Source organism: Alexandromys fortis, unplaced genomic scaffold (assembly GCF_014885135.2).
Source record: "Alexandromys fortis isolate MF-2015 unplaced genomic scaffold, M_Fortis_MF-2015_v1.1 scaffold_3, whole genome shotgun sequence".
In the NCBI taxonomy this organism is placed as follows: Eukaryota; Metazoa; Chordata; class Mammalia; order Rodentia; family Cricetidae; genus Alexandromys; species Alexandromys fortis.
In genome coordinates, this window is record NW_026067909.1 from 15,181,195 (window position 1) to 15,248,312 (window position 67,118).

General features: G+C 52.8%; 6 protein-coding genes, 1 long non-coding RNA gene and 1 other non-coding gene across 13 annotated transcripts in view; 5 read left to right on the plus strand and 3 right to left on the minus strand.

Annotated features, from left to right (window-relative positions):
* The first annotated feature begins 3,985 nt into the window (after window positions 1-3,985).
* Slc29a2 (solute carrier family 29 member 2) lies at window positions 3,986-13,407 on the plus strand. Of its 6 annotated transcripts, none has more exons than XM_050137699.1 (12): window positions 4,016-5,696; window positions 5,944-6,025; window positions 7,210-7,370; window positions 7,547-7,686; window positions 8,216-8,350; window positions 8,519-8,616; window positions 9,162-9,246; window positions 10,044-10,186; window positions 10,578-10,683; window positions 10,772-10,857; window positions 11,760-11,955; window positions 12,424-13,407. In XM_050137699.1, exons 1-12 carry the CDS (start codon window positions 5,668-5,670, stop codon window positions 12,465-12,467), a joined length of 1,305 nt encoding a protein of 434 aa, XP_049993656.1. In that variant the 5' UTR covers window positions 4,016-5,667; the 3' UTR covers window positions 12,468-13,407. The 6 variants fall into 6 exon arrangements, with proteins under 6 accessions (XP_049993653.1, XP_049993652.1, XP_049993657.1 ...); XM_050137698.1 differs by having other exon boundaries at window positions 4,021-5,696; window positions 11,756-11,955; XM_050137695.1 differs by having other exon boundaries at window positions 3,992-5,696; window positions 11,756-13,407.
* Window positions 13,408-22,714: 9,307 nt separating this feature from the next.
* On the minus strand, window positions 22,715-22,796 carry Trnas-gcu (transfer RNA serine (anticodon GCU)). Its single transcript has one exon. It is a non-coding gene; the product is annotated as a tRNA-Ser (tRNA).
* A 443-nt stretch (window positions 22,797-23,239) lies between these two features.
* On the plus strand, window positions 23,240-25,605 carry B4gat1 (beta-1,4-glucuronyltransferase 1). The gene is made up of 2 exons (XM_050137059.1): window positions 23,240-24,434; window positions 24,991-25,605. The coding sequence occupies exons 1-2, from the start codon at window positions 23,379-23,381 to the stop codon at window positions 25,180-25,182; spliced, it is 1,248 nt and encodes a 415-aa protein (XP_049993016.1). The 5' UTR covers window positions 23,240-23,378; the 3' UTR covers window positions 25,183-25,605.
* A 432-nt stretch (window positions 25,606-26,037) lies between these two features.
* On the plus strand, window positions 26,038-34,635 carry Brms1 (BRMS1 transcriptional repressor and anoikis regulator). Its single transcript, XM_050137060.1, has 10 exons — window positions 26,038-26,194; window positions 30,808-30,953; window positions 31,024-31,114; window positions 31,271-31,398; window positions 31,530-31,609; window positions 31,691-31,787; window positions 32,305-32,397; window positions 33,335-33,399; window positions 33,788-33,827; window positions 34,157-34,635. The coding sequence occupies exons 2-10, from the start codon at window positions 30,815-30,817 to the stop codon at window positions 34,162-34,164; spliced, it is 741 nt and encodes a 246-aa protein (XP_049993017.1). The 5' UTR covers window positions 26,038-26,194; window positions 30,808-30,814; the 3' UTR covers window positions 34,165-34,635.
* On the minus strand, window positions 34,361-51,937 carry LOC126498407 (uncharacterized). The gene is made up of 3 exons (XR_007590827.1): window positions 51,519-51,937; window positions 35,442-35,531; window positions 34,361-35,036 (listed from the first exon to the last, which is right to left on the minus strand). It is a non-coding gene; the product is annotated as an uncharacterized lncRNA (long non-coding RNA).
* Window positions 35,030-40,924, plus strand: Rin1 (Ras and Rab interactor 1). Its single transcript, XM_050137057.1, has 10 exons — window positions 35,030-35,604; window positions 35,755-35,935; window positions 36,043-36,157; window positions 36,246-36,318; window positions 36,422-36,513; window positions 36,638-37,378; window positions 37,605-37,910; window positions 38,187-38,318; window positions 38,450-38,601; window positions 39,401-40,924. The coding sequence occupies exons 1-10, from the start codon at window positions 35,450-35,452 to the stop codon at window positions 39,848-39,850; spliced, it is 2,397 nt and encodes a 798-aa protein (XP_049993014.1). The 5' UTR covers window positions 35,030-35,449; the 3' UTR covers window positions 39,851-40,924.
* A 7-nt stretch (window positions 51,938-51,944) lies between the features above and the next one.
* Cd248 (CD248 molecule) lies at window positions 51,945-55,368 on the plus strand. Its single transcript, XM_050137058.1, has one exon. It carries the CDS (start codon window positions 51,988-51,990, stop codon window positions 54,256-54,258), a length of 2,271 nt encoding a protein of 756 aa, XP_049993015.1. The 5' UTR covers window positions 51,945-51,987; the 3' UTR covers window positions 54,259-55,368.
* Window positions 55,369-63,070: 7,702 nt separating this feature from the next.
* The window catches only part of Tmem151a (transmembrane protein 151A), a 4,895-nt gene continuing 847 nt past the window's right edge, over window positions 63,071-67,118 (minus strand). Inside the window, exon 2 of the mRNA XM_050137927.1 lies at window positions 63,071-65,497. Coding sequence (XP_049993884.1) covers window positions 64,166-65,497 — 1,332 coding nt within the window. The 3' untranslated portion in view covers window positions 63,071-64,165. The remainder of the gene's footprint in view (window positions 65,498-67,118) is intronic.

Genomic DNA, 67,118 nt, shown 5'->3' on the forward strand with positions numbered 1-67,118 from the left:
GTTCACCGAGCAGAGCGAAGTGCAAAGAAAGCACTGTACACTGAAAGACTGCCGTGGGGCGGGGTCACATGGGCGGGAGGGGTGTGGAAAGTTTGTACATTCCCATTTGCCTAGGAATCCAAAGTTATTCTAAAGGAAAGGAAAGCTTGGGCTGGGAAGACGACTCAGTGGTTAAAGCATTTGACGTTGGGACCCCCAGAACCCACACAAATACTACGTGGGTGTGGCAGCTCATGTGTGACTCCAGCCCTCAGCAGACAGAAGGGATTTCGGCAGCGAGCTGGCTCACGGTGCTAGCTGAATTGGTGAGTTCTGGGTCTGACTGGCAGACCCTAACTCAAAGAATAAGGAGAGTTATTGAGAAAGATTCCTGACTTCAACCTTGAGCCTCCACATCCACAGGCATTTGCATGCATGCATGCATCCCCACACATACATGTACACCCACACATATGCACATGTGTGGAGAAAAAAACGAGAGCTGCTTAATTCAGAAAAGAAGCCAACTGCTAGGAAAAGAGATCAGTTCTGAGAAAATGAGGGCAATTACACAGGCATGGGGCCTATTTTTATTTTCACAGTTATTTATTTTTATTTTATGTGTATGAGTGTTTTATCTGCAAAACAGAGGAGGCAAGAGGGTATTGGTTCCACTGGAACTGGAATTTATGGGAGATTGTGAAGTGTCTGCTATGGATGCTGAATGAATCTTGGTCCTCTGCAAGAGCAGCAAGTGCGTCTTTTTCTTTCTTTTTTCCATGACAGGATTTCTCCGTGTAGCTCGGGTTTTGGGGGAACTTACTCTGTAGACCAGGCTGGCATAAAACTCAGAGACCCACCTGCCTCTGCCTCCCAAGCGATGGGATTAAAGGCGTGTGCTGCAGCAAACGCTCATTCCAGCTCCCACAGGCATGGGATTAAAAAAAAAAAAACAATTTGCTGGGGAAACTGACCAGAGCTCAATTCTCAGCGCTCACATTAGACTGTTTACAACCATTCGTAGCTCTGGTGCCAGGGGCTCTTCAAAGACACCATGACCACGGCAACTCTTATATAAGAAAGTATTTAATTGGGTCAGTTTACACTTTCAGAGTTTCAGTCCATTATCATCATAGGGAGAAGCATGGCAACCTACAGGCAGACATGATGCTGGAGAAGTAGCTGAGAGTTCTACAATTCGATCCACAGGGAGCAGGAAGAGAAAGACACTGGACTGGTTTGGTGCGGCACGCCGCTCCCGCCAGCAGAAGAGACGACCGCAACAGGATTCTTCTCAGAACACACTTTATTGGAGCACTTACACTTGAGGTTGTAGAGAGGCAAAAGACCCCGTCCCCGTGAAGCAGAAGAATATATACGGTGCCAGACAAAGCCCTGACGTGTCATCAACCCAATGGCTCAGGCCAGAATGGAGTGATCGTGCCAGATTATGATTGGCCAGATCGGAAGACTCCCCTGCGCTGGGGGGAGCTCGCGCGCATGCGTACAAGTTGTCTGTCAAGTTTGACGTGGAACAGCAAATGGCGCCCAGGCTCCGTGCCCACGACATGACAGCGCCGGGGCGCACGCTACATCTCCCCGCGCTATATCTCCACGCGCTACAGTTTGGGTGTTTGAAACCTCAATGCCCACCCCAAGTGGTACACTTCCTTCAACAAGGCCACATATGTTCCAACAAGGTCACACCTCGCAATCATTCTCACGTTGAGCCACACCCCAATGACAAGAATTCAAATCATGAGCACATGGGGGACATTTTTTTTCAAATCACCACAGGATCTGACACCTTCTTGTCTCTACAGGTAGTGCACACACATGGTGCACAAACATACACACAGGCAAAACATTCATACACATAAAATAAAAATAAAACCTTAAAAAAAAAGAGGGGCTTGTAGTTTTTTCACAAATAAAATAGTAAAATTTAGATTGGAGATGAAAAAAAAAATAAGAGGGATTACCAAATGGAGCCAAGACTTATTCTGACAAGCCAAAAAATCATGAGTTCAAGACTAGCCTGGACTACACTGCAAATTTTAGGCCAGCCTGGGCTAGAATGACATCCTGTCTTTTGTTTGGTTTTTCTTTGGTGTGAGGCTCAAGACAGGGTTTCTTTGGGTATGCTTGACTGTCCTGGAACTAGCTCTATAGACCAGGCAGGCTAGCCTAAAATTCAGAGATCCGCCGGCCTCTGCTTCTCAAATGCTAAGATTAAAGGCATGTGCCACCACCACCCAGTGAGATCCTATCTTTAACAAACAAACAAAAAAGCAAAAGAGCAAGCAAGCAGAATGTGCAATAAGTGAACTCTAAGGTAAATTTATTACTGCAGTTAATAATGTGTCACGTGGCGCAGTCACTGGCGTGCATGTATGTTAATGCAGGGTTTAGTCAGGGAAGCTGCAGTTGTAGCTAACATGTGGAACTCGTCCTATTTGTCCAGGAACTCTGAAAATCGAAAACTGTACTAAAACTTAAACCAACTATTTATTTTAAAAACCCTGCTCATTGGTTTCTGAGCCTGGGCTCTAAGTCCACTTGACATGCAGACACAATGTATTATTTGTAAGGTTTAAACATACACAGCATTTTCCAGTAATTCAGGCACTGTCTGCAGAGGGACAGCTGCACTGTCCCTTGGAGTTTCGCCAAGCCTTGGTCACCATTTCAGAATAGCACATCACCAAGACACACCAGCGGCCTTTAAGAGTCAGCTTTGGAGCTGGCGTGGGTTTGCAACTGTGGCTGTGGAGAGGGCGGAGCCTGCGCCTTCATGCATTTGCGCATTAAACCACCCGAGGGTTTATTATTTTATTACTAAGTGCTTTCCTTTCTTGCCGTCTGTAACACCCTTAGGGTATCACGGTGCCACCAACACGCTTCATACTCAGGCTTCTTTACACATACAACTTCACCACAGAATAGAAACCAGTTATTGATGGTTAATCACAAGGATCCCCAGTCTGAGCCGAGAACCTGAAGTGAAATCTGGGGAGGCTCTGTGCCCACCTCCCAGCCAAAGGGATCTGTTTGTATGTCCCACAGTGTGCCAGCGCTCCTGTCCCCAGCCCTGAAACAGGCTGTTCTTTCTCTGAAGTGCCCTATCCTCTTCTATCCCAGCCCAAACAAGCAAAATGCACCGCTCCCTAGACCTTCATTCTCCACTTTCGCCTTCAAGACCCTGCCAGGGCTATGTCCCCGCCCCCGCCCCACTTGTTTTTCTGACTCGTTTTTCTATTACTATCAAGTAGAAAGCCAGTATCAATAATAATTACTGAAATAAGTTTGAGTAAAAAGCAGGTATGTAAAATTGCCAGGAGATGCCCGGAGGCCAGTTCCGAGCGCAAAGGGGATTAAAGGGCCTTGAAAATGTGTTGGGACTGAATTCAGACTTTCTTTCTTGGCCTATCAGAAGGCTGGAAAGAAAATCAAGAAGTAACCGTCTTTTCCCGTGTAATTGAATGTTTGTCTCCCTTCCGCCTGAAGTCTCTGGCCAGGGCTGTGGATGCAGCTCAGGGCTAAGTGCTTGCCTGGCATGCACAGGTTCAGGAATCAGTTCCCAGCACCACAGACATCTGCAGACCACCACGAGCTAATCCTTTACATCCTTTATTGTCCACCTTCAATGAGCCAAGCAGGATGCTAGATTCTACATTCTAGGAACAAAACAGAGAGAGCAGAAGCACAATCTTCCTGGCAGACAGGATAAACACCCTGAAAATGACTTCTTGCTCTATAGACCAGGCTGGCCTCGAACTCACAGAGATCCGCCTGCCTCTGCCTCCCAGTGCTGGAATTAAAGGTGTGCGCCACCACTGCACAGCTAATAACTATATTCTTTAAAACACACTGGGCGGTGGTGGTGCATGCTTTTAATCCCAGCACTGGGAGGCAGTGGCAGGCAGATCTCTGTGAGTTTGAGGCCAGCTTGGTCTACAAGAGCTAGTTCCAGGTCAGGCTCCAAAGCTACAGAGAAACCCTGTCTTAAAAAACAAAACACACACACACACCACGCACACTACACGTATTCATGGGGTGGGGCACAAGTGTGCCACTGTGCTTGTGTGGAGGTCAGAGGACAATGCGCAGGAGTCACCTCCCCCACATGAGTCCTAGGGCTGGAACTCTGGCTAACGGGCTTGGCAGTGACACCCTTACCTTCAGAGCTGCTGCGCCAGCCCAGATCAACACACTTTTTTTTTTTTTTTGGCAAATATATTAACTGAAGAAAGCAACGTCTCACTTCTTCCTTCTAGTGAAACCACACTCACGCATAAATTATACGATTCTTATTTGCAATCTCATCAAAATTTTCACTGAGTGCGGATAATAGTGGAAGGCGAACACAGCCCTGGTGGTGGCAATGATGGTGATGGTGGCAGGCAGCAGCTGCTGGGGAGGTATCCGAGCATCACTTACTGGGTCACAGTTCCCTCCTTTCTGGACCCAGCTACCACTGGAAAAAGGGCCTGTTTGTCTGTCTTCCATATCCGTCTGCAAAGACAACCGGACAACCTCTCGACCTCCAGGGAAACTCCCTCAGAGCATCTCGCTAGGACCCTCTGCAACAGTAGGTGACAACAGCTTGCCCCACCTGGTCCACCAGGCTTGCTTGCTAAGCTGCCAACTGGGTAGCAACAAGCTCAGAGGTCTCCAAACCTTAAGGGATGCAAGCAAGGTTCCATCTCACAGTGTGCCAAGAGGAAGAACCCCCAGCCAGTTCGACTGTGCCCAGGCACCGATGGTCCCCTTCCCCCTGACAGCATCCTTGTCACCCTGAAGGAACAGAACCAACGCCATCTTGTGAATAGGCTTCCATCTTGAGACATCTGGTGACTGGGGGCCTGGAGTGTGTTGTTTAGCAGGATTTAAACATACATCCCGGATACAGCCAGCTGGGAAACAGGACAATATAGTTTAACAAAGGCCAGATGTTCCTACAGATATCCTATATCCTGTCAACATTTTTGTGATTTCCTGTAGACATGCTGCCAGCAGTTAGTAGCTTCCTGCCTATAGCCTAGCCAATGATTTTAAAGAATGACCTCACCCTGCATCCCCTCACCCAGTCATAAAACGCCAAGAAACCCTGCTCGTGGTTTTGGTTTTTCCCTATATAAACCCTTCGTAATAGGGAGTGGGGCCTTCTTCCCTCACTAGCTGTCCTGGAGTGTTGGACAAGGTCCTTGCCCGGGCTGTAATAAAGAAACCTTTGTTCTTGCTTTGTAAAGTTGGCTCCGTGGTGGTCTTGTTGGGGGTCTTGCGACGCGGGGAATAACAACCCTCTCCAGAGATCCCGGCCCCTTGGGATCCCCAGAGGCCTGCAGAGAGGACAGGAGCCTGCAGGAAGGGCAGTGGTAAGACCCAGCAGCACACGTGCAAGCGGCAGGAAACGGGATCCCAAACCCAAAGGCACAGCTGCCGGCGAGACGGAAAACCAGCGCGACGGGGGAGGAGTGCTCGGCCCTTTGTTCCCGCCCTAGAGGCGGAGCTGAGATCTGAACCCGCAAAAACGTAGTCTCGGCGGTAGCCGAGCCTGGACCTCCGTGTCCCGACCTTGGGATTCCGGGAGACCGGCTGCCGTTGCTGTCCTTCGACCACCCAGCCCCGCAGAGGCTCAGGTGCAGCCGCCCCATACCGGGCCTGGCTCACTGGGCTGCGGCAGCCATGGCGCGAGAAGACTCCCCTCGGGACAGGTGAGGTGGGAACCCCAGGTGGTGCGTACCGGAGCCCCGGTGACCACAGGCCTGTGAATTCCCGCTGGTCTGCATGCTCCTGGGCTTCAAGACTAACGGGACTACAATTCCCATCAGCCGATTCCCTTGGCTGCTTGCGTGAGGGTGGTGGGGGTTGTAGTCCGTTCTACTGAGGGGCGGCCTCGGAGGCGGCTAGGGCGGCCCAGGCGTGCGTCCTCGGGGTGACCTTCTGACTGATCCCCCACAGCTACCACCTGGTCGGGATCAGCTTCTTCATCCTGGGACTGGGCACCCTCCTCCCCTGGAACTTCTTCATCACCGCTATCCCGGTGAGACCCGCGGCCAGTGAGCGACCGCATGGCCACAAACCATCCCTCCCGCCGCCTTGGACTGCGGTTCCCAAGCCGCTTCCTCACCACGCCTTTTACGTCTCACTTGTCAACAGAAGCACAGAGCTTCACAGAGGGAACGCCTGTTACCTGGCTAGGCAAACTTTTAGGAATGTCCAGGTCCCCAAGGGCCAGGGCCATCTACGAAGGGAGTCTGACCAGCAAAGGAGCTACCAGCACATGGTTTTTGTCGTTATTTCTGTCCAATCATTCCAAAAGTGGATTTTCCAAACCTTTAGGTTTCTTTGCAGTGATATGATTTATATTTATTAAACTAGTATTTAGCGTGTAACTGCTGTGGGTCAGGCATTGCTGGTGTGGAGAAACCATGCGAGAGGGGCGTTCTAGTCCCCAAAGCATGCATCCTTTGATGGAAAGGCAAAAATGTGTAGCTTGCATTTTCTTTGGGACAGGATTATTCAAACATATTCAGTGGGGCAACTTTCCAGGTGCCTATGGGGTGCCAGTGTCAATAGTGAACCCTGGATACCCAAAGATGAATCAGCTACTGAACTGGAGATCCATGGGACCGGAGTTATTAATAATGTAACGTGACCCGTGTCTCTCCATTCCAGCCTGAAGCAGAGTGGTGAAGGTTCGCAGAAATATCTTCTGCTTCATAGAAGGGAGTTGTAAATTGTGAACTGAGCAGGCAAAGGTGGGGAGAGGGAATTCAGAGTGGAGGCTAAGAAGGGCCTGTTTAGAGAAGTGTCCAGAGCCTGGAGCTTAGCGGGATGACGCAGAAGGCAGACATGAGATCTGCCTTGCAGGCCATGGGAAGCTAAGCACAAGAGTGGCTGGTTATGTGTGGCAGAGAAGATGTGATTGCTTAGCACCTAAGCTGGGGCCTTGCATACAGTAGGTGTTCAATAAATGCCCACAAGATGAATGGACATAGAGCCGCGCCACTGCAGGCGTGGGAGTGGAGCCAGGACATTGAAGAGGAGATATGACCCAGACATGTAGCAAGGCCCCAGGCTCGGTCCCAGAATTCAGCCATTTTATATACAGTGCATACCTATCCTGCTCAAGCTGTGTGCCAGGAGCTGGGGACAGTACAAAGATTTCAGCCCGAGTGTGGAAAGGGACAGTGCTTCCTGACTACACTGTCTCCCATCTGGCAGTACTTCCAGGGGCGATTGGCAGGGGTCAATAGCACAGCTGAGGCTCTGAGCACCAACCACACCGGCCCCACAGACTCTTACAGTTTCAACAACTGGGTGACGCTGCTGTCCCAGCTGCCTCTGCTGCTCTTCACGCTCCTCAACTCCTTCCTGTATCAGTGGTAAGAGCCAGTGGTGGGACCCCAGCCTCCCTGTGGAGACGTCATAGCGGCCAGGAAGACCTCCAGCTTCCTGCCTTTTCCCTGCTCCCGCCTCACCGCTCCAGCTCCACTGCCCTGCCCCTTGCTGGTCTTCCTCTGCCTGGCAGTCTGATGTCCTCTGCCCCTTTTCTGAGCAGCATCCCTGAGGCGGTGCGTATTCTGGGCAGCCTGCTGGCCATACTGCTGCTCTTTGTCCTGACAGCGGCATTGGTGAAGGTGGACCTGAGCCCGGGGCTGTTCTTCTCCATCACCATGGCATCCGTCTGGTTCATCAATTGTAAGTACACTGCCTCCCCCGCCCCCCATACACACTTCTTCCTTGTACTAGAACAGGCCAACGGATCCTTGAATGAAGATAATGCCATTATCACCCAAACCCCCCAAAAGAAGCTGATCCCAGAGAGAGGGAAATCACTTGTCTCAGACCCATAGTGACCAAAGAACAGGCCTCTTAGTCAGAAGTCCCACAGACCAATGGTTATATCTCAGAGGACAAACAGCCTGGGTGTGGTGCACACCTTTAATCCTAGCACTTGGGAGGCAGAGGCAGGCAGATCTCTGTAAGTTCAAGACCAGCCTGGTCTATAAAGTGACTTCCTGGCTAGCGAAATAAGAGAGAGAGAGAAATAGATGGGTGGGGGGGGGGATGTTCTAGCAGACTGCCCTACATCCCCAGGAAAACCCATGCCTGCCCAGCCGGCACCAGAGTTTCCCATGCACCTTATAGAGACTGCCTCTCAGATGCCTCCAAGGCTGCCTGAGCATTGGTGCTGTCCCCCCACACACACACCCCCGTCTCTCTACAGCTTTCTGTGCAGTGCTCCAAGGCAGCCTTTTCGGGCAACTGGGTACCATGCCTTCCACCTACAGCACCCTCTTCCTCAGCGGCCAGGGCCTGGCCGGGATCTTCGCTGCCCTTGCTATGCTCATGTCCATGGCCAGTGAGTCCACCTAGGCGGCTGGCGGGTCGGGAAGAAGAGATGGGACACAGGAGGAAGATGCCAGGGGATGGGGTGGATTGTCCTAAGGGAGAATGACCAGGTGACGTGACAGGAAGCCACGTGGGAGTGTGGGGCTTGCCTCTCCTGCAGCTGAAGTTTCTGCCATAGGTGGCGTGGATGCCCGGACCTCTGCCCTTGGGTATTTCATCACACCCTGTGTGGGCATCCTGCTCTCCATCGTGTGCTACCTTAGCCTGCCCCATCTGGTGAGCCTACCACTGGGCTAGACAGCCCCGCCTTAGGGAATTTTGAACAAAGCCCTGGGAGATGAGACCTCAGTTAGTGCTGATCCCCTAGAGGAGGTGTTGGTTGGGGTACAGTCTTAGTTAGGGTTTCTATTGCTGTGAAGAGGCACTGTGACCATGGCAACTCTTATGAAGGAAAACATTTAACGGGGGTGGCTTATAGTTTCAGAGTTTAGTCCATTATCCTCATGGCAGGACCCGGCAGCACACAGGCAGTCATGGTGCTGGAGAAGTAGCTGGGAGTTCTACATCTTGATCCTCAGGCATAAAGAAAGTGAGCTGTGACGCTGGGCTTAGCTTGAGCATAGAAGACCTCAAAGGCCACACTCAGAGAGACACTACCTACTCTAACAAGGCCACACTTCCTAATAGTGCCACTCCCTTTGGGGGCCACTTTCTTTTAAATCACCACAGGGACCTCAGCCTCCCAGCGAAGGGTGTTGGGGGGGGGGCGGAGGGGGGGGACTACAGACCAGGCCAGGACTGACTTGTTGATTCCTCTGCAGGAGTTTGCCCGCTACTACCTGGCCAAGAAGCTGTCCCAGGCCCCAGCTCAGGAACTAGAGACCAAAGCTGAGCTCCTTCAAGCTGGTAAATTCCAGGACCTTGCAGGGGAGGTAGGAGAGAGAGCAAGTTTAAGCAGACTCCTGGGAACTATTCCCTTCTGTCCCCATTACCACCCCATCTCTTTGAGGCTTGTGTGAGCAAAGGCAGGTCATGAAGGGGAGCCGTCCCTGCTACCCTGTGGGTCTATTTCCTTGTTTCCTCTTGAGCAAAATGAAGAAGTGGCTGAGACCGTTCTGGATCCACAATCTCTAGGCTCTACAGCCTTGGGCAGACCAGTGAATCTCTCTAGTCTCCATTTCTTTTTTGTTGCGTGACTGTTGTATTTTGGCTGCAGGGTCTTTCCTCAGACTCAGAAGTCTGCCCACCTTCCTGGGTGCTCAAACTAAAGGTGTTTGCCACCCCGCCCAGCTTAGCTTCCATTGCTTCAGGGCAAAGAGACAATGAGAGAATCCTTGCAAATGCTTTACTAATTGCCTGGCTCGTAGGCGTAGGCAGGATAGCAAGTCAAAGGTGGAGGTAACAGAGAGTTCTAGGCCAGCAGGGGCTAGAAAGAGATCCCATCTTCAAAAACAAACAAACAAAACAAAAATCATGGAAGTGCTGGGGTGTAAGTCAGTAAGTGCCGCCGTCTAAGAGTCCAGGAAACCACATGCCAATCCCCGCACTGCAGTAAATAAACAAAGAAATTAATAAACAGGCTACTGACACTACTAATCTCCTGCATTTGGGCTGGGAAGAGACACTTTTTTCACCACTAGGATTTCCTTGGTTTTGGAAATTTGAGCCACGGGGCTGATCCCCCAGCCTTCCCTCTCCCCTAGATGAGAAAAATGGGATTCCCATCAGCCCCCAGAAGGCAGGCCCAGCTCTGGATCTTGACCTTGAGAAGGAGCCGGAGTCAGAGCTGGAACTAGAGGAGCCACAGAAACTGGGAAAACCTTCAGTCTTTGTTGTCTTCCGGAAGGTTCGTTGTCTCTTTTTTTTTTTTTTTTAATTTTCAAGACAGGGTTTCTCCGTAGCTTTTTTGGTTCCTGTCCTGGAACTAGCTCTTGTAGACCAGGCTGGCCTCAAACTCACAGAGATCCGCCTGCCTCTGCCTCCTGGGATTAAAGGCATTCGCCACCACCGCCTGGCTGGTTCATTGTCTTTTGGAGGGTTCAGCGAAGAGATAGCTCCTAACCATCTGCCCAGGGACACTTTCTCCACCTCTGGGCTTTAGTGCTTATTCCCTATTGTCAATGGGTCGTGGTGGCTTAGGGATGCGTGGGTGGGGCTACAGCAGCACAGTGGGGGGGGGGGCTGCATGATGGACACAGGGCTGCCCTGCCCACTCACACCCTGCCTCCGGCTCCCAGATCTGGCTGACGGCGCTGTGCCTTGTGTTGGTCTTCACAGTCACCCTGTCCGTCTTTCCTGCCATCACAGCCATGGTGACCAGCTCCACCAGCCCTGGGAAGTGGAGTGAGTGTTGGGGTGAAGAGGAAGGGGCTGGGAAGTGAGGGGAAAGGTCAGATGGGGATGGGGTGACTGTCTGCTCTCTCTACTCCAGGTAAATTCTTCAACCCCATCTGCTGTTTCCTACTCTTCAACGTTATGGATTGGCTGGGCCGGAGCCTGACTTCCTACTTCCTGTGGGTGAGCTTGTTTGCACTGACCCAGCCAAAGGGTTAGGAAGTAACTGGGGGCCAAAGGGTGCACAGGAGCATGGAAAGGTGACCTTCAGTAGTGCCCCTGATCTGACATTGACTGGCTCTCCTAATGGCAGTAAGTAACTGCCCCTGCCCCATGGGCAGGCCAGGCTGGGGATGACTTCCACCAAAGCCACCACATCTGGTGGAGCGCCATGTCCAGCCTCTGCTTCGTGAAGATTCTTGTACCTGGTGAGAAATTGGACATGATTCTTAGTTAATGGATTGCTGTCAGCGGGACCTTGTTTCCTTAATTGATGGCTCCCTGGGACTGTAACAAATACAGCAGCAGCAACCCAAGTGGGGACACAACCCGGAGACCCAGCCTCCCTCCTGCTTGGCATCTGATGGGAGAACTGTCCAAAGGGTTCTGATTGTAATTAGGCTGGAGAAATGCGTGCTGGCCCGGTGCAGTCACTGTAGATAATCTGAATGTCCTGTGTGTGTCAGAGAACCAGAGGACCCAGCTTTCAATGCTCTCTTTTTTTTAATTAATTATTTCATTTGGGGTTTTCAGGGCAGGGTTTCTCTGTGTAACCGCCCTGGCTGTCCTGGAACTCTCTTTGTAGACCAGGCTGGCCTCGAACTCACAGAGATCCACCTGCCTCTGCCTCCCCAGTGCTGGGATTAAAGGACTGAATGCTTTTCTTATAAAGAAATGATCAGGGGCCAGAGAGATAGCACTCACTGATCTTCCAGAGGACCTGAGCTCAGTTCCCGGGACCCATGTCGCTCTGCTTACAGTTCCCTGTGACTTCATTTCTAGCCTCCTAGGGCGCCTGCACGCATGTGACTTGCCCCTCACCTAGCTGCAGGGCCCACACTCACTCGAACCTCTGTCCCAGCCAGATGAGGACAGCCGGCTGCTGCCCCTGCTGGTGTGCCTGCGCTTCCTGTTTGTGCCCCTCTTCATGCTCTGCCATGTGCCCGCGCGTGCCCGGCTGCCCACCATCTTCTGGCAGGACGCCTACTTCATCACGTTTATGCTGCTCTTCGCCGTTTCCAACGGCTACTTGGTGTCTCTCACCATGTGCCTGGCACCCAGGTCTGGGGAGCGAAGGGCTGGGTGCTGTGCCGGGGAGACCCTAGCTCTCAGGTTGCTGTCTTCAGCTCTGGTGTCATCCTATAGGACAGGCCTTCGCTGTGGCACTTGCCCCAGGCTAGGATCTGGGGATGTTACCTGTCGAGGTGGCCCAGCTGTTTTCTCCAGGGGTGGTAGGGCTGGGACTCTCAGACAAGTAAGCATGGCAAGAACTAACCGGGACATTTTGTTAAGAATTGAAGTAATGGAATACCTGCGAAGGCCCAGAGAGATCAGGTATTCTTTCTCAGCGCCTTCATTTTACAGAGGAGGGAACGGAAGCCCAGAGAAAGACCAGGTTGTAGTGACACAGGGGGGGGGTCAGACCCAGACTAGAACCCTAGTGCAGAGAGGACATCAGAGAGTGCAGAAGCTGTCTCTAAGGTCAGGCCCCGCCTTCTCCATTTAAGTTTCTGTTTCTCTGTGTTCCAGGCAGGTGCTGCCACACGAGAGGGAAGTGGCCGGAGCCCTCATGACCTTCTTCCTGGCCCTGGGACTGTCCTGTGGAGCCTCTCTCTCCTTTCTCTTTAAGGCTTTGCTCTGAGAGCCCTGAGTGCTCCCCACAGCCCTCCTCTCTCTCAGCACGGCTTCTGGAGCTGGGACTTTCCCAGGGGATGACCTTGGCTACTCTATGCCTCTTGGTCTGTGGGTGCCAGGAGGGGCAGAGACGACCTTGGCTGGGTGCCATATTGCATGTGGCGAGGAAGAATCCACCAGCAGTCGTTCTGTCCCTCACCCAGGAAAGGATGGACCTCACTGAGACGCACAAAGGAACGTACTGGAAGGCAATACTCAGGAGAAAGAGGGCGCAGGGCCAGGCCTTCCCTGCCACCAGGACTGCATTTGTTCATCCCACCGTCCACTGACCCCAGGGAGCAAAGCCACCGCAGGCCTTGCTGAGGACACCCTGATGGTCTCTACCTCAGCTCAGAGCGGGAACTGGGGCCAGCTCCAGAACACTTCCACCCTCTCATCCCCAAGGCGTGAGGTGCCATGGAAGTTGAGGGGAAGAGAAAGCTCAAGGGACCAACCTCTGAGCCTCCAACAGTGTTTTTTCATAGTCAGTACTCCCTAGCATCCAGACAGGCCTGTCTAACACAAAGGCAGCTAGCTTGCATGTGTTGTGCACTGCACTTTACTGTTTGCAAAGTTGTTCCACAACCACTCTCACGGAAACCTCGGTGAGGCCTGTAGAACAAGCTGGGTGGGGACTGTGCCTCCCTGAGGTGTCCCTTGACTGGTCCATGGAGAGTGAGGCCACAGCCTCCTCCTTGCAGGTGCTGACCTTCCAGCTCACCACTTGCTTCTCTTTCTCAAAGGTCTCCAGGCAGGTGCCCTGGGCACTTGCTACCATCTTTTCATCCCCGTTTCTCCTGTGACCCTGTTCCTGAGACCAATAAAAACTGTTCATTTTTATGATGGCTTCCTGGAGTGTTTACTTCTACAGTCCTGCTGGCTCTGTTGGCTTCAGTAAACTGCATGGGGTAGGGGTGGTTGTGCCCACTTGACAGATTGAGATGGCAGGTTCTGAGATGGGCAAAGGTTTGTACACTACTCTTCTGGCTCTCTGGACCTCTTGACAGCTGAGGAGGCCGGATGGGTCTGCAGGAATCTCTGGAGAAATGGCTTGGGGTTTAAGCTGTTCTAGATCACCCAAGTTTGATTCCCAGCACTCACAGTGGCCTGGAATGTTGTGACTCCAGTCCCAAGACATCTGATGCCCTCTTGTGGGCTCTGTGGGCACCAGGCACACACACGGTGTACATACATGTGTACATGTAAACACACATGCACACAAAAAGATAAATCTAAAATGTAGGAAGGAGCGGCTCCGTGCTCCTAAGCAGATCGCTTGGCTGAATAGCTAACTAACTACCGCCATACCCTTTCTTGAGCTCAGCTCTCTTCTGCACCTGCTTCCTCTCCCAGTGTTGCTCATTCCCAGAAATCTTGGCCTCAGAGAGGCAGTCAGCCTGAGTAGGACTTTAGCAACCTAGCCAGGTCTCTGACGGATGGAGACGAGGTCTCCTTCATCTTTGTACTCGTGGACACTTGCTCTGCCCAACAAGGTTTCCTACCCTGTATGTTCCATGAACATTCATGGAACACATCACACATAAGAGTTGAGCCAGCACAGGGTACTTGCTTAGAAGCCACGGGCTCTTGGTATTAGAGGGTGGGAAGGTAAGCTATGACTTTAGGAACAGAAATAAGTCACAAGGAAGGCTAGTGATATTTCATTTGTGTTTTTTAATAAAGTTTGCCTGAAGATCAGTGAGTAAAACAGCCCCACTAGTCAGCCTTACAGACCAGGCAGTGGCGACACACACCTTTAATCCCAGTAGTCACACTAATTTGCCACAGAAACCGGGCAGCAGTGGTCCATGCCTTTAATCTCAGCCCTAGAGAGGAATATAAGACGGGAAGAGACAGCTCTCAGACACAGTCTTATTCCGAGATTCCTGGAGGCAGGATCACCATTTTGGACTGAGGTAGAGGAAAGAGCCAGTAGCTGGCTGCTTTGCTTTTCTGACCTTCAGGTTGAACCCTAATATCTGTCTCTGAGTTTTTATTAATCGTGCTACCGAAAACCTCAAGTAAAGGTTTATTTCTCTGACTATTGTTCATAGATACCTGCTCTAGCTGGTCTGGAGATTGAAACAAAGAGGGCTTGGTCCATGATCCAAGGCCATGAGAAGGAGACGGTAACCAGGACACAGCTTGTGAAGGTCGCAGAAGCGTGCTGTGTGGTACAAGCCTAGCAGAGGAAGCCCCTGACCACCAGGGAGGTCAGGGTTAGCTTTACCCAAGCTGGGCTGGGAGGAAGGAATATGAGTTTTCTGGCTATAGGGGAAGAAGAGTGTCCCTTTCACGGGAGCAAGAGAGTGGAAGAGAAACAAGAAGCTTGCCATGGGGCTTTCCAAAAGGAGTCTAGGGACAGGGGCAGGGCAGGGTAGAGAACAGCAGGCACGCAGGTGACAGGACAGGTAAGGACGGGCTTTAGAACTCTGTCCTACAGTTAAAGGACTGCAGAGGCAGGGATCTCTTAGCAGAGTGTCCTAGCCAGAGCTGTATGGGACAGCAACTTGAGACAAAGGGAGCAGAAGCAGAGAGACCACAGCCGAGTGTCCTTGTAGCTGGGGAACAGAGAGTAGACTGTGGGTGTGGACAGGAGTACGGTTGTTTCCTTAGAGACAACTTCCTCCTCCAGCTAAGTGCTTTAAGGCTGGCCTGGCACCTGTGGTTCAGATCCAAACCTTTGAGGGCGGAGCTCGGAAGTTAAGAACTTTGCCACCTGACACAGAGCGGAGGCAGGCCTACCCAGCCCTGGGAAAGTATCCAGAACTCTTGGCAAAGACCTTCGAACTGAGACTCATAGTCCTGGATCCCAGTTCCTTCAGAGAACTCCCAGCCTGACAGACTCTCCTGGGGCCAAAGAAGTACCCCATCCACCCACTTACAGGCCAGGCAGTCTCAGAAAACCCACAGGGGCCACTGTCGCCTGGAGCAAGCCAGGAGCTGGGATGAGCAGTGGAGGACCCGTCCCAGAAAAGGACACTCGAGGTGCAAGCGTCCTGAGGTCACACCTAGAATACCCATCTCCCCACACAACTTTTTCATCAGACCAGGAGAAGCTGGCTTTAAAAAAAAAGTATTTAAAAAAAAATTATGAGTATGAGTGATTTGCCTGCATGTTTGGCTCTCTACCATGCGTGTGCCTGGTACCCACAGGGGCCAGGCAAGCATCAGATCCCCTGAGACTGGAGTGACAGATGGTTGAAGTTGAGATGTGGGTGCTGGGAACTAAAGCTGGATCCTGTTCAAGACCAGCTGGTGCTCCTACCACTGAAACATCTCTCCGGATCCTATTCACACGTCCTGTTTTTTGAGATAGGGTCTCACTGTGTAGCTCTAACCGGACTAGAACTCACAGAGATATGCCTGCTTCTGTCTCCCAAATCCTGAGACTAACGCCATGCGCACCAAGCCTGAAGGAAGCTGGCTCTCTGTTAGGAACAGATGCTTGAGCAGATGGGCTGTACCTGTCCCATTTCTGTTTCTCCCACTCCTCCTCCTCCTCCCATCCTCAGCCCTGACACAGCTCTGCCCTCAGACCCTCCCTCATTCGAAAGGGTCTCTTACCGTCAGCAAGCCCTTGGAGGTGTCAGTGTGGAGGGCACTGAGCCAGCTTCAGAGGAGGGACACAGACATCTGAAGCTCGGACATGACCTTCAAGGTGCTGAGCCTTTTATAGGGAGGTTGGGCAGGACTGGTTAAAATTCTGCTAACGAGAAGCATTCAGCAGTGGGGGAGGTGCAGCACTTAGGAAACACAGCCAGGAAGATCAGGAGTTCAAGATCATCTTTGGCATCATAGGGAGTTTGAGGCCAGTATGGACTACATGAGGCCTTGTCTCAAAAAGAAACAAACAGGGCTGGAAAGAGGCAGCTGGGAGGTTAAGAACACTGGCTGCTCTTCCAGAGGACCCAGGTCCAAGTCACAGCACCCACATTATGGCTTGTAACTGTCTGCAACTTCAGTTCCAGGGGACCTGACACCCTCTTCTGACCTTATGAGATGCGCAGATATACATCCCGGCATATACACACATAAAATAACATGTTAAAATGGTTAGAAGGTAGATTTAAAAAAAACACCAAATGAAATGAACAATAACAGCAAAGCAGCAGAGCAGCATTTGGCACCGCAAATGTGTGATCTCCTCCCTGGTCTCTCGCCACAGCCTCGCGTTGTGCATCAGGTGGGGCTGAATCCCTGGTCTGACTAGAGTCACTGGGCCAAAGCTGTGTGTGGGTATTTTGCCTGCATGTATGTCTGTGTGCCAAATGTGTGTCTGATGTCCTCGGAAGTCAGAAGAGGCATCAGAAGCCCAGAACTGGAGTAATAAATGTCGTGACTACTGTGTGGGTCCTGGGAACCAAACCTGAGTCCTCTCAGGGAGCAGCCAGTGCTCTCAAATGCTGAGCCTTGTCTACGGCCCTTGAACTGAATTTTGAGCAATAGCTAAGCAGAGGCCTTATGCTATGGCCTGGTCCAGCTTTCCTGGTGCGAAGAACCAGCCAGCGCATCCCTCTTGGGAGGATGAAGCCCCATCACACGGAGGAGACACCTTGAGGTGTTCAGCCTATCACAAGTGAGGGGAGGTCATTGCCTGAGAGAATGGGCGTTTCGCTGTAGTCATGGCCTCTGTAGACCAGGCTAGCCTCAAACTCTCACAGATCCCCCTGCCATACTGTAGGATGGACCCGGATGGCATCCTGGCTCCTTCTAAGATTTCTCGGCAAAATCATGGTTGACTGAGGTCACTTGACTGAGCTTATAGTTCCTTATGGCTCTAAAGGCTTGGTCAAGTCTCACCCTTTTTAGCCCTATTTTACAGTCAGCTGAAGCTCTCCAGGGCAACGGAGTGACCAGCAGTGCATTCTACAGAGAGAAGAGGCTAAAAAGAAACAGAACTGTGTTCAGAAGTGCAGCACAGGGAGTGGACTGAGCTGTTGCTGCTCTGTGACTTCTTCTGGGAAGCTCTGGAGGTGGCAGAAGCTGGGACTGAGTTGCTGAAACTGTGTGACAGGTTTGGCAGATGAATCTGCAGGTGCTAACTGCCTCTGAGCCCTGATATTGCCATGCTTTTTCTGTTTGTTTAGTTGGGTTTTTTTTTTTTTTTGTCTTGTTTTGTTTTGTTTTTCGAGACAGGGTTTCTCTGTAGCTTTGGAGCCTGTCCTGGAACTAGCTCTTGTAGACCAGGCTGGCTTCGAACTCACAGAGATCCACCTGCCTCTGCCTCCTGAGTACTGGGATTAAAGGCGTGTGCCACCACTGCCCGGCACTGCCATGCTTTTTCTATGATGTAGCTCTGGTTTTTCAAAAACTCACTCTGTAGACCAGGCTAGCCTCAAACTCTCACAGATCCCCCTGGCTCTGTCTCCCAAGTGCTGAGACTAAAGGTGTGCGCCACCATGCCCAGTCAGACAGTCCTTCTTTTTGAAGAAGGCTTTGTATGTTGAAACCCCAGATTTGTCTGCCATTGTGGGGATCTCAGGGTGAGGAAGACGCCTCAGTGGGTGAAGCGCTGACTGGGGAGCATGAGGTCCTGACTGTGGATCCAAAGCTGGGCAGGGTAGTGCTTGCCTGTAATTCCAGCACTGAGGGTACAGAGAGCCAGATCCCAGGTCAGCCAGCTGGTCTAGGCGAGTGGGGAGCTCCAGGTTCAGTGAGAGAGCCTGTCTTGAAAAATAATGCGGTGGCACACACCTTTAATCTCAGCACTCAGGAGGCAGAGGCAGGTGGATCTCTGTGAGTTTCAGGCCAGCCTGGTCTACAGACAAGTTCCAGGACAGGCTCCAAAGCTACAGAGAAACCCTGTCTCAAAACAACAACAACAACAACAAACAAACAAACAAAAAAAGAAAAAGAAAAGTGGAGAGTGACAAGGATAACACCTGAAGTCAGTCTCTGGCCTACACATACATACACACCTGCACACACACCTGCACACACATGCACCTGTACACACACCTGCACATACACACCTGCACACACACCTGCACACACACACCTGCACATACACAACTGCACATACACTGTACACACACACCTGCATGTTGAAATAGGAGCGGCGGGGCTGCGTCTCCAGCACCCCAGCCGCCTGCTAGCTTATGCCCGAAATAACAACACACAAACTGTATTCATTTAAAGACTGCTTGGCCCATTTTTATCTAGCCTCTTCTAGGCTAATTCTCACATATTAATTTAACCCATTTCTAATAATGTGTGTAAGCACCCCAAGGTGCGCTTACCGGGAAGATTCTAGCCTACGTCCATCCTGAGTCTGAGCTTCATGCGTCTGCCTCAGAGCGCAGAGCTATTGCGTCTACCCAGGAGAGCTGAGCATGGCGTCTCTGCTCCAGAGAGCAGAGCTGTCAGGTCTGTCTGAGGAGTCTTACCTCACTTCCTCTTCCTCCTGTTTACTCCTCCCACCTATGTTTTAACCTATCAGGGCAAGCAGTTTCTTTATTTAATTAACCAATGAAATCAACTGATATATGACACTCCCACACCTGCACACATACCAGTACACACACCTGCACATACACATACATACACACACCTGCACATACAACACCTATAGTCAATCTCTGTCAATCTCTGGCCTACATGTACATATATGCCTGTATACATACCTGCTCATACACACCTGCACATACATACCTGTACACACACCTGCGTGTACAACACCTGAAGTCAATCGCTGGCCTACATGTACATACACACCTGTACACACACCTGCACATACACACACACATGACACACACACCTGCTTATACAGACACATAAGCCTGAAGATACATACACATACATACATATCACACACACATACACCTGCTCATACAGACACACAAGCTTGGAAATACACACACACACGACACACACACATACATGCATATACATATACAAACATACACACAGAGTAGAGCCAGAGAGAGACTGGTTTAACTGAGTATCTCAGAAGGAGCAATGCTGCTCATTTAAGGAAAAGGATACTGACTTTTATGGGTTTTTTTTTTCAACTTTTTGTTCTGCTTATGGGTTTGAGTTTTTGCTTTCTGTGTGTTGTTGTGTATGATGTGTGTAGGTACAGGCACATGCATGTCACAGAATGTACATGGAAGTCAGAGGAAAGCTTTTGGGAGCTGGTTCTCTCCTTCCACCATGTGGGTTCCAGGAGTCAAACTCAGGTCATCAAGCTTGGTGGCAGGTGCCTGCGCCTCCATCACCCAGCCTTGTTCTGTCTTTGTTTGTTCGAAGTTTTACGTTTTAAACAGTTTTGTCAATCAATAATAGAAGAAACAAGTTATTTTTCTAGAAAAAAATTAAGGCAACTAAAAATGATAGGAAAACTTTGTAGTATTTTACCTGTCCTTGCCTCCCCCCCCCCCCCCCCCCCCCCCCCCCCCCCCCCCCCCCCCCCCCCCCCCCCCCCCCCCCGCCCCCAACCTCCCCAGTCCCCTACCCTGGATTAGTGGTTGGTTGTTACAATTCAGGTCTTAAATGTTCCTTGTCCTTGCCCCGCCCCTTCGGGTCTGTTGTTGCAGTTTGGATCTTAAATGTTTCCAAAGACCATGTGGTGAGCCTGGTTTTGTTTTTTGAGACAGGGTGTGACCATGTAGCCCAGGCTACCCTGGAACTCACCCTACTTCAGCCACTGGAGTGCTAGGCTTCCAGCCTGTGGTGCTGTCAGAGGCAGTAAAACAATGAGGAGGTGGGGCTTAGTGGAAGGAAGTTAGATCACTGAGGCCACACTTTTCAAAGGGATCTTGGGACTCCAGTCTGTCTTTTTGCTTCCTTCCTGTCAAACAACAGAATTTTTACCTCATCACAGAACCTCTGATGTTTTCCCTACCACAGGCCCAAAGGAATGGGGCCAAATGACCAAGGTCTGAAACTTTTGAAACCCTTTATGAGTTTTTACGTCAGGAATTTTGCTATAGCCACAGAAAATCAGCTCACACAAGGGTGGTGGTGAGGACCCCAGTCATTGGCTCCTAGGGAGGGGGAGCCAACCTTGTTTGAGTGTTTCAGTATGTCTAGGAACCCATCCAAGGGACTGGTGCCAAGCACGCATCTGTGTTTTCTCTACTCAGAAGTCTCAGGAGGGAAAAGCTTGAGTCAAAGGCAGTTCTCTAAGACATGATGGGGCAAATTAATGTCCCATTCCTGTCTGCAGTAAAGATTACAGGTGAGGCAAACAATAGCTCAAAATCTGGTGGGAAGACCTGGGAGGGATTTTGTGGCAAACTGAAACACTCCCTCAAATATTGAAGAATTTAGAAAGTCGGGTGCGCAGCGAGGTGCCTGTGGGAATTGGCCTGGGAAGACCCTAAGCTTTCACCCCAGCAGGTCCTTGGAGTGGGGAGTGAAGGCTGAAATGTAAGCAGCTTGGTCGCTGTTGAAGGCAGACTGCAATACAGAGTGAGAAGCCGCGCTGCCTCTCTGGACAGAGATCATGGTGGGAATGTAGACCATGTATTCCAAAGTTTAAAGCAGATTTTGAGTCAGACATAGTATGCATGCTATAATCTCAGCATTGGAGCACATAAGGCAAGAGAATCAATGCGAAGACAGCCTTGGACTCCATACTCAGACTATCTCAGGGCAGACTTGGTGGTGCACACCTTTAATGCTAGCACTGAGGAGGCAGAGGCAGGAGGACTCTCTGTGAGTTGGAAGCCAGCCTGGTCTACACAGTGAGTTCCAGGATTGCCAGGACTACATAGAGAGACCCTGTCTCAAAGCAAGCAAACAAACAAACAAGTAAACCACAAAAAGAAAACCTCTATCTTGAAAACACAAACAGTAAAAGAAGGAAGTAGCCAGAGGTGCCGGCTACAGTGCAAACCTATGATCCCAGCACTCCAGATGTGCCGGCTACAGTGCAAACCTATGATCCCAGCACTCCAGATGTGCAGGCTACAGTGCAAACCTATGATCCCAGCACTCCAGAGGTGGTGGCAGGAGGTTCACAAGGTCAAGCCCACCCTGGACTACAGTAGCGAGATACTCTTTAAAATAATAATAATAAAACAAAACAGGGGTTACCCAGAGTGGAGCAGCACCCAGTGCCTGCTCTAGCGCATGCTCACTTCACCTCCCTCCGCTGCAGCCCCTTCTCAGCCCACAAAAGCTGTCAAGCCTTTCCTCTGTGTACACTATTTATTTTGAAGCTGTGTTTTAATAGTATTTCTTTTACAAAGTTTAGTATTCTAAAAGCTCCGTTTGTGAAGAAAAAAAGTTAAAAACAGAAGCAGACAAATCTCTGAGTTGGAAGCCAGCCTGGTCTACAGAGTGAGTTCCAGGACAGCCAGAGCTACACGGAGAAACCCTGACTCCAGAAAACAAAACGAAATCCTCACAGGGCACAAAGTCTCATTTCTGAACGCTGTGTCTACAAAACCTGTGCTGAGAGGTTCCGAACTTTTCTCCGAAGCCTGTCTTCAGTGAAAAGTGCAGAACCTGCATGTGCAGACCCTGCCCCAGCGCCCAGCACAGCCTTGGCAGAGAGCTGGTACTAGGTCTCCCGAATATTTGGGCCCTGACAGTCTGTGGAAGCCCCCACCCACACCAGCCAACGCTGCCACTCCAGTGCTCCTTACAAAGACACACAGCGTTCTGCCCTAAGGATGTCTCCTGACTTGGTTTTAAAAAACTCAAATATTTATTAAGTATAATTGCTGAAGCTTTTGAAGTGCATGCCCTTCCCCCACGCTTCTGCTAAAGATTTCATGGTTCCCTTCATCCACAAACACTAGGTGCCTTCAGTGTACAGTGGCTGGTGTTGCACAAGCCTTCTGCTTCAATGGGTGTGTGTTGGGGCAACTGTGTGTAGATAAAATGCTTTCATCCTGGGGGAAGAGAGAGGAAACGGTAGCGCAGGATTAGCAGATAACATCAAGCGAAGAGCTGCTGGGCAAAATCCCGTTACCAGTTTTAGATGGCAGCCACCTCTGCGCTGTCCTTAGGAGAAAGAAAAGCGGAGCAGCGCCCCATCCCGTGGCACGTTCTGAAAGCTGGAATACGTACCCACCAGACACAAGGTCGGTTGGTGGGCAAATACGACCTTATCGGACACCAAGTTTCTTCATTTTGCTGCTCAAGACAGGAGGGACGTGGAAAATTAAGAAGCCTTTTCCCTATAAAATGGGACCGACGAGGATGGGATTCGAACCCACGCGTGCAAAGCACAATGGATTAGCAGTCCATCGCCTTAACCACTCGGCCACCTCGTCCCACACAAAATACCTCTTTCCACATTCCCATATCCCTCATCTCACGCGCACCTCCTGCACGCTTCCATCCACGTTCCTAGTACCCACCTGGAAAAGTTTAGAGGAATAAGAAACAGTAACAAAGAGGTTTTTTAAATTTCCTCTCCAAGGGCTTCAGTCGGGAACCGCGCCATCGTTGACTGAGTCACAGCTGAGCTCTGCACGGGTTACACTTCCCGAGGCCCGGTGAGCGAACTGGGGTTTCCGGACGCGCTTGTTCCGGGGGGTCTGCGTCCGGATCCCACGGGAGAGGGCTGCGGCCAGGGGTCCGCGGCCGCACGGACGTGACCGCAGTTAGGTTCGGCGTTTGCAAAGCGCGCGCAGAACAGCGACCGCTGCAGTAGCTCCTCCTCTCTCACAGAGGGCGAGCTGGCCCGCTCCTAGATGGAGGCGTGCAGACCGAGGGCGGGGTTGAGCGCTGGGCTCGGCTGGCCTCGGCTGGCCTCGGCTGCGTTCGGCAGGCTGCGGTAAAACGGGGCTTGCGGTGGCTGGCCGAGGCTACGGCCCGGTGGTCTCCGCTTCGCGCCGGGAGCCCCGAAAGCCATGCAAATGTCCTACGCCATCCGATGCGCCTTCTACCAGCTGCTGCTGGCCGCCCTCATGTTGGTGGCAATGCTGCAGCTGCTCTACCTGTCGCTGCTCTCCGGACTGCACGGGCAGGAGGAGCAGGAACAGTATTTCGAGTTCTTCCCGCCGTCCCCGCGATCCGTGGACCAGGTAAAGTCTCAACTCCGCACCGCTCTGGCCTCTGGAGGCGTTCTGGATGCCAGCGGCGATTATCGCGTCTACAGGGGTCTACTGAAGACCACCGTAGACCCCAACGATGTCGTCTTAGCCACGCATGCTAGCGTGGACAACCTGCTGCACCTGTCCGGACTTCTGGAGCGCTGGGAGGGCCCACTGTCCGTATCAGTGTTCGCAGCCACCAAAGAGGAGGCACAGCTGGCCACGGTGCTGGCCTATGCGCTGAGTAGCCACTGTCCTGAGATGCGTGCCAGGGTCGCCATGCACCTCGTGTGCCCCTCGCGTTATGAGGCTGCTGTGCCCGACCCCCGGGAGCCTGGGGAATTTGCCCTGCTGCGGTCCTGCCAGGAGGTCTTTGACAAGCTAGCCAGGGTGGCCCAGCCCGGGATTAATTATGCACTGGGTACCAACATCTCCTACCCCAATAACTTGTTACGGAATCTGGCTCGAGAAGAGGCCAACTATGCCCTGGTGATTGATGTGGACATGGTGCCCAGCGAGGGACTGTGGAGAGGCCTGAGGGAAATGTTGGATCAGAGTAACAACTGGGATGGCATGGCCCTGGTGGTGCCTGCGTTTGAAATCCGCCGAACCCGCCGGATGCCGATGAACAAGAATGAGCTAGTACAACTCTATCAGGTGGGCGAAGTCCGGCCTTTCTATTATGGGCTATGCACGCCTTGCCATGCGCCCACCAACTACTCCCGCTGGGTCAACCTGCCAGAAGAGAGCTTGCTGAGACCTGCCTACGTGGTGCCCTGGCGGGACCCCTGGGAACCATTTTATGTGGCTGGAGGAAAGGTGCCCACCTTTGATGAGCGCTTTCGGCAGTATGGCTTCAATCGAATCAGTCAGGTGACTAAAACGGAGAGGGCAGGTGGGACTGGGGCTGGAGGTTTGTCAGGGATGGAGTGGCCACTGATAGAAAGGAGGCCATGAAGCAAGAGAAAAGTGGTGGGATGATGTAGAATTCCCAAATGGGGTGTAGGGGGTGGAGTGAAGCTTTAGGGATGACTGTTTGGGCCCTGGAGGGGATGTCCTTAAATTATTGTGATATCTCTCTCTCTCTCTCTCTCTCTCTCTCTCTCTCTCTCTCTCTCTCTGTCTTCTCCCTTTCTCTTCTCTCTCTCTCTCCTATCTCTGTCTCTCCTTTGCCTATGTCTCTCTGTCTCTCCCTCCTCTCCTCTCTTTCTGTCTCTCTCTTCCCCCCTCTGTCTCCCTCTCCTGTCTCTCCTCCCTCTGTGTGTGTGTGTCTTCTCCTCCCTTTCTCTTCTCTCTCTCTCTCCTATCTCTGTCTCTCCTCTGTCTATGTCTCTCTGTTTCTCCCTCCTCTCCTCTCTCTTTCTCTGTCTCTCTCCGCCCCCCTCTCTGTCTCCCTCTCCTATCTCTCCCCTCTCTCTTCTCTCTCCAGGCCTGTGAGCTGCACGTAGCAGGATTTAATTTTGAGGTGCTGAACGAAGGTTTTCTGGTTCATAAGGGCTTCAAAGAAGCACTGAAGTTCCATCCCCAAAAGGAGGCTGAAAACCAGCGCAATAAGATCCTTTACCGCCAGTTCAAACAGGAGTTGAAGGCTAAGTACCCCAACTCTCCCCATCGATGCTGACTTCTCTCCTCCCGTGCTCTGAGAATTTTCAGCATCTGGCTCCTCAGGCCTGACTGGGGTAAGAAACACCCCTCCACTTTACAGAGGTAGCTGTGGTTGTGGAACACTGGACTTGACTTTGGGGTGCTGGGATCAAGTCCTAGCTTTACCACTAACTAGCTGTGTGGCCTTGAACAAAATCTGTTACCTCTCTGAGCCTCCATTATCCCGTCTGTAAAATGGGAGGTGAAAATACCTACCTCACAGAACTGTTGGCTCAGATGAGACGCTGTATGTGAAAACATCCTGTAAGCTTCGTACAAATGTGAACTATTATTAATATTATTACAGTGTTACTATTGTTATTATTATATTGTTATTATTAACAATGTTGGGTGGATAGCAGAGCAAAATGTATGACTGAAATAAATCTGAGAATCCTGAGTACTTAATAAAACGAGCTTTTTGGAAAGAAAGATGAAAACATGGAATGCAGTGCTCAGACTGGGCTAGAACTTAAGCTTCCTGCTTTTCTTCCACCTTCGCCCTTCCGAGCTCCCTGAAGGAGGGAAGGGTCCGTAGGCCCCGGGGTGAGGGTTGGGGGTAAAGCCTCAGCTCTGGGCCCTCCAGTAGGTTGCCTTCGTTTGACATTGTGTAAATACACGAGCGTTCAGACCCACAGCTGGCTCGGTTACTCTCCTGAGCGGAGGGGTTGTGGGCAGGAGCATCGTGTTGTCGGCGGTGGACCCTAGGCCACAGACCACGATGCTCTGGCAGGCTAGAGGCCTGGGAGACAGTGGGCCGGTTGCTATGGAGACCCGCCCGCGGTATCCCGGCATGCCTGAACACCAGTGCTCATTAGTAAGCTCTGCCACGGGCGCCTCCTGATGACGCACACGGAAGCGTCGGCACCTCCTGGAGAAAGGGAGACCAGCGCAGCTCTGTCCCTGAGACCGGCGGCGGCGGCGTTTCCACCCGGTCCGACAGCTCTCGGGGAGTCTCGGACGTGAGGCCCGAGACCCCAGCCCCTACGGTGCGTATGGTCATGCCTGGCGCTAGGTTCGGCTTCCCAGGTCGGAACCAAAGCGGAGACTTAACCGGTCCGGCTCGCGCGCTGGCCTTAGGGGAGCCCGCGGTTCCCTGACCAGCGCCGGTGAGAGTGAGGGTGGATCGCGGCTGGATGCTCCCGGAACGCCGCAGAGAAGCTGTATTTGTTTTCTGCGTCTGTAGGGATGAGTCTACCCTTCCTGGAGGCTTGCTCTGGAGGTGCATATGCACCGCGCTCTTTACAGTGTGCCCCTTCAGCAGTGGTATATCCGCCCTGTTTGTACCTGGGTTAAGGAGAGATGGTTACGACTTCATTCAACGAAGTCAGAATCAGAGTCAGCTGGAAGAAGGATATCTTTAAGACTTGACGCTGCATCTAAGAAAGGACATACACTTAACAGTGAAAAGGGATTGGCAGCGCAGGGATCCGAGACCAGAGAAGGGGACCAGTCAGGCTGTTTTGGAGAGCTGGGTTTTCAGAGCAGGAGGAAATGCTAACTAAACTATTCTACAGGTCCATCACTTATAATTAGTTGAATGGGTAGCCACCGCCGTAAGTAGGGTTACCATGAAGAAAAGAAGTAAAAGGCAATTCCTGCACTGCGAAGGTTTCTTTTGTTTAATTCGTGTTTGGATCTCTGGTCGTCAGGTGTGCTGGGATTGTCCTGGCTGAGTAAGACAGTGGCGCAGCCCCTGCCCTGGTGAGGCCTCCTCATTCGCCAGGTGGATGGACATGAAAATGGAAGAGTAGGAAATGGAGAGCCAGAAAGCTTTCTGGGGCCCTGGAGGAGGGAATGTGGTCCACCCCACCGGGAAGACTCATAGAGCAGCAGCTGGAGACATAGGAATACCATCCGCATGGAGTAGAAGCCCGCTCTTGGCAGAGAGAGCAGCTGCCTCCGGGATGGCTTATCTCCCAGGTGCTCTGGCGCACCAATCTCTCACCTCTCCTTCATTCTGGAAATCTCTTCAGCTCCCTGACTTTGAGCTTCTCCGGTCTATTTCTGCAGCGGCTTCTCCTGCCCCTCTTTTGTTTGTTGACCTTAGGCGCTCTGTCACAGACCCCTTCTCACGATTCTGCCTGACTAGTCTCTGCACAACTCGCCCTGTAGATAACCAGTTCCTGAAGCCTGGGTCTAGCGGGAGCTACATGCCCGTGTCCCTGGTCCCTTTCTCATTTCTAGGTCTTTGTACTTGTTCTTCCCTCTTGTCTGCCCAGCCCCCACCTAGTCTCTCTTCCTCTGGAAGCTGTCACTGCTGCAGCAAGCTCCAGATCCTGTCTAGACACCTCTCCCATAACACTCTCGTTTTGACTGTTTTCACACCATTATTAAGATCTGTTTCTTCGCCTTCTCTCCCAGGAACTTGTCATTTCCTTGAGGCCAAAGACTGTGTCTGTCACAGTGTGACTGTTTGGTACCTGACATGTATTAGGTGCTTAGTAAATATAAGGGGGAAGAGAGGGAAGGCTTAGCAGTGTTTAATGTTAATGAAAGGCCACCTAAGGCAAGCACTGGAAAATGCTGGCAGTTGCTACAAGGAAGTTGCCGTATAATTCCGCCGGAGTAGTTTCAGTGTGAGTACTGGGTACCCAAACAGCAGAAGAGTAGGAGGTGGAAGTCAGAAGAGCAAGTGTGTACGAAGCCTGGGGAACTATAGAAGTTACTACGACGGCCAAGTTTCATATGCATTCATTCCTTTACCTCCTTACTTGTTTGGGGCTTTGACATACCCTTTCCAGCTATGTCAAACATAGCTGTCTTGAGAAGAAAAAAAAAGTTTAATCCCTAGTATCAGAAATTTTCTAAAATGGTGTTGATGCCCTGGAGAGGTAATGGCTCAGCAATTAAGGCACGATTCCCAGCCCCCACACGGCAGCTCAGATACATGTCTGTAACTCCAGTTCTAAGGGATCCTGTGCTTCCTTCACAAGCACTGCTCACACATGGTACAAAGACAGTTCAAAACACTCATACATATAAAATAAAAATTTCTCAGAGTCCTAGGTCTGAGGAGCCCGTGTCTGGCAAGAGCCTTTTCGCTGGAACAGCTCATTTCAGAAGGGAGGGAGGAGAGACCCAAATCTTACCAGGAATCTCCTGCTGATCAGGCATCTGTATGTTGAGGGTGGACCTAGTCACCTTACAGAGGTCCCACCTTGGGCTAACCAAATGGTGCAGCAGGTAAGGCAACTGTCACCTATATCCAGTGTTGATGGTGGAAGGAGAGAGCTGACTCCTACATGCTGCCCTCTGACCTCCACGCTCTCCATGGTGTGTATGAATATTAAATGAATAACAAGGAAAACCCTGAGGGTCTCATCTCTAAACACTATTTTTTTCTTTTTTTAAATTGATATTTATTGAACTCTACATTTTTATCTGCTCCCATCCCTGCCTCTCCCTTCCCCTCTTCAATCCTCCCCCAAGGTCTCCATGCTCACAATTTACTCAGGAGATCTTGTCTTTTTATACTTTCTACTTCCCATGTAGATTAGATCTATGTAAGTCTCTCTTAGTGTCATTGTTGTCTAAGATCTCTGGGATTGTGATTTGTAGGCTGGCTTTCTTTGCTTTATGTTTAAAAATCGCCTATGAGTGAGTACATGTGATAATTGTCTTTCTGTGTTTGGATTACCTCACTCAATATAGTGTTTTCTAGCTTCATCCATTTTCCTGCAAAATTCAAGCTGTCCTTATTTTTTTTTCTGCAGTGTAGTACTCCATTGTGTAAATGTACCACATTTTTCTTATCCATTCTTCGATCAAGGGACATTTAGGTTGTTTCCAGGTTCTGGCTATGACAAACAAAGCTGCTATGAACATGGTTGAGCACATGTCCTTGTGGCACGATTGAGCATCCTTTGAATATATACCCAAAAGTGGTATTATTGGGTCTTGAGGAAGGTTGTTTCCTAATTTTCTGAGAAATCGCCACACTGACATCCAAGGGGTTGTACCAGCTTGCATTCCCACCAGCAATGCAGGAGTGTTCCCTTTTCCCCACAACCTCTCCAGCATAAGTTGTCATCAGTGTTTTTGATCTTGGCCATTCTTACAGGTGTAAGATGGAATCTCAGAGTTGTTTTGATTTGCATTTCTCTGATGACTAAGGATGTTGAACATTTCCTTAAGTGTCTTTCAGCCATTTTAGATTCCTCTGTTGAGAGTTCTCTGTTTAGGTCTGTACTCCATTTCTTTATTGGATTATGTGATCTTTTGGTGTCCAATTTCTTGAGTTCTTTATATATTTTGGAGATCAGACCTCTGTCTGATGTGGGGTTAGTGAAGATCTTTTCCCATTCTGTAGGTTGTCGTTTTGTCTTGTTGGCCATGTCCTTTGCTTTACAGAAGCTTTTCAGTTTCCGGAGGTCCCATTAATTGATTGTTTCTCTCAGTGTCTGTGCTACTGGGGTTCTATTTAGGAAGTGGTTCCCTGTGCCAATGCGTTCAAGTGTACTTCCCACTTTCTCTTCTATAAGGTTCAGTGTGGCTGGCTTTATGTTGAGGTCTTTGATACATTTAGACTTGAGTTTTGTGCATGGTGATAGATATGGGTCTATTTTCATTCTTCTACATGTTGATATCCAGTTATGCCAGCACCACTTGTTAAATATGCTTTCTTTTTTCCATTTGATATTTTTTGCTTCTTTATCAAAGATCAGGTGTTTGAAGATGTGTAGATTAATATCTGGGTCTTCTATTCGGTTCCATTGGTCCTCCTGTCTGTTCTTATGCCAGTACCAGGCTGTTTTCAGTACTGTAGCACTGTAGTAGAGTTTGAAGTCAGGGATTGTGATGCCTTCAGAAGTTCTTTTATTGTCCAGGATTGTCATGGCTATGCTGGGTTTTTTGCTTTTCCTGTAAACACTATGTCATTGCAGATTAAGCTTTCAATATGGGCCAGAAATGAGCTGAAGATGGGTAGGGAGAAGGAGACGCTGAGCACTGAAGAAGCAGGTGATAAAATTTGATCTAGAATGTAGGGAAAGACTAGAGAGGTTGCTGGAGAGATGGCTCAGAGGAATAGAGCACTGGCTGCTCTTCCAGAGGTCCTGAGTTCAATTCCCAGCAACCACACTGTGGCTCACAACCATCTGTAATAAGATCTGTTGTCCTCTTCTGTACTGCAGGATACACAAAGGAAGAAACCTACATACATAATAAATAAAAATCTTTAAAAAAAAAAGACTAGAGAATTGTGGGACAGTACTGGGAAGAAAAGCTGGAGACATTGTAGGCAGAGCAATTACATGGACAAAAAAAAATGGGGTAGGATGTGAGAACTGGCCATTCAGTGAAGTGAAGGAGCTGGACTTAAAAAGTTCAGTCCAGTCCATGAAGGGTCTTGTAGGACCCAGTAAGAAGCTTGGGTCCAGTCCCATCGGCAATGGGACACTTTTCCCATTGAGGCTTATACCCTTGGCCACACTCCGGGTACTGGGTTTTGTAAGGAGCAAATCCCACCAAATACATGTTCAGTGTGGTAGCAACAGTCCCTTCCCCTTATTTCACTCAAGGCTTCTGCTTGGTCAGCTCCCTGTTTGACTGCTCTGGTAAGTAGGCAGTGGTGAGTGATGGCCCATACTCCCTCTCCCAGAGCCCAGATGCCCATCCAGCCTCCAGGCAAAGAAGCGGAAGAGATGGAGGCAGAAGGCGACTCAGCAGCAGAGATGAATGGGGAGGCGGACGAGAGTGAAGAGGAGCGGAGCGGCAGTCAGACAGAGTCAGAGGAGGAGAGCTCAGGTGAGCCCCTGCCCTGTGGCGCACACACGTGCCCCTCGGCGGCAGCAGCACTAACCGGCCTCTCCCTCAGAGATGGACGACGAGGACTATGAGCGGCGCCGCAGTGAGTGTGTCAGTGAGATGCTGGACCTGGAAAAGCAGTTCTCAGAGCTGAAGGAGAAGTGAGCTTGGGGGTCTCGGGGGCGGGCCTCTGGGTAGCGGGGTGCAGGTGCCACAGTGCTGGGCTGAAAAACAGGAGCAGGTGTCTGGCAGGCACGTGCCTGAGGGCAGGTGATCACTGGGAAAGCCGGTGTGCACAGCTGCCTTTTTACCTTCAGGTTATTCAGGGAACGGCTGAGCCAGCTGCGCTTAAGACTAGAGGAAGTGGGGGCTGAGAGAGCCCCAGAATATACAGAGCCTCTTGGAGGGCTGCAGCAGAGCCTAAAGATCCGCATTCAGGTGGCAGGTCCGTAGCTGTCCTGCCCTCCCAAAGCCACAGTTTTCTGTCACCCGCCACTTTTGTCCCTACCCTGCCTCTCCCTATTCTTGTGGATCTTTTGGGAGACATTAGCCAAGCAGATCTCTCCCCCTTTGTAGGAATCTACAAGGGCTTCTGTCTGGATGTGATCAGGAATAAATATGAGTGTGAGCTCCAGGGAGCCAAACAACACCTAGAGGTGAGGGGCATGTGGGCCTCTGGGAGGGAGCCTGAGTCCAACAAGTGCCCTGCTGAGCGCCTCTCCCCCCCCCCCCCCCAGAGTGAGAAACTGCTGCTGTATGACACACTGCTTGGGGAGCTGCAGGAGCGGATCCAGAGGCTGGAGGAGGACCGCCAGAGCCTGGACATTAGCTCTGGTGAGCCAGGGCCCAGTGCTGCACTGCCTTCCCCAGCTTTGGAGCTCAGCTTCCCAGGCTGCATAAAGAATGTCTAACAGCCCACTTCCTGTGAGGACTGGGTTCACCTCAGTGTTTCACATATAGTGGGGACTCGAGCAGAGTGGGGTCCCTGCCTGCCTCCATTCAGAATGGGCGGTATCCAACTGTCACATGGATGCATATATAAAAACCACAGTCCTCTCCATAACGGTGGCATCTGTTTCACATGGGGTCCAGGAATGCCCTTCATCCCGTGTACTGAGTGAGTGGAAAAACTGAGGCCTACCCACGAAGGGCAATATCTCCTTCCCAGGCCTGTACTAGTGTGCAGTCAGAAACCGAGTCCCCAGAGGCTGCTAGCCTCAAGCCCAAGGTTGGGACCGCTGCCCTGGAGGTGATGGGGGAAAAGGGAGGCCAGGCTGGTCCATGGTAAAGCCACAGAGATGGTGGGAGTTAGCTGTGCGTCACTGTCCTGACCCCGACTCTCTGGGCACAGAGTGGTGGGATGACAGACTGCACGCCAGAGGCGGCTCCAAGACCTGGGACTCACTGCCACCCAGCAAGAGGAAGAAGGCACCTCTCGTTTCTGGTATCCTTCACTCAAGGTCGCCTGAAACTGGGCAGGACAAGGCAGCCCTGGACTCAGGGGAGTGTGGGACAGTGACTCTAGATCATTCATGGTCATTCGGTGTCACATGCAGTGTCCAGCTGTCAGCAATTTCTTCCGCATCCTAGGTCCTCAGCTCACTGACTCCTAGTAATTCCCTGAGTAAGGATCAACCTCTGAAGCTTTCTGTCTTTCCCAATGTCCCAGGGTAGCCCTATGCTGTCGAGGCCTTGCTTAACCCCTCTGGAGCTATTGCGTGTAGGTGGTGTCATGCCAGATGCTCTCTGAAGTCTCTCCTGGTCCATTCCCCAGCCCTGTGCATGTGTTCTCTTCTGTTTTGAGCATCCTGTGCTACACAGCACAGCACTGTGTCAACCCTGGGACCGTTGCGGGATGGAGGCTTTATTGAACCTTTGTGGGTAAAGGTAGATTTCAGATACAGAGCACAGTGCTATTAGGAGGAAGAGGCCAGGATCCTCCTGTAGGTAAGGAAGGGTCCAGTGAGCCAGTTCCTGACAGAACCTGACAAAACAGGAGAATCAGGGCTCCTCAGGATGGGACAGGCCTTGGTCAGCTGATGTGGAAAAAGGAAAATGGGTGAGGGTTCTAGCCCAGCACAGTCCCCACACTCACCAAAAACAGATCCCTGAGGCAGGAGGTGGAACTTGGATTAAACCCAAGGTTTAGTGGCACACACCTTTAATCCCAGTACTCAGGAGGCAGAGGCAGGCAGATCTCCGAGTTCCAAGCTAGCCACGGCCACATAGAGAGACCATGTCTCAAATAAAGCTCTTTGCACCCCCTCCACACTGTCCATGCACCACCTCTCTTAAGCAGGGGGTGGGCGGCACTGCCGCCTGTGGCCATCTGGTGGAGCTTTGTTGCGTGTCTCCTGTTGTCATCCTTGACCACTGCGCAGGCCCATACATCGTATACATGCTGCAGGAAATCGACATCCTGGAGGACTGGGCGGCCATCAAAAAGGTAGGTTCCCTGCTGCGTTTCCCCATGCTACTGGCACACATGGTGACAACTCCGGTATCTGAGGGTAGCTGGGCAGTTTTCTGCTTGCCCCTCAGCAATGTCTGCCTTAGCCTGGTGCCCCAACTTTGTCATAGCTTGTAGTCCTCCTGCCTAAAGACTGGCTGAGGAAAGGATGTGTTCGCGTTAGCCCCTGTTCTAGGCAGCTTTGCTGGAAGGAGAGGGGAGGCTGCTCGGCTGCTCGGCTGGCTCCTGAGAAGAGATGCCTCGGAGCTTGGTGTAGAAAGTTTTTATACTTCATGCAACTTTTCTCAGCGGCTTTGACCCTGGGCTGTGGTGGGCAGTGTTGGCAGGTTGAAGTGGACTCTAAAGGGCCTTTCTTCTCCACCAGGCCAGGGCAGCAGTGTCCCCTCAGAAGAGGAAAGCAGACGGTAAGAACCAGCGAGGCGGCTCCTCAGAATCTGTAGTTTTGATCTCACTTTGAGGGTTTTGTAGGAGTTTGGGGAGTAGGAACCAGCTGGGGAAGCTCTGGCCGATGGAACAAGGGCATGTAAAGGTGGCATGGAGGGCCCAGTGGTAGAGTGCTTGCCTAGCATGACTAAGACCCAGAAAGATCAAGGACTGGAGCCCGCAGCAGGGTGGGTCAGCAAGGGCAGGAGAAAGAAACCCTGTGGTGAGGGACGTCTCCCTTGGTGCCTTCAGGAATCTGGTTGTCAACCAGATTCAGTGTCCTTTCAGTGCGTTTTCCTTGTGCCCCCAGGACCCTGACCCTGTGTTCACACTCAGCTGGTACCTACACGGGACTAACACTTTCCTGCAAAGGCAGGGGTTGCCTAGTAGCTCTCCAGTGTCGCTGCTGTCCCCTGGCCTCTGCTCTCCGTGAGATCGGCATAGCTGTGGCCCTGAAGCTGACCTGGCCAAACAAGACTGTTGTCTCCATCCCTGACCAGCCCACCATTTCCCCCTCCCAAAGAGTAACTTCCTCAGTGTCCCCCAACAAAGAAGATGGGCTTCTTCCAAAGCAGCAACCCTCCTGACTTTCAACCCTGCCCCCTAGCCACCGAGCCAGGAGCTGGGCTCCACTCCAGGAGGAACTCTAGAGCCAGAAACATTATGTTGGGGTCTTGCCCATCCTAGCTGTCGCTGGAGATGACAGCTTCCCAGACTTTCTCAGGGCCATTCCTGGTGTCTGCCTCCCAGATTCCAAAGACTGGAATAAAACTTATCCTGGGACCTTGACGTGACTGATGTTGTGTCTGCTGTTATTTTATAATGGAATCAAGGTTTTTATGGGGTAACACCTGAGACAGGCTCTTCTGGGGTCCCTGGAATTTGGGATATTATGACTTAGAAAAGAATCTGGACCCAGAACTGGAAGCTACACGTGGCACAGGCAAACAAGTGGAGCACATGGCCTTGAGTGGTGAAGGGCTGTTGCACGTCTATACCTGCTCTTGGCAGATTGGCAAGGCAGGCTAGCAGAGCCTGTGTGGGAGGCAGCTAGCAGCAGCACCATGTGCTGACGACCTCACAGCCATACTCCCCCTGGTTAGCAGTGAGTGTCAGAACCACCCCCAGAACCTCAGTTAAACAAAGGGTTTAGTTTCCATGGAGACACAGCATCCTTTCTCCATAGCAACCTGGAATCACAAAACCAAAGTTAGGTTCAGGAATGAGTCATCTGCGACCAGTAGGGGGTGCTATCCCTCAAGGCCGACCCTCTCGAAGGCAGGAACAGATGAGCTAGTGACCGCAGACTTCTTAAGGTGACCCAGGGGTAAGTCTTGGGCCTATGGGAACTTGGTCTGCCTTGCTTAACTCCTCCCTACCCTGCTTCAGTGTGAGGAGGCTTATGGGAAGCACTGTATGGAGGTGGTCCTCCCACAGCTGGGACCCTAATAATTGGTAGGAACATGGAGGGGGTCCCTGCCATTCAAGGCTGAGTCTGGAATAGAAGAGGTGGACACTGGCCACATGAAGTGGACATACAAGAGTTAACTGGCGGGGTGTGACAGGCCGAACCGCCTTCAGGAAGTGTTACTCACCGCCAGGAATGTGCACGCCTGTGCCTTGGGGGTTGGATTCTCTTCCTGAGTCCCAGGAGAAGCTGATGGAGCTCCCAGCCATGGAAGACCCTGGGGAGACAGGAGCACACCCTCTGGGAGCTGCCAACCTGAACTTTGTTCCCAGGCACCAACAGAAAGAAAAGTTAGTGAAGTTGGGAGGGCAGCTGGTGCAGAGGGTAAGGGCAGTGGCAAGAGGGTCCGACAAAGGCAGGATAGGTGGGAAGCCCAGAACGGGGAAGAGGCAGAGGCGTTCACCCCAGACCCCTGCTCAAGTCCGGGTGTCTGCCCCCAGGCCATCTCCAGACCCACTGTATGACACGCCCGACGCCAGCAGGGCACAGGCAGGCAGGTCCCAACAACCGGCACGCACTGTGAGCCTGCGGGAGCGGCTGCTGATCACCCGACCTGTGTGGTTACAGTTGCGGGCCAACGCGGCAGCTGCGCTGCACGTGCTGCGGACAGAACCTCCAGGGGTGAGTCTTTCCCCTTCCGCCAGGACTGGCCCGCCAAGCGGGGGAGAGGGGAAGAGAAAGCGCCTCAACATGGAGGCACTGAGCCTCCTAATCTTGTTCGCTTGCAGACCTTCCTGGTACGGAAATCTAACACTCGCCAGTGCCAGGCTCTGTGTGTGCGGCTGCCAGAAGCCAGTGGCCCCTCTTTTGTCTCCAGCCACTATATCCAAGAGAGCCCTGGCGGTGAGGGGGCTGGCCTGGCGGGAAGGGGCTGGAGACAGGCGGGGGAGGGAGGTCCCCAGAGAACAGCCTCACTCCCGATGTCTCTCAGGCGTCTCTTTGGAGGGTTCAGAGCTCACGTTCCAGGACCTGATCCAGCTCATCTGTGCATACTGCCATACCAGGTGAGTCTGCCTGTCAGGTGACCACAGGGCCTGCTCCCTAGTGCTGCCCACCTCCTGCACCTAAGCACCTCGCTCTCTTGACCGCTCCTTTTGCTGACCTTAGGGACATTCTTCTCCTCCCACTCCGGCTCCCCAGAGCCATTCATCAGGCAGCCACCCACAAGGAGCTGGAGGCCATCTCCCATCTAGGCATGGGTAAGGGTTCCCTGCAGCCCATTGTACAGATGAACACATAGAGGCCAAAGGGGGGGAAGAAAGGGCAACCGGGCACCCTCTTGAGCAAGCTCTGAGGCTCCCCCCATTGGTTTCTGATTGCTAGAGTTCTGGAGTTCCTCCCTCAACACCAAGGTTCAGCAGAGGTCTTCCGAAGCCCCACCGATACCCAGGCTGAAGGCTCGCTCCCCTCAAGAGCTGGATCAGGGCACCGGTGCAGCCCTCTGCTTCTTCAACCCTCTCTTCCCAGGAGATCTGGGCCCCACCAAACGTGAGAAATTCAAGAGAAGTTTCAAAGTGCGTGTGTCCACAGAGACCTCCAGCCCTCTGTCCCCACCTGCTGTGCCGCCTCCCCCAGTCCCGGTGCTGCCAGGGACGTCTTCCAGCCAAACAGAAAGACTGCCTTCTCGACAGCTGCTGCAGAGGGAGAGCTCGGTGGGGTATCGCGTGCCAGGGAGTGCTTCCGGCCCTAGCCTTCCTCCCCTACCTTCGCTCCAGGAGGTGGACTGCTGCTCCCCCAGCAGCTCAGAGGAGGAGGGTTCTCCAGGGAGCCCTACAACCTCCCCACGCCTGGGCCGCCCAAGGCAGCGGCGGCCTCTGCTTCGGTCCATGAGTTCTGCTTTCTGCTCTCTGCTGGCCCCGGAGAGGCAGGTGGGCCGGGCGGCCACAATGTTAATGCAAAACCGATACACAGCTGTGGGCCAGCTAGTGCAGGACCTACTGACTCAGGTTCGGGCTGGTCCTGAGCCTCGGGAATTGCAGGGCATCCGCCAGGCCCTAAGCCGGGCCCGGGCCATGCTGAGTGCAGAACTGGGTCCTGAGAAGCTGCTACCACCGCAGAGGCTGGGTAAGGTGCCCCAGCCCCAGCCTCCACAGGTTCAGCCCCTGGCTCTCCATCCTCCCTCTTCCATCTCCGTCCTTGCCTCGGTGCCTAATGACGCGCGGCTTTTTTCTCTGCACCCCGCTGCCCGTTTCTCGCTACTGCTACAGTGACTTCCATCCTCTCACCCCTCTCCCTACCTCCTGCTCTTCCGGGCCCCTTTCCCCTGATCTTGTCTACTCTCCTCTGCCAGAACTGGTCCTGGAGAAGTCCCTACATCGCTCTGTTCTCAAGCCTCTTCGACCCATCCTCGCTGCCCGCCTGCGGCGCCGGCTTTCCACAGATGGTTCCCTTGGCCGCCTAGCTGAGGGCTTCCAGCTGGCCCGAACCCAGGGGCTTGTGGCCTTCGGGTCCCACCTACACCTCTCCTCCCCAGTGGAGACAGAACAGGTGCGCCAGAAACTGCTTCAGCTGCTCCGCACCTATTCACCCAGTGCCCAGATCAAGCGGCTCCTGCAGGCCTGCAAGTTGCTCTACACAGCCCTGAAAACCCAGGCGGGTATGCCCCTCACCACCTCCCCCTACTCAGCTCTTTCTGAGAAGAGACTGAGCCCCCTCTCTCAGGGAGAAGGTCCCAGGATCCCAGAACTGCAAACAGGGCACAGGGGTCCAATTCTCGGTCTCAGGAGCTCTAGAGAGGAGACTCTTTCTTCCCTGTGGTCCTATCTAGGGGTCTCGCAGGGGGAGAGGAGGGGTCGCTGTCTAGGAAGGGGATTGAACCCTAGCTCTTGGGTCTCTGAGGAGGCTGGAACTCCTTCCTTCTCCATCTCCACAGGGGAGGACGCAGGCGCTGATGAGTTCCTGCCTCTGCTGAGCCTTGTCTTGGCCCAGTGCGACCTTCCTGACCTCCTGGTAGAAGCTGAGTACATGTCGGAGCTCCTGGAGCCTACCCTGCTCACCGGAGAGGGTGAGGGGGACGTCCCCTCACTTCCCGTCTGGGTGGAAACGGGGCTGCTTGTAGGTCCTGAGAAAGCCTGGAAGGGAAGGCAGGACGCCCTATCCCAGCCTGAGCTGCATTCTATGTACCCTGTGTCCTAGGTGGCTACTACCTGACCAGTCTCTCGGCCAGCCTGGCCTTGCTCAGTGGCCTGAGCCAGGCCCGCGCTCTCCCACTCAGCCCGGCACAGGAGCTCCAGCGCTCTTTGGCCCTCTGGGAACAGCGCCGCCTTCCGGCCACCCACAGCTCCCAGGTAAAGGGCCCTTCCACAAGTCGGCCCCAGATTGGCCTTGCTCAGAGGAACTCTTACATCACCCAGCAGTTTCTTGAGCCCTGCATCAAGTTAAAATAGAAACAGAGACTCAGCTGAGTATCAGAGCAGCCCTGTAGGAATGTGTTCCATGGGACAGGCTGTGAGCTCCTGGGCAGCCTCCTTGAATGTCACAGGAAGTCTGGAGTAGGGCCATTGTTTCCCCCATTTTACAGATGAGTAGGTAGAAACTGACACGGAGGGTGACAGCTTCTTGGTCCCTAGTACCAGCCAAGGCCCTACCTTCCTTGTCCTCGGACTTCATTTATGCTTGGCCGGGATGCATCCCCTTTAACTTCAACCTTCTCAGTCTTGCTATGAATCCAGACTTTGTAGCCAGGCCCCAGATTTGTCCCAGCTCTATCACGTTTTTCCTGTGCCTTGGTTTCCTCATCTCTAAAATGGGCACCTGGGCTGCACGAAGATTAGGTGCACTGGTGAACGCTGGAGGTAGTTCTAGGTAATTAGCCCAGGAAGAGTTAAGCAGAGTCTTGCATACAGTGGACTCCTCTTGGGCATCTTTTCAGGATTCTGAAGCTCCCTCTGGGCTGGCCTTGTACCTATACCACTAACCCAAATACATTTCTCTCTGCCCCAGTGTCCCGTCGGAGCTCACGAGGCTCCTGTCAGTTCATTTTACCACGAGTGTGCACCACCCCGCCTTGTCCCTTCCGCTCTGGAGAATAGCTGAGGACTATTCTTGAATAGCATAGCTGAGGACTTATTCTTGTCTTCTGCACAGCACCTCCTCCGAGTAGCCTACCAGGACCCCAGTACAGGTTGTACCTCCAAGACCCTGGCTGTGCCCCTGGGGTCTTCGATTGCCACCCTGAGCCAACTCTGTGCCACCAAGTTCCGAGTGACTCACCCTGATGCATTCGGCCTCTTCCTCTACAAGGACCAGGGCTACCATCGCCTGCCCCCTGAAGCCCTGGCCCATAGGCTTCCTGCAACTGGCTACCTCGTCTACCGCCGGGCAGAGAGGCCTGAGACCCAGGGGGCTACAACAGAGAAGGCAAAGGCCACCAGTGGGAGGCCGGAGGCAGGAGCATGGAAAGAGGAGAAAGGGGGCCTGAACAGTGAGGGGGAGTCTGAGACAACTGTTGACCAAGGAGGTGAGGACCAGGTCCAAGGAGGCCATGGGCAACCAGAGGAGCCAAAGGCAGAGGGAAGCCAGGCTGCAGAAGAGTAGCCAGAAAGAGCCAGGAGGGCTACCTGGGCCTCCAGAAGCTTCTCAGTTTGCTCTTCCCAGCTGCCAAGCTTCCTTCACCACCCACACTCAGTTCTCTGTTGTGTCTGCCACCACCTCTAACTGATCTTTATGAGTCCATCTGCTGGGAACAGGGGGCTGACCACAAAGACTAGGGCAAAGTTAAGCAAGTTAGGAGACTCCAAAACCCTGTGTCCAACGCCCCTAGCCTCGGCTTCTCCCTAGCCCACAGGAACAAATGTGTCTGGGAAGGGCCAAATCCATCTAATAACCAACTCCAGCACAGGGAGAGGTGTTCATGACTTCTTTGCCTCTCCCACTGTCCGTGGGCACAGGCAGGGTTGCTGGAGCTTCAAGACCCTGAACAGCTCCAATCTCTCCTAGTTCCAGGGGTCAGGGAAGTGGCAGAATGATAGCAAGGGTCCCCAAACAAGTGGCTCTTCCCAGAGGCAGTGTCCTGGGCTGCAGAGAGGGGATATGAGTTCTGCAGGGCTCTGGAGTGACCCAGCCCCCCCGTGGATGGTTGATGGCTAAGACTGGGCAGGGGAAAAAGGAAAGGACAGGTGTTGGCAGCCATACTGTTCCTTAGAGCAGCTGCCCCCACCAGGCAGTCCAGAGATAGTTGTTGTCCTGGAGGTCAGGTCACAAGAGAAACCTACCGAAGCACTTTAGTATTTCTGGGGAATTAGACACTGGGAAGTAATACCCACTAGCAGGGAAGTTTCCAGAACGAGAGAGGGGTTCCACAAACATTGTCTTTGTAATCCTCTTTTTGGGCCCTTACCAAAAAAAAAAAAAAAAAAAAAAAAAGCTTGACAATAAGGCACAGTATACAGTTTGTGAGCCCCATGGCAGGTAATTCCCAAGATGTCCTAGCAAACTAGCCCTCAAGGCCAGGGCTGCAGGACCCAGAGGAAAGGCGGCAGCGAATCTGAGCAGAGGAAATACCCACCAGCAGCCACAAGAGGGTGTGCACTGCCTAAGAAGCTGCAGAGGTGACACCCCCCCCCAGGGGGTGGGAGGGGTGGAGATAAAGAGAATTTAAGAGCCACAGAGCATAGGCAGTCACTGGCCTTTTACTCTGACAGCTGTTGACAGCCTGGGAAATGGGGCAGAGGCCACTTGCTGTCAGAGATTCTTAGGAGAGAATTGTTTCCAGACAAATGAGGGCTGCAGTCAGTCTCAGAGGTGCTCCGGGGCCTCTGAGCACAAGGACCACATGCTGCGGACCCTGACTTTCAGATCCACATTTAGCCAGTGTAGGACTCCAAACTAGGCCACCAACGTTCTTTCTTCCCTACTTCATGCCTCTCCCTAGCAGGGGAAAGTCCGACTGGTCTCTAACATCCTGGCTAGGGGGAAGATGGTCCCAACTCCTTTAGCCTCTCTCCACCACCCAGAGGCACAGACAGGGCTGCTTGGGGCTTGAAGGCCCATATGGAACAATATGGCCCTTTGTTCCATGATGCCTTCCCTTCCCTAACGCTTTGTACAGGATGGAGCACCCCACTGGTGCTCAATAAATGTGTCCACCGACTGAAGCTTGACCACCAGCAGTGAGGGACTGGGGTGGGCTGGGTGGGTTGGGAAGGCTGTTTCTGGGAATGAGACACAGGATGTGTGGCGCTCAGTCCCAGGGGAAGGACCTGGAATGTCTGCAGAGGATGCTCTGAGAACCCCAGGGGCAAGAGCTGATCTCATGGGAACAAGGTCTCCAAAATCTCCACAGGCCCTGCCTTTTTGTGCTCAGTTCTAATTCTGGGCTCCTAGAATTTAATGTAGATCCAGCAATGGCTTCTTCACTTACAGGGCCTGCCTGCTGTCTGGACTTTTTTTAAAATCTGATTACCCACCGATCAAGGTCAAATCAGTACAAGCACAGGTTGGGATCAATGGAAGACACACCAGGCAGGGTTGGTGATAATATGCCTGTCTGAGGTGTCTCCACCTCATCTTCCCCTTCCTGATGTCTCCATTTTGTAAACTATGAACCTGAGGCCTTCTTCAGGAAAGTGGCCTGTTACAGAACAGAAAACTCAACATACACCTACAGAGAGAAAGAATCATCTAATCATACTCTTCACTCTTCACAGACCAAGCCAGGCATGGGTGCACATCTGTAATCCCAGCACTTGGGAGGCTGAGACAGGAATCGGTTCAGGGTCATGGCTGTATAGTAGAAGCCAGCCTGGGTACATAGCAAGACCCCATCTCAAAAAAAAAAAAAAAAAAAAAAAAGGCCGGCGATGGTGGTACATGACTTTAATCCCAGCACTTGGGAGACAGAGGCAGGCAGATCTCTGTGAGTTCGAGGCCAGCCTGGTCTACAAGAGCTAGTTCCAGGACAGGCTCTAAAGCCACAGAGAAACCCTGTCTCAACCAAAAAAATAAATAAAATAAAAAGGAAGGGTGTGTGGGTTTCTGTGGTATAGAGACAGTACCTGTTCTGTGATCTAGGGGGTAACTGGACCACTACATTCCAGGGAACGCCACCATTCTTGCCGTCTTCCGTGTCCTAAAAGGCAAGGCTCTGAGATATGCCTCATGCAGAGCCCACTGCTGTAGTGCAGGGACACCGGCTTGGGTGCCTTAAAGCAGACATGTCGCTTCCTTGCTTGGTGATGTTGCGTTCGTCATTTAAAGTCTCTGTGAGTTTGTTTATTGTCTGTCTTCCCCACTAGCACGCCAGAGCCATGCTGGCCTTCTTCCCAGCAGGCCTTCAAGGACCTAGAACAACGCCTGTGCCGGAACTGGCACTTGTAAAAATACATGCAGAATGATACAGGATGCAGGAAGACTTCAGCAGAACCCGTCCTCTCTGTGCCGGGGTGGCACACTCTCTGCACCTTCTACCAAGGGCTGTGTATACCTCTTCAGCCCCACGACAGGAGCTCCCCTCCCCAGGTGCTGCCAAAGGAAAGACTGTCCTGCCGGTGGTCGGGGACCACCAGGCTTCACTTGAAAGGGGGTCAGAGGTAGAGTGAGGAGATCCTGGCTGCCTGGTTCAGGCTCGAGGGCCCGGGCTGGGCCAGAGCCTGGTCATCCAGACTCCCTCTGACCCACCCTCCACATCCTGCTGTGGCCTTACGAGCAGTTCACACCCACAGCTTAGAGCAGCACTCTCTGGCCCACATTCCAGTGCTAAGTGAGACTGCTGTCCCGGTGGGTACTACAGGGCCAGGCACCCCCAAGGGTAACAGGCACACCCAACACCACCTTGACATATATGGGAGCTGTTGACACAGGCCTGTAGTGACACAGACTTCCTGACACAGGCCTACCTATGCAAAAGTGCCAACAACACCCACGTCATCACTCAGTACAGCTACATCCATGCTCTGGAGACAGACTACAGCTTCTTCCTACTCTAAGTCCTAGAAATGAACCCCCCCACAAACACACACCACACACATGATTTTATCTACTTCCTACTCCATCTAAGGCCTGGAAATGAACCCCCCTTCCCCTTCACACACACCAACCACACACACACACACACACACACACACACACGTTTTTACACTTTGGAACATATACAGGAGCTTCAATCTCAATCTCCTAATATCTGGCCTACTCCTGCCTCATTCCCCCACCCAGCCCCTGGTGGGCCCCCTGAGGAGACTGAATTGCTGAGAAGACCCCTGCAAGGGTGTGGTGACCTCATGGGCTAGGCAAGAGCTGAGGCAGGCAGGCGGGGCGGGGCAGCCTGAGCTCATCAGATTCCAGCCTGATTCACAGGAGGAACTGGAGGATGGGGACCCACACTGGCCCAGGAGCTGGGGCTCTGGGGGCCTGAGTGGGCTTTAGATCCAAGTGTCATGGTGATGACCCTTCCTGAAGGGTGCCCCCTGGGTGAGACTTAGGCCCCTGAGCTGAGCCATGGGATGAGACAATCAGCCCGCCCTCCAGGCTGGGACACCCTCACCTCCCTCCCACCCCAAACCTTCTCTGGCCTTAGCAGCTGGATGTCTTTAGCTGGGGAGGTGACCTTCACAGTCCTTCTTGAATCCTCCAGGCTCAGGCTGGACTCTGAAGGTCGGGAAAGGCCAGACTTGCCTGGTCCCATTGTGTGGGGCTGATAGGGTTACAGACCCGTGCTGCCCTGCCAGGCAGAGCGTCTGCCAGAAAGTGAGAATGCGAATGCACGGACTGCCCCAGTGCCTGGGATGTTTTCTTGCTGAGATTGAACCCTTTGCTCCTGCCTGCCATCTCCAGAACTTGTGTTCCCAACTGAGGGATGCTTACAAGAGGTGGGAGGACCAAGCTGCCCAGATCCAGCTGCGGGGTGACAGGAAAAAAGATGGGGGCAGGGTGAGGGTACAGGAAGTGCCTTTCTTGGAACTCTGCACCAAAATAGCCCGTTCCATCCCTACTCTGGGTCTGGTGTCCCACGGGGGAGGTGTGTGTCACCAAGGAGACCCTCGCTGGGGAGGAGCATGAACTGACCTCAGTCTGGCTTTTGCTTGCCAGCCCCCATCCACCCCCACCACAGCCTGGGCTCCACTTTGAAGTCTCAACGTAAATATCATGTCTGCTCTGGTTCTCCTTCCTGGCCTGGTCACAGACCCCAGGCCTGGCTTCCACCCCAACCAGCTCCTGAGACACAGCACAGGGAGAGAGGAGGGAGGCTAGACCACCCGGGGCTGGTGTCAAGACAGACACTGCTACACAGATGGGAAGAGATGAGAGGCACAGAGCAGACACACAAGGGGAAGCTGAAAGCAAAGAGACAGACCCCAGGCTGACAGGAGACAGTTCTTTGGGCGGGAGATCCCTGAAGAAATGGAGACCCCAGACACAAAGGAAAACGAGGGCTTAGGCAGGAGAGACAGAAGCAGGGATCCTGGGGGACAGTGAGAGGCCAGGAAGAAAAGCAGTTGGACAAAGAAGGGACAGTAAGAGCCTCTGGAGCAAGGCCAGAGGAGGGGTGCTGCTGAGATCAGAGAGACTGGGACTAGGGTAGCCGGGGAAGGATGCGGCACAAAGAACTAGTCCCTGAGTCAGTGGGACCAATCATCTTTGTCTACCCAGGCCTGGGGTGTGTGTGGTGGGGTAGGAGCCTAGCAGTTGGGAATGAAATTAGAAAAATACTCAACAGGCTAGCGGCAGTGGTGTAGACCTGTAATCCCAGCACTCCAGGAGGCAGAGACAGCAGATCTCTGAGTTCGAGGCCAGCCTGGTCTACAGAGCTAATTCCAGGACAACTAGGGCTGTTACACAGAGAAACCCTGTCTTGAAAAAAAAAAAAAAAGCGGCGGGGGGGGGGGCTTGCCTGTACAACATAGGCAGGGCTGCCCTCTCTAACCAAGACACAGGTTCCAGGATTCCTTTCCTTGAGGGCAGATGTGGCCAGATGTTCAGGTCAGGCATCTGCTAGGAGAGAGAACTGGGCTCCGGGCTGGATCCAGACTGCATATTCCAAGGCGCCATTTGCTTCCTTCTCAGCTGTGGGCCCAGGTGTGGACTTGCTAGGACACCCAGCTGTGCACATGTTTAGCCATGCCAAGGCTGTGCAAATACATGTGTGTGCACATGCCCGTGCACGCAAGCACATTAACCTGTAACCACAGGCACTCAAACTCTTCATTGACAAAGGCCCCCTCCACTGTCGGCTACCCCCAGCTGTCAGAATTCTTTGGCCTCAGGGATGCTGAGGAGGGCCAACACCCCTTCTTCCCAGTTTGAGTTCTCCAAACCTCTGTCTCCCACCCATCCTGTCCCCACCAGCAGCATGACCCCCTCCCTGCAGGGCTGTCTTGCCAGAAGCACAGAGGGCGTGGCCCCAACAGTGGGGAGGGGAGGAGGTCACAAATGTACCCTTCCCTCCTCTGCGACTGCCCAGGGTAATCCTCTCCCACCCACCCACCTTGGCTCCCACCCAAGACTGGGTGCCTCCCACCCTCTCTCCGCCCTCCCTCCTGACAGCCTCAGATCTGGGGTGGTTTACAAAGAGTTTAGACAGGGACTGAGGTGGGGGTGGGGACAGAAGAGAGAGAAGGGAAAGAGGTGATTTGTACACAAAGCAATGTGCTGGCTCAGCGGGCTAGCATGCCAAGGCTCTTCAGGATGCCTGCCGGGGGAGGGGGGGAACTCCCCAATCTCACCCAATCCCCCCACCCAGCTGTTCCATGGGGCCCCTCTCTGGGCCAGCCATTCTTTAGGCCGCCTTCCCCCTTCCCTTCTGGGCCCACACATTGCATCCCATCTCCCTTCTGCTTTTCCCGGACAGGTTTTCCTGAAAATGCGGGCTTCTGTTTCCATGCCTGTCTTCTCCAGAGCATCTCCCATGTGGACCTCTATCAGCAGGAAGACCTGGCCTTCTGGCTCCCACTGTGAGCAGAACTGGAGATGGTACACCCTGCCACACAGTTCAGATAGGAGGGAACACTGGCCTTGGGGCCCCGGCAGAGAACACAGTTGTGTGTGGGGACTCCTCCCATTTTTTTCTCACAGTGGTAACCCAAGCTGTCCCCGTCTTGGACTGCCGTCCTGCAGGGACGTGGAGACCATTCTCAGCACGCCACTCATGAAGGTGGCCGGCAGTGACAACGCAGGTAGCCTTCTTTATATCCTGCATATATCCTTTGCTTATATCCTGCATCTACCCAAGCATCTAAACATTTTATAAACCAGGTAGTGAAAGCCTGTAATCCCAGCACGCGGTGGTGAAGGCAGGGAGATATGAAATTCAAGGTCGTCCTTGGCTACATGATAAGTTTGAGGCTAGCCTGGTATATGTGAGACTTTATCTAAAAAAAAATTTCCATATATACATCTATCTGCCTATCCATTTTTCCACTTACAATACATACATACATTCATACATACATACATACATACATATACATACATTGGTCTGGCCATCCACCCAACAACCCTTCCTCCCTCCTGACCATGAATATTCATACAGCTGTGTGTGTATGTGTCAATCCGTGTACCTATCATCTGTGTATCCACCCATGTCCACAGCCATGCATTGTTCACCCATGAGCATGTCTAGCCATCATCTGCCTGGGTATCTGTCCATCCTCCCATGCATCTACCCATCCTTCTCCTATGCATCCATTCACATATCCACCCACCCAAGCTTTAATCGTTCGTCACATCAGCATCTTCTCTGCACTGTGGGTGAAACAATATGAATCACACTCAACCAGAACAGCAGAAAACTTAAGCCAGCCGGCTCTCTAGCTCCTGGTCGCCAGATCCTTGGTGCTATACTCATGGTGTTGCCCATTCGAACTATGAAGGAAAGTTCTCGGGCAACTTTCACCCCACTTCTCCCAACCTGGAAGAGGGCTGGGCACCCAAGTATGTCTTTCTAACTCTTATTTTGATCCACAAAACCTTTAGGTTTGTTGAAGCCAGAGGTGTGCCTTCATCCACTTCTCAGCCCCTTATCCTGCCTTGGCTTCCCTCCATGTAGAAGAAGGCCTAGCTAGTACATGTGGAAGTTGGCCTTTGACCCTCTTCCTTCTGCTTCCTTTGTCTGCTCCCCCAATCCTTCACTCCACTGAAACTGGGGTCCTGACCTCTGATCTGACCCACCCACTTGCCAGACATCCTAGAGCCTCTTCTTGGACGCCCAGCACTGGCCATTGCCCGAAGCATGACTGGGCTCACCACACCCTTGGACCGAGCTCAGAACCGCCCCCAAGGAACCTCCAGAGGCTGCCTCCCCCAGCCCGGCCCGCCCTGTAGCCCAGCTCTCCAGCCAGATCCCTTCCCTTTCCCAGATGATTGCAACAGTCTCCTAACCGGTCCCTGGCCTTGGGTTCCCTCCACCCACTATCCACCAACCACGGAGTTCCCTCGCCATGACTCTGTTCCCATGGCATCCACAGTGGAGCTCCAGCCTCTTAGGGGCAGCTTCGAAGCCTCCCAAGCCAGGCCTCTCCTCCTTGCCTGATGTTCGCTCTCTGCTCCCCACCATTCCCCTCTCCAGGCCAGGCAAGGAAGTTCTTTGCATCCTCCAAACCCATCTGAGTTCTGGCTCCAGAGCTAGCCTTCGGCCCAGGACATCTTCCTGGTGTACTACTTCTCAGCCTCTGCTCAGAAGATAGCACAGGTGCTGCTGCTGGAAGACAAGTAGAGTGGGAATCAGGAGCTCCGGGTTCCAGGCTGAGCCCTGCCACTAACTCCCTGTAAGACTCTCAAAGCCTCAGTTTCCCCATCTACAAAAAGACAAGCACACCACCAGGAGAGTCCTGCTTCAAAAGGGTAGCTAGCAAGTGTAAGTGCCGAGAGCAAGCAGGCTTTGGATCTAGGCACATCCCAGCTTCCCAGTGGCATCTTCAGGAGCCAGGTTCCTCCCTGCTCTGTGTTCATTCAGTTTATTTATTTATTTATTTTAAGACAGGGTTTCTTTTATTCCCTTCCTTCCTTCCTTCCTTCCTTCCTTCCTTCCTTCCTTCCTTCCTTCCTTCCTTCCTTCCTTCCTTCCTTTTTCTGAGGCATGGATTCCTTGTGTATCTCTGGCTGTCCTGGAACTCTCTCTGTAGACCAGGCTGCCTCTGCTGGGATTAAAGGCATGCACCACCACCTGGCTTCACCTCGAATTTCCACTCTCAGTTTCCACCTCTGAAGTGATTTCAGCCATGTACCACCAACCCTAGTAACATATTCTTACTAAGCAAAGTCTCTGGGCCTGGAACTTTCCAGGCTCTGCGGCACAGTAGGGAACATGATGAGCCTGCTACCATGAAGCTCACAGTCCCCCAGGACAGAGGTTCTCCACTGGGCACGTGACATTCGGCAATATCTGCAGATTCGTTTGTGTTGTCCTAACTGGAAGGATGCCAAAGTCAGGCACAGAACAAACCACTCATAACTACTATCTAGTCCTGAGTATCCATAATACCAGCCACAGGTGAGGGATTCTGGCTGGATTCGGGTCCTAAGAGACTTAACAAAGAATATACAAGGACAGAGAGTAATCAGTGAGGGGTGGGAGGTAGGGGGAGTGGGAGAGGGGAGAGTTGTGTGGGGGTGTGGTCAGGAACTCTGCTGACTCAGCTGAGACTTCGTGAAAGGTAGAGCATTTGGATGCCGCAGGAAAGAGAGCGAGAGAATTACAAGGCTCTAGATAGGAGATGAGCAGTGGCTGGGACGGGTGGGAAGGGAAAGGGGTACTGTGAAGTGCTCACACTGTTGATGCAGTTTTTGAAAATGATGTTAACGGGAAGTGCTGAGTTCCTGGACAAGGGGTGTGGGAGAAAGAGGAGTGAAGGATGAGCTCAAGGTTTGGCTCCTGCACCAATGGAAGGATGGACTCTGCTCTCCTGAGAAGGGCAGTAACCCTGTATGCTTTCAGCGCAAGGCTTCCAAGCATAAGGCAAATGCTGTATAGACGGTGGTTCTCACAGACTGCCTGTGTCCGCAGGGCCAACCTGGGCCTCTGGGGTGGTTAGTGAAAGCAGCTTTGCTCCCCTCTGGTGTCTAGATTTGCTCAGACTACTGAACATTTGTCTTGTGCTCTGAAGTTGACAGATAGGGAGTGCTGTGACCCAATGGTCTGGCTGGGCTGCAAGATGTGGACACATTTATCCCCGTATGTAATGCGAAAACTGGAAGCCAGGCATGGTGGCCCACACCTGTGTAACCCTGATACCGCTGCACAATAAGACCTGGACTCAACAAAAGGGAAGAGGGGGAAGGAAAGGAAAGGAAGGGAAGAGAAAGGAAGGTGAAATAAGCAAAGGAGAGGAGAGGAGAGCCTGTGTGGTGTCACACACTCAATCCCAAAAGAGGCAGCTGGATCTCTGTGAGTTCCAGGCCAGCCAGAGCTATATAGTGAGAACCAGTCATAAAAACAAAGACCAACAAAACAAAATGACATCAACAAAACGGGGTTGGGTGGGGTGGAGCAATGAAGGCTCAGAGACAGACTCTGATTCACACCGATCAGCAACAGAGTGATAGCATCTGGACCAGGGCAGTGTCCCAAGAACGAATCTCTCTCATCCATGGCTCAAAAGGTTTTCAGTGCTAGGAATCCAACCCAGGACCAGACATTACTCTGCCACTAAGGCACATCCCCAGCTGGCTCAAAAATCTGCTAAGAATATAAAGCATAGATGTTAAAGCCCAGCATCAGGACTGGGCTGAGCAGGAGTTCAAGGGAGTCCAGCTCAGCTTATGCTATGGGAGACCTTGCCTCAAAAATCAAAAACAAGGGCTTAGAAAGATGGCTCAGCAGCTAAGAGTATTTGTTGCTCTTGCAGAGGACTCAAGTTTGGGACCCAGCCCCCACAGGGTGGTTTACAACTACCTGTAACTCCAGTTCCAAGAAATTTGATGCCCTTCTCTGACTTCTGAGGGGCACCAGTTTTGTACACGGAACAGATGCATATATGCAGCAAAACACTCATAAACAGAAAACAAAATTCAAACTATTAAAATAAAAAACAAGCGTATAAAAGGATTACCTGGTGTTGGGTGGCTGTAGTACCAGCTACTCAGAACCCAGGAGTTTGGGGCTAGCCTTGGCAACACAGCAAATTCCTTCTCTTAAAAAAAAATAATAAATAGCCAGGCAATGGCGGCACACGCCTTTAATCCCAGCACTTGGAAGGCAGAAGTAGGATCTCAGTGTTTGAGGTCAGCCTGGTCTACAGAGCAAGTTCCAGGACAGTCAGGGCTACACAGAGAAACTCTAGCTCCAAAAACAACAAAAAAATATTAATAATGATAGCCAGGCGATGGTGGCGCATGCCTTTAATCCCAGCACTCGGGAGGCAGAGGCAGGCAGATCTCTGTGAGTTCGAGACCAGCCTGGTCTACAGAGCTAGTTCCAGGACAGGCTCCAAAGCCACAGAGAAACCCTGTCTCGAAAAAACAAACAAAAAAATAATAATGATAAAATAATACGAATAAATAAAGAGTAAATAGAAAATGCAGGCGTTAATTCTTCAGACAGAGTCTCAGGAGCCATCCTGGGTGCTTGGCCCAGTGCACAAACTTCCAGAGGCTTCTAGGAAGGGCAGGAAGAGGACCCAGGGCAGGAAGAGGACCCCGGCCAGGCAATGCAGCAGGCCCTGGGAGCAGGGAGGGCAACATGATGCCTGTGTCATACATGCCTATCCCATTGTGTACCCCATGCCCATACATGGCCTTGCAAGGGTCCCCTCATAAGCAGCCTGCTTGCCCTGCATATAACCCAGCCTCCACTTAGCCCAGAATCCTGCACCCTGCCCTCTTGCTGCAGGAGCCCAGAGAGGCATTTCCTGTTTGGGGGCTGCCTCCTCCCCCTCTAAGTCCAGGTTCCCAGGGCCCCTGACTGAGCCAGGGTAAGGACTGCGAAGCGGCAGTCCTTGGCCTCCTCCTCACTCACTAACCCCTAATGCTGGTCCTGTTGAAGCCAGAAAACTTGGGAGTGAGATAGGCTGAGCAAAGGGGCTCATCAAATACATGTCTGGTTGAGGTTCTCCATTCTCCGCATGGGGGTTATCAAGTTGATTCTCATGTAGGGCCTGGCAAGAATGGGAGGAGCTTCATAGGTTAGATCATTTAGCATGCCACATCATCCTTGCCCTTGCCTGTCCACCTAAGCGCATAGCATGTATGAGACTGGGGTTTGGCCGCCTGAGATAGACAGGGTGTCAGAGAGGATGCTCTTGCCAGGAGTTGGAAGAGGAGTCTGCATACATACTGTGATGGGAAAGGGCTGGCCCGAGCAAGTCGCTGAGCTGAGAGTGCAGCCACATACTGATACTGGTGGATCCAGATTCGGGTCTCCACGAGTCTCTCAGGAAGACATCTTCACCCCAGCTGTCTTAGTTGCAGATCCTGCTGAAGTTTCAGAGACCTGACTAAGGATGCCTCTCGGGCAGTCAGTTCCCCTTTTCCCTGACTCTGTAAGGCGTGAGGTAGCCCGTTAGTTAAGTGCACCTCCTCCCCTCCTCTGCCCTGCTCCTCTCACCCCAGAACCCCCACCCCACTGCTTCCTGCTCCAACAGCCCCCGGGGAGCTAGCAGGGGAGCTGGCAGCCTCCCCAGCCCACTCCTTACAAGGCGTGAGTCCGCAGGGTCCGCCCCCCGGCCCTCCCGCCGGAGGCCTTGATCCCTCCCTCTGTCAAGAGCAGCGGCCGACCCGAGCCGGGCCAGTCGGGGGGCGTCGCGATGCTGCTGCGCCTGCTGCTGTCCTGGGCGGCCGCGGTGCCCGCACTGGGCCAGGCCCCCTGGATACCCGAGCCCCGAGCCGTCTGCGGCCCGGGCAGTTGCTACGCGCTCTTTCCCCGGCGCCGCACCTTCCTGGAAGCTTGGCGGGCGTGCCGCGAGTTGGGGGGTAACCTGGCCACGCCGCGGACCCCGGAGGAGGCCAGGCGTGTGGACAACCTGGTGGGCGTCGGGCCGGCCAACGGGCTGCTGTGGATAGGGCTGCAGCGGCAGGCTCGACAATGCCAGCCGCAGCGCCCACTGCGAGGCTTCATATGGACCACGGGAGACCAGGACACCGCCTTCACCAACTGGGCCCAGCCGGCTACGGAAGGACCCTGCCCGGCCCAGCGCTGTGCTGCCCTTGAGGCCAGTGGAGAACATCGCTGGCTCGAAGGCTCCTGTACACTGGCTGTCGATGGCTACCTCTGCCAGTTTGGTTTTGAGGGTGCCTGCCCTGCCTTGCCGGTTGAGGTGGGCCAAGCAGGCCCAGCTGTCTACACCACACCCTTCAACCTGGTTTCCAGCGAGTTCGAGTGGCTGCCCTTTGGCTCCGTGGCAGCTGTGCAGTGCCAGGCTGGCAGGGGAGCCTCTCTGCTGTGCGTGAAACAACCTTCAGGTGGTGTTGGCTGGTCCCAGGCTGGCCCCCTGTGCCCAGGGACTGGCTGTGGTCCTGACAATGGGGGCTGCGAACACGAGTGTGTGGAAGAGGTGGATGGTGGTGTGTCCTGCCGCTGCAGTGAAGGCTTCCGGCTCGCCGCAGATGGGCACAGTTGTGAAGACCCCTGTGCACAGGCCCCCTGTGAGCAGCAGTGTGAGCCTGGTGGGCCCCAAGGCTATAGCTGCCACTGTCGTCTGGGCTTTCGGCCAGCTGAGGATGAGCCACACCGCTGCGTGGACACGGATGAGTGCCAGATTGCTGGAGTATGCCAGCAGATGTGTGTCAACTATGTTGGTGGCTTTGAGTGCTATTGCAGCGAAGGTCATGAGCTTGAGGCAGATGGCATCAGTTGTAGCCCTGCAGGAGCCATGGGTGCCCAGGCTTCCCAGGACCTTAGAGATGAGTTGCTGGATGATGGAGAAGAAGGGGAGGATGAAGAGGAAGCCTGGGAGGCCTTTGATGGCACCTGGACGGAGGAACAGAGGGTTCTATGGATGGCGTCTACACAACCACCTGACTTTGGCCTGGCCTATAGGCCCAATTTCCCACAGGATGGAGAGCCTCAGAGATTGTACCTGGAACCTACCTGGCCACCACCACTCAGCGCCCCCAGGGGCCCCTACCACTCCTCGGTGATCTCTGCCATGGAACCCACACTGCCTTCTGCCCACAAGACTTCTGTTATTTCAGCCACGCATCCAGCCCTCGGCCCTGTCCGCCCACCTGCCATGGCCCCTATCACACCTCCAGCTGTGCTCCCTGAGTACCGGATCCCCAAAATCAAGGCCAGTTATCCAGACCTGCCTTTTGGCTACAAGCCTGGGATTATCTCAGCCACTCACCCAGCGCGGCCTCCTGCTTATCAGCCGCCCACTATCTCAAGCAGATATCCCCAAGTATTCCCTCCCCACCAGTCCCCTGTGTCTCCAGACACCCACAGGATCACTTACTTGCCTTCGGTCCCACCTAACCTCAACCCCGGGGATACCACTGCCAAAGCTCATCAACGCCCCCTGGCCCCAGATGTTCCAGGCATCAGAACCCAGGCTCCCCAGCTTTCTGTCTCAGCTGTCCAGCCCTCTCTGCCTAGCCCCTCTAAGTCCTCTGCCCACGAAGCCCCTGTGCCTGCTGCCACCCATCCTCCGGCCCTCCCGTCTCCTCTTCCCCCTCAGAACCCCGTTAACCAGACCTCAACTATCAGCTCTACGCGTCCCTATTCCAGAGCCCCTCTATTCCCAAGGGAAGGAGCTCCCAGTCCCAAATTGGTGCCATGGCTGCCCTCAGTGGCTCCTACAGCAGCTCCAACAGCCTTGGCAGAGGCGGGTCTTGCAGACCAAAGTCAGAGGGATGACCGGTGGCTGCTGGTGGCACTCCTGGTACCAACATGTGTCTTCTTGGTGGTCCTGCTTGCACTGGGCATCGTGTACTGTACCCGCTGTGGCCCCCATGCCCCCAACAAACGTATCACTGACTGCTATCGCTGGGTCACACAAGCTGGGAACAAGAACCCAACAGAACCCATGCCCCCCAGAGGCAGCCTAACAGGGGTACAGACCTGCAGAACCAGTGTGTGATGGGGCACAGGTACCCCTTGTGAGGTAGGAGGAAGGGACTTGCTTTGGACACATGGATGAGACCGCACCAGGGACTTATGGGGGCTACCCAGATGGACAGAAGGAATTCTGCTCCTTGGGCCCAGCATTCATGGCAAAGGAGACACCAAGGCCTCCAGGACCTTAAGGGGTGGGTGCTGGGATCTTCTCCAATAAATGGGGTGCCAACCTCACCCAAAGCTCCTGCCCCCACTGATGCCTGAGGGGAGGGCCTGGGAGAACTTGTGGGAGGGATATAGAGTTCCCTTCCATTTATCTAGGTAAGGTAAGAGTTCTTTAGAGGAGGCACGCTCCGGAATTTTCCGTGAAATGAGCTGAGAGAGACACTGTCCCACAGCAAGTCCAGGATTCTAGAGGTTTGGCAGGGAAGAAAGCCCATATTTGCTCTTTTTATTAAAATGCAAAGAAAAAGCAGGGAAGACCTTGAGATGAGGGTTTCTGATGAACTGGACTCTAACTGGGGTTTGGAGATTCAGAGCACAGCAGGGTCTCCAGGGGTTGGCATTTCTGAACTTTCTTCTGAGCATTCTTTCCAATGTCACAGGCTGCCCAGAAGTCTAGGTGGGGGGAATCAGGGTCACCCAAGGATGCTACCACCCTATGGTTGTAGGGACTCCTTCTTCATAGGAGGTAGTAGGGGAGGAGGTAAGAATAAGTGCCCAGGAGGCTGAGAAAGAAAGCCCAGTTCTAGCTCCCTGGGTCCACTTAGAAACAAGACCATTAGAGACCACACTTTACTCTTCACTCTGTTGAGTGGAAGTGGAGAAGCCAGAAGACCCTAGCTTGAGAGAAGGCCCAGGATATTTGGGGTTGGTGTCCTAAGAACTGAGAAACTGTCTGGTCAAAAATCACCGAGTGTGGAATAACCTCCCCCTCATCCTCAGCTGATTGTCCTGAGGGGGAAGGGACGAGACCTGGAAGAGGGAGGCGCCGGTTCCACCACCTCTATAATTTTTTAGCTCAGCCCTTGAGGCCTCTAATTATGACTGGGCAAAACGGCACCCCCGCCCCAGGCAGGTGAGGAGGGGTGGCCCGGCGCCCTTTCTCTACCCGAAACCCCTATGCCACATTCTCGCCCAAAGATTGTACCTTAGGAGACCAGGAGAACGGGTGTGGAGCTGGGGACCAACTGGGAGTGGGGGTTAACAGAGGGGGCGGAGGAAACGCTTCGCCGGGGTAGCCACTCTCACGTTCCCCTAACTCAAACCAGACGCCCCTGCCAGATCCTTCCCAGCTCTAACCTCGAAGACGCGGTCGAGGGGGCGGGTGAGGGGGGGGGGAAGGTTGACGGATGGAATGGAGGTAGGTCGCCTGGTTTTCTAGAAAGCCTGGGTCTGAGGGGGATGTAGGTATCACTTAAGGAATGACACCGCCTGCTGGGACAGAGGCCTTAAGTTTCTTCCCGTGACCTCTGGCAGAGGGTCGATTGCGCCCTGTGGTAAAGAAAGAGTTAAATGCGCTGCAGTCCGCGAGAGGATGGGTGTAGGGAAGGGGGCCCAGAGCCGGCTCTTTGTCATCTGGTAATGAGCACCAGATGCGGAGCTGCGTGCGGGCCTAAACAGACGGCCTCCCAGGGCAGAGCCCCCGCCTGCGCCCAGACCCAGGCTCCGCCTGGGCCGAAAGCTGAGTCTCAGGCTCCGCCCATTAACTCCCAGGCTGCGCTTCACCTCACCCGGGCGGAGGATGCTTAGGTTATCAGCCCCGCCCCTCCGGTCCACGAGCCACACCCCTTGGAGGGGAAGAAAACTCTCCAGAGGCCACGCCCTTCAAAGCAAGAACCTCGCCCCTTGCCAGCTCAAAGATGCCTTCAGAGCTATTGCCCGCCCCTCTGCCCTATCAGCTCCGCCAGGGTCCCGCCCAAAAGTGACAAGCGGTGTCCCCCACATCTGGACAGAAGCGGAGACAAGAGGAGTTTATAAATCCTGTCTTCCCCGAGGTATGAACTCCGCCTAGAATTTGCACATTCTCACGCAGTTACTCTGAGATACAAACTCTGTTCCTAAGAGACGCAAGCAAACTCCGCCCTCCAGGGAAACGGAGTTGCCTACAACCTCTTCAGACTCCGCCCCCTCCCTGAGCTCACGCCAGTGGAACTACCTCCAGGTAACCGAACCCCTCCTCTGCCCTGCACTATGAAGATGCTCGCAAGCCACGCCTTTTAATAATGCTTTAAATCGGGTCCACCCAAGGAAGCCCTTTAAAGGCCGCAAGGTGGCTCAATGGATACTGCTGTCAATCCTGACATGAGACCCACATGGTGGAAGAACAGACTCCCGCAAGTGACCCTGTGACCTCCATGGGCCCATTATCGCCAATACAAAACAAAAAATTTAAGAAGCATATGCCCTCTCGCCGGCTAGACGGTGGCGGTGCATGCCTTTAATCCCAGCACTCAGGAAGCAGAAGCAGGCGGGGGTATCTTTGAGTTCAAGGCCAGCCTGGTCTAAAAAGAGAGTTCCTGGACAGTCGAGGCTATTACACAGAAAAACTCTGTCTCGAAAACCCAAAAATAAATAGAGAAATAATAATACCCTCTCTCCGGACTCCCCAGAAGTACCGTCCACTCTGGGAAAGAAACCCTACCTGTCCCCTCATGGTCCGCCCCGCCCTTGTGGTTACCCCCACACACACATCTCGACCTCGCCTCCCTGAATGCAAAATACACTCGGGTAGCGCGCGCCCGAGCACACACACACACACACGCGCGCGCGCGAGAGAGAGAGAGAGAGAGAGAGAGAGAGAGAGAGAGAGAGAGAGAGAGACTCTCCTCCCCAATCCTCTTATCTACTCCCAGCGCCCCTGAGCCTATCCCTGGAGCTCTTCTTACCTACGGTAAGAGCTGGGCAGTGTCAATGAATGGCCATTTAGCGCCACCTGGCTTTCGCACCACAGACTTGCAGGCCACCGGGAGGATCTCAAAAGCATACTAGGGGCCTGGAGAGATGAGGTGGTTAAGAGTACTGACTGCTTTTCCAGAGGACCTGGTTCAATTCCCAACACCCACATAGCAGCTCACAACTGTCTGTAACTCCAGTTCCAGGGGAACTGACACCCTTGGCAAAACACTAGTGCATATAAAAGAAAAATAAATAAAATCTAAAAGGCATATTAATTATTCAATAATTACTTGATTTGTTTGTGCTACTTAAATATCTTCTGACATATATTCATCCTTCTGTTTGGGATTCTGTACCCAAGGGTGCTCGACTTTAGTAGTCAAGCCACCCTATCAAGTGGCCCTGAAAAATCTTTAAATTGACTGGTAGGACTCTAACTGTCCCTCCACATAATCCTGTTAGAAGAGGAGAAAACATACCTTCTCATCTGGGAGCCCAGAATCCTTGGAACTGGCCCCTGGTTGCTCCAGTAAGTGCTCTGACATTCGGGTGTTTACTGTCTCTGGGTGTGGTTTTAGGCTCTGAAGCCCTGTTTGGAAGCCCAAGACGGTAGTTTTTAGGGAAGTGTTGACACCAGCCAGAATCTCAGGAGATTCTCTCAGCCTAAACACGATCTAAAAACACTTCCACCCACTCCATCATGAGAGCATGTTTTAGAGGGCAGAAGTCCGCAGGGTTCCATAGAACCGTTTCAAGTATCACTAGGGCCGACTACAGGCGGTGGAACCATTATCACCTAGAAGGCTTCTGCGGGCACCCTTTCCCAATAGGCTTTAGTTAGTGGTAAAGTTCAAATGCTCACCAGTCCCACAGCCCCCTAGGACAGCTTCATGCTTGTACAGGAAAGGCTCCAACTGCAGTGCCTTACCTGGAATAGCATGGAATTTCCTGCCCATTCCTAGTCCAAGACACACCTGACTCAACTGAATGCTACAGTGTAGGACATCCATGATTTAGATGCTATGGGGGGACAGGGTTTCACTGTGTAGCCCTGGCTGTCCTAGAACTCGCTGACCTCAAACTCACAGAGATCCACCTGCTTCTGTCTCCTGAGCCCTCGGATCAAAGATGTGCACTACCACTGCCTTGCATTTAGACTCATTTGTTTTGTTTGGTTTTGTTTTTTTGAGACAGAGGAGACAGGGTTTCTCTGTAGCTTTGGAGCCAGTTCTGGCTCACTCTATAGACCAGGCTGGCCTTGAACTCACAGAGATCCACCCATCTCTGCCTCCCGAGTGCTGAAACCACTACCCGGCTTTAGATACCGTTCTTATTACCATCAAACAGATAGGAAAACTGAAGGCATTTGCTTGAGTTAGGGACCAAAGCAGAAACAGAAGGCAGATCCAAGATTCTGTGGTCTTTGAATTTTTACATTTATTTATTTATTTACTTATTTATTTATTGTGTATTTGGGGGTGTGATAACCATATCAAAAAAAGTGGAGGTCAGAGGGCAACTTGTGGGAGTGAATTCAGGTCATCAGGCTTGGTGGCAAGTGCCTCTATTGAGCCATCTTGCTGGCCCAGATCCCCACATCTGAGTCTGGCCAGATCAGACAGCCATGTCTCTAAATTAGAAAAAATTCCTACCTCCCAAACACTGGCTTTAATCTTTTTTTTTTTTAAGTTTCTAAGAGGTGTGTGTGCTTGTGTGCGCCCAGGTGTGATCTCGACCATAAACTTGATGGGACTTAGCATTGCCAAGGAAGCGATCCTTCGGGTGTGTCTCAGAGGGGTTGCCTAGATTCGGTCATTGAGGTGGGAAGACCGACCCTGAATGGGGCGGCGCCATGCCATGGACTGGAGTCCCTTTAACCAAAGGGAGCTAAGGGCAGCAGGCATCTCTCTCCTCTTTCTCTTGCTGCTGTGCCTTCCCCGCCATGACTGTACCTTGAAACTGTGAGCCAGAATCAACCCTTCCTTTCTCAAGTCACTTTGGTCACAGCATTAAGAGAGATAACTAACACAAGGAGGCACGCACACGTGTGTGTGTGTGTGTGTGCAGGTGCATGTGCAGAGGTCAGAGGTCAATGCTGGGTAGATGTTGACAACGTGGGTGTCCTTCCTTGGAGACTGTCTACCTTACCTTTGGAGACAGGGTCTCTCACTGAGTCCTGGGGCTGGCTGTCCAAGGAGCCTCAGGGGTCCTCCAGGGCTCTTCTTCCCCAGCGCTAGCATCATGAGCAAGCACTACTGGGTCCTGGGGATTTGAACTCAGGTCCACATGTTTTCCAGGCAAGCACTTGCCCAAATATCCCCAGCTCCAAGAGCTTTTGGGATGAGACTGCATATGGAAGAGTCTCCAGCTGATGATACTGGGATTAACAACTTCTCTCAGTATGGAGTTAATTACCTGCGGCTTTGGTTGGGGGAGGGATGCTGGAAATAAAACATTTCCTATGAACATGGGATCCGAATGGTGTGTCCAAACATGCTGTGGTAGGAGGCCTCTGCAGTTCAAGCTTAGCAGAGGTTTTTGAGAGATCAGGGATTTTCACAAGACGGTCAGTACTAGGAGCTGGTTCTCTACATCAAACAGATTGGGGTAGGTTCCAGCTTTGTAACTTCATGGCTGGGGGACCGCAGGCAAGTTTTCTGATTGCTCTGAGTTTGCCTGCTTGTCTAAAAATGAGGGGCCTTCTATAAGAGTTAGTACACCCACAATCTATTACTCATCTACCTGGTCACCCATCTCTTCAGTTGTTATTGAAACCCTGCCATGATCAGACTCCACTAGAGATCAGGACACGACAGGGGCCTGAGAAGAGAGCAGCAAGAATTCATAAAGTAAGACCAGCTGGGGCACTGTTGGGTGTCCTAATCAGGCTTCTGTTCCTGTGATGGAGATGCCCTGACCCAGGCAGGTTGGGGAGGAAAGAGTTTATTTCAGTTTACAGCTCTCAGGTCTCACTTTGCCACTACAGGGGGTTTGGTCAGGAAGTCAAGCAGGGCAGAAGCCTAGAGGTGGGAACTGAAGCCGAGGCCACCGGCTTGCCCCCATGGCTTCTCAGTCTGCTTCCTTACAGCACCCAGGACCATCAGCCAGGGGTGGCACTGCCCATGGTGAGCTGGGAGACAGTAGAATCTCTGGCCTGCCCATAGCAGTGGTGGAACTGGGCTGAGAGGAGTGAGCATGCAGATCTGAGCAGGACCCAGGGCTGGACTGATGTGAAGGAGAGGGAGGGCTGATGAAGACTTCGGAGGGTTTTGTTTATTTATGTATTTAGAGACAGGGTTTCTCTGTGTAGTCCTGGAACTTGCTCTGTAGACCAGGCTGGCATCGAACTCAGAGATCTGCCCTGTGCCACCACCGCCCAATATTTTCAAAAGATTTTTAAGTTTTATATATATGTATGTGTTACATGTATGACTGTGTGGGCTGATTCACACGAATGCAGTATGACTGGGGGCAGAAGACGGTGGTCATAGCCCCAGAAATAGGAGTTATAGGTGATTATGAGCACTGAGAGTCAAACTTGGTAAGTGCTGTTGACCACTGAGCCACCACTCCAGCCTTGACTTCTGAGTTTTGACTTACCGCCCCTAGGTGATGTCATTTACTGAGGTGGGAGCTTAGGGAGCCAATCTAGTGAGGTATCATGGTTCGTGCTGTGGCTTCCCTAACACATGCCAAATTTTGATCTACAGCGTAGCAGTGCTGAGAGGTGATGAGGCCTAAGTGGAATGCACTTGAATCATGAGGGCTGACTCAGACAGCCTGTTTGCCAATGCTGAGTTCGAAGGGTTTAGAGGTTATCCCTGGATTGCCCAAGACATGTGGACGCTGGCATCAGCTGGCATCTGCGACTCCAGACAGAGGACCAGGCTGAAGATGTGGGTTTGCTGTCCATCCTATCGTGCTCTCAGAACACTGCCAGGGCCTCCCGTGAGCCCTGCTACTCCTACCATCGTGTTCCCAGGTTCTCTGGGGAAACAGACAGGTCGAATTTTGTTTTGTTTTGTTTGTTTGTTTTTTGAGACAAATTTCTCTATGTAGCCTTGACTGTCCTGGAACTCCAAACTCAGAGATCCACCTGCCTCTGCCTCCTGAGTGCTGGGATTAAAGGCGTGCACTGCCACCATCACCCAGTTGGACTGATTTGTTTTATGTTGCTATAACTGAGCATCACAGACTGGGTGATTTACAGCATTAGGAGTGTACTTTCACTGGACGGTGTAAGTTTTCACTCACTGGGGGTGGGGGGGCAGGCCAAACAGGAGGTCATGAGAGCCTGGTCCAACCAAAAACTTTAGCTGATCCCTTAACCCCTTTGTCAGACCTGTGCATGATGGAACCTCAGAGCAACTCAGACTGACTCCGAGTCCTACAGAGGAAGTCTTCTATGCAGGCAGAGAGAGCGAGTCTTCATTGTGCCTAGACTGAAATCTTGTCCTGCAGCATCCAGAAGAGAGGGCAAGGATCACAGTGCCTTAAAGCCAGGTAATTAATAAAGGCTGTGGCAACAGAAATAAGGGGAAATGATGACTTAGACTAACATTGTGCTCCTTTCTCATTGAATTTGGGAAGCCTATTGTGCCAGTAGAAACCCAGGATCTTTTACTTGACCTGACTACTCTCTGCACGGGGCTGCAATTTTCAAGGTCACTTCCAGATCCAAGGCAACTGCTCAGTTTCAACCCTCACCTATGCATTCTGATGTGAATGCAGGATGCAGCAAAAAAGACAACAACAGCTTTTTCCAGTATGGTCTGTTCCACAGGGCATCTTTGGAAGTCCCTTCTCATGCCTCGCTTATGTCTTAGAATCATGTCATTCTGCATATGCAAGGAGGACAGACCTGTCTTTTGGTTGGGTCATTGCCATCTAAGGTACAATTGGACTTCTACTGTTGAGGAAGAGAGAAGAACCAGCCAGTGGGCGGATGGTGGATGTGGTATCAGCGGAGAATAAGAGAGGACAGAGCCTCCCCTGGGAAGCCTTCTTAATGGTTTGGATACTGTAAGGTTTTCTACTTCAGCTGTTTGTTTATTATATGGAGTCTCAGGTATCTCAGGCTGATCTTGAACTCCATGTGTAGCTGAGGATGACCTTGGACTTCCAACCCTTCTGCCTCACAATTGCTATTCAGTTTTGGGGCTGGAACTCAGAGCCTCTTGCATGCTGGGCAAGCACTCCACCCACTGAGCTACACTCCCATTCCACGAAGCAGGACTTTGGCTAAGCGCTTCATGTACAGCCTTGCCTCTCCCCTTCTCAGCCACTCACCATGGCTCCAGTTGGCCCCAGTTTAAAAGCAGATACTGGTGTTTGGTTTGGAGCCACGGATCTTTGCTTCTACTTTCCCCATGCTACTCAGTGCCAGGTTCTGGGGAACTGATTGCACTTCTGCTTCTCCCCCAGCCCAGCGCTCCTGCGCAGTAGATGTCCCAAACAACAGTACATACAATGTTGATACTTTTCCCAGACGCTTTCTGGTGCTAAGGCACTTCCTTTGTTCTTTATTCTTTCTTTAGATCCCAATCTGTCTTGCCCTGAGTCCAGCTTTGTATCCCCCAACCTGCTCAGCATCCATTGCCCCAGACTGATCAGTAGCCACCGGAGGAACTGTATTTCTCCCACAGTGGGAACTAGACCTCACTTCCTTAGACCTCTGCATGCCCAGCAGATTTGCATTTGCCACCTGGATGGAAGAGGAGTCATTTGGGACAATTCATAAGATGTAATCAGTTTCCAGTATTGGGGTTGAGTGCAGTTAGCTACTCAGGGCATCTCAAAACCGAGTCTCAGAGGCGCTGGGCAAGGCAGGAAGTTTTCCACTCTGTTTATCTGAATGCTAAAAGCCACTCTGGGTCTCTTCCCTGAATGCACCATTGCACCTGACTCAGTGTAGCCCAATGGTCTTGCAGTGGTGGCCTTGGACCCATCACCCAGGAATGCACATGGGAAACCTTTCCTGTTTTCCTGTTTTGTAACTTTATTTAATGTTCTCTGTCTCCCCCACCCACCCCGCCAGCCCCTCAGAGGGGGTGGAATCTCCAGTTGGAAGGGAAAGGACTATTCTGTTCTCCCTAGGGTGGGAGGGTGTCCCCAGGACAGGCTCCATGGACGGAAGAAGCAGGGGCTTTCAAGACAAGGCAAAGGCATCGTCCAGAAGGCTATGGCCAGGGCAGAGCCCCTCGGATGCCCTATGGTCCTACATCCTGTGGCTCACCTATAGGTGAAGAGCAGAGAAACCTGGGGGGATGGTAGAGACAAGGCTAGGGTATTGTGCGGCTGACAGAGACAGGCATGAATTTTAGGATGCTGGGACTGGCTGTGATGAGGCTTGGAATAGGGAACCCTGGATCACAAGGGAAGCAGGATGTGGTGAAGGTGCAGCAAGAATCAAGGAGACCAAGGTGGGGGCAAGAGGGTAAGTCTGTGCTCTGGACTTTGTGAAGGAACTGCACCTTAGGGCCTGGGAACAAACAGGGCACTTGCCCTGAGCAGAGGCTGGAGGGCAGTTGAGAGGGGGGCAGCAAAGGAGGAAGAGAACTCTGGTGGGCAGGGGACCAAGCTGTGGGGTGGCCACAGCCAGCTGTCCAGATTCAGGACAGCCATCCCTGCTGTGCATGGCCCCAGGCCACCAGTTTGTGCTTCTATATTGCTGGAGGGCTCCCCATGTAGCTCAGCCATGGCAGAGAGGCAGGCAGCTTCGCCCAGGTCTCCTCCCCATCCCAGTCTCTCTGGATGCCTCTCTCCCTGCCCAGCATCATCTGCTATTACAGGAGAGCATGGTGATGGTTGGGGGAGCCATGCTGGGGACAGATCACAGACTCAACTTAGGTGGCATTGACTTCCCCCTCAAAGGACCACAAGTAACTGTGTCTAAGGATCCCACCCCACTCCCGCCCCTTGTGCACGGCTATCTGTTTTCTTTCCTGTTTTTGAGAATTATTCAGACATCCGAGCCCATGGTGAGAAGGTGAGGAGAGAGGGGTGTTCTGGGGCTGTAGGGGGCGGGTACCTCAGAGTGCACCCTGCCCATCTCCCCGGCAGCCGCTGTCCCCGTGGACAATGAGCACCGGGAAGTAAAGGGCATCCTCATAGCATGGAGGACTTTCCAGAGGCTCAGTGTCCTCCCCTCTGCGTCCCAAGGGACCTCCACTCAAGCTGCGGAAGACCCCTGGGGTGGCCCGGCCACCACCACCCAGTGAGAGGCGACTGCGGCTGAAGGGCAGGCGAGGCCCACTGGGCCGGGCAGGAGGCAGGGAGTTGCTGCTGACCGAGCGGCGGCAGCGCTGGCAGCCTCTCAGGTAGGCCCCGGAGCTGGCACCCATGACCACAGCCTCCGAGTAGCTGGGCACCAGTTGCCGATTGGAGCAGATGTGCCACTCAAGCTCTGTGAAGTCCACGGTGGCCACTCGAGAGAGTGGTGGCCCGCTGGGCACAGCCCCTGGGGGCGGTGAGCTGGCACCGAAAAGCTTCTCCACCTGGTAGTGTACGTGGGCTGTCCCATAGGCTGCCACCACGCGCAGTGGCCAGGACAGTGTGGCCGCGGACACCAGCCAGAAGACCCAGGCTCGGGCGTACCAGGGTGGGCTGCGGGGGTCTGCGAAGACCATGAGGGACTCTCGGAAGTCCACGTCCTTCAGATGCATGCCCTCGCGGGCCTCCAGGTAATCATCCAGGCCCTCGTTGGCACTGAAGAAGCGAGCCCTCTGCGTGAGGTATGAGGCCTCGGCCTCAGCACTGCCGAAGCTGAAGCACTTGGTGAAACGCAGCCGTGTGGCTGCGTGGTCTGCCAGGCCCACAAGCTCCTTGGAGACATCACGGACACCATGTGCAGTGTAGTCGAACTCACCCCGAGCTGTGCGACTGTCCGCCCTTTCATGGTAGACCTGTGTGGTGGTGTAGGCATCCCCATTGCGGTAGCGGGTGATCTGGCGTGTGCGGCGCACATAGTGGTAGCTGGTGGCCTTCCACCAGACACAGGGCGGAGCCTGCTGCAGCCGGTGGATCAGGGCAAGCACGGTGTTGGCATCGGTGCGAGGCGCCTGGCATGACCGCACATGACAGTGCCAGCACTCTGCCAGGTAGAGGAGGTAGAGGAGGGAGACGAAGGCCAATGGGATGTATAGGTAGCCATCAGAGCAGGGACTGGCTGGGTAGGTGGGCGGTGGACCGCCAGCCCCACGAGCCAAGGCTGCCTCAGGCCCCAGGACCAGGCGAGGCACAGTGGCCAGGCGACACCAGGCCACCACAGCCCCACAGGCATGGATGAGCAGTGTGAGGAGCAGGCACTTCCAGTGAGACTCTCGACACAGAGAGCCTCCCAGGGACTGCTTCAGGGGCCGCTGCTGCAGGGTGGGCAGAGAAGGAGAGGCACATGTCAGTGGGCACCACTGCTGTGAAGGAGGTGGTACCCTAGGACCCACTTCATAGAAGAAACTGAGGCTTCTAGGGATTGAGCTATTCTGCAAGCCTCACAGTAGCAAACCTTGTCTATCTGCTTAGAGCCTGCCTCCCTCTGTGCCCTGTTGTCTCTCAGTCGGAACCTCCCTACCCCCGGAAGAGCACACAACGGAGAAGAAACGACCCTCTCCCAGTCACCACTGAGAAACAGAACTTCTGGTAGTTCCTGCTCTGTTTCTAATTTGCTGTGTGCATTTGGCCACATTTTTACCCTCTCTGGGTCTGGATTTTGGTCCTGTTGGTCTGAGAGGCTGATGTGGCAGGGAGCAGTGTGTGTGTGTGGAGAGAGAGAGAGAGAAAGAGAGAGAGAGAGGTGGACTATGGAGACAGCTATATACAGCAGCTCTGGGGTGTCAGCCCTTCTGTGGCTTGGGTAGACCACTCTACTTTAGGGCTGTGTGCTGTTTCCTCATTCATACATCTGGTTGTTGAAGATGCAGAGAGAACACATGTGGGAATTTGCTAGCATAGGGTCTAGCCCTGGGAATAAACACTTTTGCTGCTACCCTGCGACTCCCATTGGTCCCTTGTTCCACTAGGGATGGCAGGAGACTTGGGAGAGGCTGTTAAGTGAGAGAGACATACATACGCAGAGAGAAGGAGAGAGAGAGAGAGAGAGAGAGAGAGAGAGAGAGGAGATGGGGAAGGTGTGAGTCCCCAGGGCTGGGAGCAGATGGAGGGCCACCCTTCACTCCCTAACTGTCCTGAAGGGAGAAATGGAACACAAGCCGCTGGACACCACAGACTACTTCTTGACCCAGAGGCTTGGCACATCTTCCATGGCTGGTAGGGCTGATAGCCTGGCCACCTCAGCTCTGGTGTCAATAGAAAGGGAAGGGAAAGAGGAAGGGGGACTGGGAGAGAGGAGGTGGAAGGTGTAGATGTCACCTCCTCAGTCCCACCATGCCTTGAGAGGTCTAACAGGAGAAGGGGCAGCCCTCGCCCTCAGTCCCATCCAGGGCAACCTGCTCCCATTTGTATCAAATTTATAGGTGCATTCTGTCACCTAGACCTGTCCCAGCCAGGTGCACACACCCACTCACCCACACCCCCAACACATGCTCATCACAGACGCACCCACTGCAAAGGAACAGCATCCCTCATACAAGAAATAGCAGACCCTTGCCTGTTTTCAGAACACAAGCTTCATGGCCATAGCAAGGTATACTCGGATACGCCATCACTTCACCACAGGACACACATGTACATACATACTACACACAATCATCCAGACACATGCGACCCTCACCTGACCACAGTGCACATCTACCCCACCCTATAGCAACCTGACACCCACAGCCCACACTTAGCCACACGCTAAAGAGACACAGCATGAAATCATACACACCCACACTCTTGGGTGAAGAAGACTCAAGGCAAGGAACCCACCAGAGCCTCACCTGACTACAGGGCAATATGTCCCTACTGGAGATACAGGGAACACACAACCGGAATTCTGTCTCACACACACCACACACACAAGCACATCACCACATGCACTCACAC

Excerpts from the sequence above, each read along its gene's own strand:
- B4gat1 (XM_050137059.1), top strand. The coding sequence starts at position 23,379 with ATGCAAATGTCCTACGCCATCCGATGCGCCTTCTACCAGCTGCTGCTG. Across the intron at positions 24,435-24,990 it reads GCTTCAATCGAATCAGTCAG|GCCTGTGAGCTGCACGTAGC; the intron begins GTGACTAAAACG and ends TTCTCTCTCCAG.
- Slc29a2 (XM_050137695.1), top strand. The coding sequence starts at position 5,668 with ATGGCGCGAGAAGACTCCCCTCGGGACAG. Across the intron at positions 8,351-8,518 it reads TATGCTCATGTCCATGGCCA|GTGGCGTGGATGCCCGGACC; the intron begins GTGAGTCCACCT and ends TTTCTGCCATAG. Across the intron at positions 10,858-11,755 it reads TGACTTCCTACTTCCTGTGG|CCAGATGAGGACAGCCGGCT; the intron begins GTGAGCTTGTTT and ends CCTCTGTCCCAG.
- Cd248 (XM_050137058.1), top strand. The coding sequence starts at position 51,988 with ATGCTGCTGCGCCTGCTGCTGTCCTGGGCGGCCGCGGTGCCCGCACTG.
- Rin1 (XM_050137057.1), top strand. The coding sequence starts at position 35,450 with ATGTGCACGCCTGTGCCTTGGGGGTTGGATTCTCTTCCTGAGTCCCAG. Across the intron at positions 35,936-36,042 it reads TGCGGACAGAACCTCCAGGG|ACCTTCCTGGTACGGAAATC; the intron begins GTGAGTCTTTCC and ends GTTCGCTTGCAG. Across the intron at positions 38,602-39,400 it reads CGGCCACCCACAGCTCCCAG|CACCTCCTCCGAGTAGCCTA; the intron begins GTAAAGGGCCCT and ends TCTTCTGCACAG.
- Brms1 (XM_050137060.1), top strand. The coding sequence starts at position 30,815 with ATGCCCATCCAGCCTCCAGGCAAAGAAGCGGAAGAGATGGAGGCAGAA. Across the intron at positions 32,398-33,334 it reads GAAGGCACCTCTCGTTTCTG|GCCCATACATCGTATACATG; the intron begins GTATCCTTCACT and ends ACCACTGCGCAG. Across the intron at positions 33,400-33,787 it reads ACTGGGCGGCCATCAAAAAG|GCCAGGGCAGCAGTGTCCCC; the intron begins GTAGGTTCCCTG and ends CTTCTCCACCAG.